The 56,336-nt window shown below is 41.5% G+C and overlaps 2 protein-coding genes across 16 annotated transcripts; one reads left to right on the top strand and one right to left on the bottom strand.

Annotated features, from left to right (window-relative positions):
* Positions 1-7,311: 7,311 nt before the first annotated feature.
* On the top strand, positions 7,312-42,825 carry AGFG1 (ArfGAP with FG repeats 1). Of its 15 annotated transcripts, none has more exons than XM_056850649.1 (14): positions 7,312-7,520; positions 15,881-15,974; positions 23,355-23,470; positions 25,851-26,013; positions 26,573-26,726; positions 32,650-32,769; positions 34,442-34,645; positions 37,059-37,155; positions 37,920-37,999; positions 38,276-38,368; positions 38,894-38,941; positions 40,148-40,303; positions 40,914-41,005; positions 42,108-42,825. In XM_056850649.1, the coding sequence occupies exons 1-14, from the start codon at positions 7,354-7,356 to the stop codon at positions 42,165-42,167; spliced, it is 1,644 nt and encodes a 547-aa protein (XP_056706627.1). In that variant the 5' UTR covers positions 7,312-7,353; the 3' UTR covers positions 42,168-42,825. The 15 variants fall into 15 exon arrangements, with proteins under 15 accessions (XP_056706627.1, XP_056706624.1, XP_056706622.1 ...); XM_056850646.1 differs by having other exon boundaries at positions 37,059-37,242; positions 40,151-40,303; XM_056850644.1 differs by having other exon boundaries at positions 37,059-37,242.
* Positions 42,826-47,402: 4,577 nt separating this feature from the next.
* SLC19A3 (solute carrier family 19 member 3) lies at positions 47,403-55,623 on the bottom strand. Its single transcript, XM_056849913.1, has 6 exons — positions 55,536-55,623; positions 53,250-53,410; positions 51,370-52,183; positions 49,920-50,112; positions 48,738-48,879; positions 47,403-47,564 (listed from the first exon to the last, which is right to left on the bottom strand). Exons 2-6 carry the CDS (start codon positions 53,397-53,399, stop codon positions 47,403-47,405), a joined length of 1,461 nt encoding a protein of 486 aa, XP_056705891.1. The 5' UTR covers positions 53,400-53,410; positions 55,536-55,623.
* Positions 55,624-56,336: the final 713 nt, after the last annotated feature.

Below are 56,336 nucleotides of genomic sequence, written 5' to 3'. Positions count from 1 at the left end.
GGGAGGCAGGACTAAAGGATTTTTTCATCCACTTCCTGTCCCCTAGGAGGGAGATCCAGTTTCCGTCCTGCCTTGATCAGGGTGGCAGCGTAGTTTGTGAACGACGTCTTCTAGCTTTGTTTTTTCTTCCTGCCTTATTTGTCTGTTTTTTCCCGTCTTGGTATTGGAGTGAGTCGTCCTTCCCTTCCCTTCCGTATCTTCTGTTTGTGGCCCCAGCCGCAAGACCTTCCTTCCCTCACTAATTTCCTTCAGTCTCTGTCCTCCCTTCGTGCTCCCCGCTTTGCCCTCGGGGCAAGATGGCGGACGCAAAGCGGGATTCGGATTCCGATCTCCTCTCAGAGGAGGATCGCGACCCCGCCCTCGTCACTTCAACAGCTATATTTATTAATTTACTTCATTTATACCTCCAACATTCTCCACAGTGGGGACCAAAGCAGCTTACATTATTCTCCTCTCCTTTTTGTCCGCACAACTGCCCTGTGAGGTGGGTTAGGCTGAAAGTATGTTACTGGTACAAAATCGCCCAGTGAGCTTCCACAGCAAGATGGGGATTTGAACCTGGATCTCCCAGAGTCTGCTCTGAAGCTCTAACTGCTATACCACACTGGCTTTCATTGGGTGGCTGCTGCTGAACAGTAGCAAGAAGCCAGGCCTAGGGTTGCCAATCTCTAGGTGGGACCTGGAGATCTCCCAGAATTACAACTGAACTCCAGACAACAAAGACCTGTCCCCTGGAGAAAATGGCTGCTTTTGAGGGTGGACTCTATGGCATATCTAGCTGAGGCCTCTCCCCTCCCCAAACCCTACCTTCCTCAGACTCCATCATAAAATCTCCAGGAATTTCCCAATCTGCAGCGGGCAACCCTAGCCAGGCCTGGCCCCAAGGTGCCCTGTGAGGTTTGAAAAGGGCTCTGCCCCTCCCCCTTGCTTTTACTGACAGAACCAGGCCTTGGAATGCTGTGGTTGACTAGCAACAGCCACTGAGTGAATCCACTGCTTAAAGGTACAGGCGCTCCTTTTATCATTTTCAGGTTTTTAAACCACCCAATGTATTTTTTTTAAGATTTCAGATTTTTCTGCAAACCTGGGGCAATGTTCAGGTTTGTAGAAAGATCTGTCTTGCCCATTCACAGCTCCAGTCATTGAATTGAAGTATGCAAAGATTTGGCCAACTTCACTATCAGAATATAAGATAACTGAAGGTCCACAGGCCAATTACAGTCATCTCCTTGGCTCTTTGTGGATCTCTCGCATTTCTGTGTGGAAGCAACTAAATCTCACCAAATTCCTTTAAAAGTGGGGCTGAGGATGGGAGAATACCTGCTTCACTACATCTGCTCTGCTTCTCCTGTCCCTGATTCAGGAGCTTGCTGTCCCTAATAAAATGAGAGTTAGTGCCAATATTTTCAACTTGGGCTGCACTGGCAGCCAGCCATTCTTTATAGCCCATTTGCCTCTCACATTCCCTCATGCTGCATTTAAGCCCAATTGAGGAAAAATGTACGAACTCCAATCTAACAACCAGTCCATTTCATACACATTTTTTCTTAACCATAGTATTTAAATGTGACATTCAAGTGCAGTCGATGTGAACTGCTGGGAAAGTGGTAGAGAAAGTCGGCATATAAAAACCAACTCTTCTTCTAAAAGGCTATGCTAAAGATGTTAACCTTTACATTGTTTGAAGAAAAGCAATTAATATAAAGCAGTGATTTGTGGTGTTATTGTGTGCTTCGGTTTCAGCATTCAGTTTAATGCGAGAGACCACAGACTTGCATTTATTTGTACTGTGTCCATTTTTATTAAAAGAATTATCCTACTTTTCTATCTATTACAGGATCCACAAGCCTCCTTAAAACAAATTTAAAACACCATATAAAAATAATTTTAAACCAAAAAACAATGCAGCTATTTAAAAAAAAACGTCCATCACTTCAAATACGAACTAGAAATTTCAAGCAGCATTTCATATTCATATTGCAAAAGCTCTCTGAAACAGAGTTTTTAAGCTGTGCTGGAATACTGGCAACGCGGGGTATCGTGAACCTCCCTGGAGAGAGAGGGCTATGCAGTCTCGGTGTTACTACAGAGAAGGTGCTATCCTTGTTCACAAAACCACCATACTTCAGGTGATACAGGAATGTGAGGAAAGGCCCCCAAGGGTAACCGAAATGTCCAGGCAACTTGCACAGGAGATGGTGGTATGTTTTAATTCCATACCTGCAAGAGAGCACACATATCTTGCTTAACCTAGATGATAGACTACAGTTGAGATTATGGTATCTGTAATATTACCCATTGTATTCAGAGCTGAGCAACAGTTCATGCCCAGGTTCACGGGCTGCATTCCAACTCCTGGGCCATGCTGGGTTGTAACTGATTATTACAGAGTAAAGCTCCACCCAGTTTGAATAAAAGTTTCCTCTTAATGTTTATGTGAGCAATATCTAGCCTGCAGTGCTACTCTGAAAAAATTAACCATTCTTCAGGAATTTCTCTTGCACAAACCCTCCTGGAATGAACAGGAGTTTTGCAATAATGCATATTTCAATGTACTATGTACAAGAGATTTCTTTTCCTCCCTGTATCAGGCTCAGGGAGATTTAGACATGAAAATGAGAGCTGATTATGGTGTTCAAAAACATTAAAACAAAACCCAAATTCTCAATGTCCAGCCATGCTTTTATCCCCATTTTTTATTGTGGCCGTGGCATTAAAGCCCCTTGAATTAGCTTCTTAAAGTGGAAGCGAATGTTAAAAGCTGTTGCTTTTAACTCATTGAAATGAGCAAAAATAATCTCCCATAAGAAAATAATCGAGGGAAGACTGATGTTAGACCTTTATGAACTAAAATTCCATTTATATAGCCAGGCTCTCAGAAAATCCTATAGGTAGTAGTCATTTTTTTTGCAACCCTATGCAGAGATATTGCAGCCTATTCTCATTGTGTAATCCTATGCAGTCCACTGAAATCAATCTGAAAGGTACTGTTCAAGCTACTAAAGTTAGGTTGAGAGATGGTTAATGCCATCCTGAGCAATGCAACACTTTTCTAAGACTACTTAGGAGAGTGCATATCTGCATAGGATGGCACCAGATGCCACATGATGGTAGTTCCCAGTTTAGACTGCTATTTTCTTAGCTTCAGCTGAGTTTCTAATACAAGGTTAATAATACTGGCATATTTTACATTAAAATCATTATGCAGATAATATGCATGGCTCAGAAAAATATTAGAAATGTCCCTTAAATAAGTATTGTTTGGACTATAAATTTGCATCATATGGACAAAAATGAAAATACACTGTGTTGTGATATCTCCTAATCACACATATGGTCATCAAATACACAAACAAGTAAATAAGCATCCTTAGAGTAGTTGTGGGATGTGCATAATCAGAAACCTTCGAAATATGAAAATTCAGAGCAGTGTATGTTTGGGAGGAAGATGTAACTTGATAAAATATATGCATGTACTACATGGCATGTGTGTGTAAAGTGCCGTCAAGTCGCAGCTGACTTATGGTGACCCCTTTTGGGGTTTTCATGGCAAGAGACTAACAGAGGTGGTTTCCCAGTGCCTTCCTCTGCACAGCAACTCTGGTATTCCTTGGTGGTCTCCCATCCAAATACTAACCAGGGCTGACCCTGCTTAGCTTCTGAGATCTGATGAGATCAGGCTAGCCTTGGCCATCCAAGTCAGGGCACTACATGGCATAGCTCCATTAAAATTAGTTATAAAACAGATGAGTTTAAGTAGGAGCTGACAAGAGATACACAGGGCCGGCTTCAGACAGAGCAATCTGAATTTAATTCCCAGTACATCTGAGAATTTGCTGGGTACCCTTGGGCAAGTTACTTTCAGATTCAATTCCCCAACATGAACTATCTCAGAGTGCATGGATGATGAATGAATTAATGAAGCTGGAATGAAATGCTGCTATAGAAATGCTTATCACTATTTTAGGTGTACTAGTGTGGTCATAGATTGCACCTTGGGTGCAACAGAGCCACTTGCTTCTTTACGTGTGACCAAGGGCTAATTCACATATTACAAAGTCCATGTGGTGGGCGTGGACTGTGTCAACAGATGAGCACCTGGAATTCTGTAACCGGAACTCCAGCAGTGCATCTGATCTAAAGTCTTCATGGCAGCAGTGTCTGCCAGATGAATTTTACAATGTATGAATTGGTCTGGAGATCTTTACAGCATACCCCAAGAACCACTGCCTCAGTGCAGCAGAACACCAAATAAGGCTGCTACATTTGATCTTGTTTTAGTTAATTCACAAGGAAACCAGCCAAAAACTGAGATCTCTTGCCCCATCGTGGTACGTGACGTGTATTTAGGATCACAGCCAAACGCTAAACCATTAGATCTTGTAAGAATGCAAAGAATGCATTTAATATACACTAACTGTATTCTTGCATCTGGAGAACGTACACGGAATCCCGATATGATAAACTGGTTTTGAAATATAGTTGCACTACTCATCCAACCAGCATGCCTTTGAAAAAAGCTGCAGAGATATCAATTGCTTAGCAACATGGGTGCAGTGCATTCCAGATGTCTCAAACTCATAGTAATTTAATATCTGTGGTGAGTGAGGTCATTTTCATTGGCAGTCAGAGAATGGAAATGTCTCAGTTCTCTGTCTGTCAATGGAAGTAATTAATTGTGAGGAGGATTGAGATTGTTATGAAGTACAAAGGCTGAGCTCTGGGCCATGTTACATACTAATAAAATGAAGTGTTTTTATTTTCTCACTATTTAAGAATCATAGCCATTGTTCATGGGTCCAAACTCCAATATTTAACTACTGCACACATTCCTTTTCATGATTCATTATCTCAAGGATGGTAACTTTGTATTCTCAAAATCCAGTCTGTTATCCTGATAACAAACAGCCCAGCAACTGAAAAAGTATTTAGTCCCACAGTCCTCAGATGTTGGGACTGAATCCAAGATTGCCAGAACGTAAAGCAGATTTTCACAGCCCCTCTCCACCCAAGTCCTTTGACTTTCTGGAACATGCACAATAGATGCCGGGCCCAGCAACTGGAGCCTTACCTCTCCCGCCCAGACGGTCACCTTTAGGCTGGATTACTGTAATTCACTCTATGTAGGGCTGCCCTCGAGACTTTCAGCGAGTGTCTTATGGTATTGCGTGCCATCTACAATTTTAACAGATTATTGTAGCATTTTTTTATTGTTTTTAATTGTTTTATTGATATATTTATACTGAGCTTATGTTTGATTTCATGATTGCTACCCACCCTCCTGACCTGGATGGCCCAGGCTAGCCTGATCTCGTCAGATCTCGAAAGCTAAGCAGGGTCAGCCCTGGTTAGTATTTGGATGGGAGACCACCAAGGAAGTGCAGAGGAAGGCACTGGCAAACCACCTCTGTTAGTCTCTTGCCATGAAACCCCCCAAAAAGGGTCGCCATAAGTCGGCTGCGACTTGAAGGCACTTTACACACACACACACACACACTCAGCCTGGCCTTGGCCAAGGTGGGCAGGCTAGAAATTGAAATAATAAATAAATAATCCATCTAGCACATTTTTATATTGCCCTAATTCCAAGTAATTTAGGCTGGTTACTATTTTTGGACGTTTCAACCTGGATCTCAGATTCTGGTCCGACACTGTAAAACCAAGGTCTCCACCATGGCACCTGGGGCACTGCCCAGCTATGTGTCTGCTGGTCCCCTCTTGTTTCTTCCCCACATCATCTCTTCCCCAAAGTAAAGAGCAAGTGCTGCCTTTCTTCCACTTCACTGGAGTAGGAGATGCTTCCAGAGAGCTCAGGCAGCATCCCCTTTGGGGTTTCAGGAAACACCCATTTAGAAACAGTCTCCTCCCTTACAGGATTGTGCCTGGCTTAGAAGCTCCCAACGTTTTGTGGACCCGCTCAACATTTGGTTTTTGGAGCCATTTCGTGATTGGTCTCACCTACCCCAAGGTAGCCATTTTGTTGTGGTATTCACTACTACCTAAAAGAGCCTGTAGGTTCAAAATGCTGGGAAGGGGGGTCCTTGTGGCTTTTAAGAATTTACTTATTTCATTTATACCCCACTTCTCTCTCCACTGGGGATCGAAAAGAGCTTACCACAACCTCCCTTTCTTCATTTTATCCTAGTAGAGAAGGGCCAGAGTCCAGTAGCACCTTAAAGACTAACAAAAATATTTCCTGGTAGGGTAGGAGCTTTCGTGAGCCACAGCTCACTTCTTCAGAAAGCTCCTACCCTGCCAGAAAATATTGTTGCTAGTCTTTAAGGTGCTACTGGACTCTGGCCCTTTTCTACTACTGCAGACAGACTAACACGGCTACCCACTGGGAATTATCTTCATTTTATCCTGTTAGGTAAGTTGCAGTAATGGAGTGTCCCAAGGACACCCAGCAACCTTCCATGGCCGAGTGGGGATCTGATCCTGAACTCCCAGTTCCGACACCTTATCTATACACCTGTCTGTCTGCCTATCGGTTATGCTGAAGCCCATCACCGTCCCCGGCCGTAAGCGTGCTGAACTCCAGCTCAGATCGCGGCCACAGGCGGCCCTGTTGCTTCTCCAAGTCCCTTTTCCGTCGGGGTATTTATATCCCACGCTAAAAGAGAGATTCGAGTGTGGTGGCTCCGTTCCTGGTCACCCAGAAAACTTTAGAAAAGCATTTTCTCTGCATTACAAATAAAACAGGGCAGAACTTGAAACCCGGTGGCACCTCGACGCGCGCGCACGTGGAGGGCAGAGCCCAACGCCCTCCTGCCAGGGGCCTCCAGGGGACCGCCCCGGGGCTCTGCGCATGCGCGTATTCCTACCGTACCCTCCTCTCCCCCCACCCCCTAACGGCCTCCCTCCCTGCTCCGTTCTTCTTTCCATCCTGCCGGGTCACGCCGGGTCACGGTCTCATTCGAGAAAGGGGGGGGGAGAGATCCGTTGAGGGGTGTGGGGATCCTCCCAAGCGAAAGGGGGCGCTGCTCGGAAAGCTCTCGGGACGCGAGCGGGGTCTTCCGCCGAGCCCGCTGCACGCGCCTCTTTGTCTACCGTGGGAAAAGGTGTCGCGCCCGTTCCGCCTCAGCTCGCCATTCAGCCGCCCCGGGCCCGGCTCCGTCTCCCGCGCGCGCCGCCGCCGCCCTTCCCCCCCACCCCTCCCTCCCTCCCGTTCGTCCGTTGGTCTCTCCGAGTGGGCGGCGCGCACGCGCAAGGGCGCGGGCCCAGGCCTCGCTCGCCCGGCGCCTCGAGCGGGACGGTCCCGGCGCCTCCTCTCCGCTTGAGGCTCCTCCGCGCCTCCCCCCTTGCCCGGTCGGCGAGAGCGGGCCGGGGCCCGGCTCCCCAGCGGCGGGGGCCATGGCGGCGAGCGCCAAGCGGAAGCAGGAGGAGAAGCACCTGAAGCTGCTGAGGGAGATGAGCAGCCTCCCGCCCAACCGCAAGTGCTTCGACTGCGACCAGCGCGGCCCCACCTACACCGACATGACGGTGGGCAGCTTCGTGTGTACCTCCTGCTCCGGCATCCTGTGAGTTGAGGAGAGCAAAGAGGAGGAGGAGGGATTGACTTGGCGGAGGAAATAACTGAGCGCTTCCGAGTGGGGGGGGGGGAAGAGTAGTTGAGGAGCAGGCGAATAGAAGTTGATAAAGGCTATGGGTACTGTGTGTGTGTGGGGGGGGGGGGTTGACGGTAACTGGGGTTGAGGTAACATAAGGAGGAAGTGGGCTGGGGGGGGTCCTTTCCGCGGAGCACAGGGAGTGGGGAGAGGTATGGGGTCGTACGTGGTGTCGTGGTTAAGAGCGGTGGAGTCTGATCTGGAAAACCGGGTTTGATTCCCCTCTCCTCCACATGAGCGGCGGAGGCTCATCTGGTGAACCGGGCTTGTTCCCCCACTCCTCCCCACGAAGCCAGCTGGGTCACTCTGGGCTAGTCACAGTTCTCTCGGAGCTCTCTCAGCCCCACCTACCTCACAGGGTGTCTGTTGTGGGGAAGGGAAGGTGATTGTAAGCCGGCTTGATTCTGCCTCAAGTGGTAGAGAAAGTCGGCATATAAAGAAGACCAACTCTCCTTCTACATTGTGGGCTGGAGCGAACATATGGGGCGAAGAAAACGTGGCGTGTTTCTTGGGGGGCTGACTCGGTGCGAGTGGCATGACAGGTTGGCCGGGTTGAATAGAGCAGCAGAAAGTTTAAAGGGGGGGGGGTTACGTTAGAGTGCGTTTCCGTGTGAATGAATTGCGGAGCCCGTGTAAGATCCTCCTCTCTGCTTAACAGTTCAGAGAGGGAGGAATTTTAATTCTTCCAGCGGGTAAGATGTTAGCAACGAACACCGCGGAGGCTAAAAGAGGCTTATTGATCTCGCTGTATTCAGTGGAGCGTACAATATAGCCTTTGTAAGGAAAGGGGGTAAACTTGGTCTGGTTTCTCAAGGGCCCTCACAATTGTGTCAGGGTAGCAGCAGACATGTGCTGTTTCTGGCCTGGATTAAGACCAGAAGCATGTGAAATGGGTTGGGAGTTCCAGTCAAATGTTATCTGTAAACCCAGGTTGTAGTCAAGTGGGAATGTGAGAGCATTTCTTCTCTCCCCCCCCCCCATAACTGTCCACTCAGAATTGTTGTTGGAATTCTGGAACTTAATAAGCAAATTCGATTTTAGTTACTTTGAAGACTTAACAGCAGGAAAGCAGTCTTGTGTTTGCTGCGTTCGTAGATCCCTTTGAACGTTACTATATTTCTGTGTGCTCTCCTATCTCAACTAATACCAAACTCACATGGGTAGTTGGGGACAATCCAAACTGATTGCAGTAACTTGTAAAGAAGTTGGTCAGCTCTTTGGAACTTAAAACTTCCAATGTACTTTTTATTTATAAAACACTTTAAAATGGTATTGTCGAGTGTTGATTTTGGTTTGAATATGTATGATACACAGTTTACTAAGGTGAACTTACAGTGTTAATTATGTGCATGGAAACAGTTGTGTTTTGCTTCTGGATTAAATTTTAACTGCAGCAATGTATAGTGTATCTTGGATTCAGTCTTCTGTAGCTCTTCTTAAAGATATTTGATTTCTGGGTAAAGTCTGTTTCTGAAACTAGGTGAAATGGTGTAGATGAACCAGTGCTGTAAAGGCATCTCTTCACATGCTAAGGAATATTGTAGTAGTGTGCCCTGAGGTCACTGAACTCTTCGAAATGAATTGTAGAAACCAGTAAACTGATAAAGGTAGACTAAATAAGATTAAGGACCCTGATCTTTTTAAAATCATAGAAAGAAGAGATGCCTCTTAAACATAACTACTACTTTGTTAGTATTATTTTGATTAAAAATTGCTTTGTTATTGCATAAGCAACCTTCCACAGCAAGAGCATATGAAGTAACTACTACTATTTCCATTGAGTCACTAATCCTGCCTGCAGTAAACTGTAATCTTTAGACTGAGGTGTAGGTTAAGGTGCTTTCAAAGCTTCCGGTTTAGTAACCACAGATGTGTCTGCTTCTCGCTCTTAGGCCCTTGAATCCAATTTCATATATTGTATTGGTGGTATGGTTGATGCTTCTATAATTGAAGCTGATGTATCAATTCTCAGTACTTGCATGGGACAGCTCCTGTAATGTAGGAAACTACGAATTGCACTAGTCTGCTAAAATATCAAGTGTAGATTCGTTGGTGGATGCCTCACTATAAGTGTATTCCATTCCCTTGCTAAGTCTGAAGGCAAACATATGTGTATCAAGAATAAGTTTATTTAAATCATCAAGAAAAAGGGTAAACTCAAGCACTGGTTTAAATAAAAATACTTCTTTGTTTAGATGCATCTTAAATTAAACCATAATTTGATTGCCATAACTATAAAACATTGTTTAAAACTGCATAGGGCAGTGATGGCGAACCTTTTAGAGACCGAGTGCCCAAACTGCAACCAAAACCCCACTTATTTATCGCCGAGTGCCAATGCGGCAATGTAACCTGAATACCACCCCCAGAGGGGGCCCAGAGGGAGAGGCTAGGGTTGCCAAGTTCCTCTTCGCCATGAGTGGGAGGTTTTTGGGGTGGCGCCTGAGGAGGGCGGGGTTTGGGGAAGGACTTCAGTGCCATAGAGTCCAATTGCCAAAGTGGCAATTTTTTCCAGGGGAACTGATCTCTATTGGTTGGAGATCACCTGTAATAGCAGATCTCCAGCTAGTACCTGGAGATTGGCAACTAGTTCCTTAGTGTTTTCTCTCTACATATCAAGACAAATGGAAAGGTGTTTGGAGAATAGCTTGTGGGCACTTCAAAGGTGGAATAGGACTGCATGCCCCTCCGCCCACACAGACCCAGAGGGTGCCGGAGAAGCCGCTGGAGGGAAAGAAGGAAGGAAGGAAGGAAGGAAAGAAGGGAAGGGAGGGGGAAAGGGAAGGAAGGGAGGGAGAGAAAGAAAGAAAAAGAGAGAGAAAGGGAGAAAGAAATGGAGCAAGGGAGAGAAAGAAAAGGACAGAGGGAGACAGAAAAAGAAAGGCCATTTATACATGGGAGGTTTTGGGTTTGCCTTGGATTTGCCACTCGGTGGGGCGCGGCGGCAGGCTTGTGAGAGGCGAGCAGGGTGGGGCAGAGGGCGCCTCCTTCGCACCCACCGACCAGCCATGCCCCTCCGCCCGCACAGGCCCAGAGGGCGCCGGAGAAGCCGCCGGCCATGCCGAGTGTGAGCGCTCAGCTTCTGTTCCCCGCTCTCCCACCCGCCTGGCTGGCCGCGCACGCTCCTGCGGCGGCAATGGCGGCAGCTTCTGTGGGAGAGTCCGGGGGCCACTGCCAATGATGTCGGAGGTTCCCCACCCCTGGGCTACAGCCTCCCCCATCCGGGGTGGGGCAGAGCCGGAAAGGCCAGCGGCTTGGAGGAAACGTGCGTGCCGGCAGAAAGGGCTACGCGTGCCGGAAGTGGCACCCGTGCCATAGGTTCGCCAACACGGGCATAGGGCCTTTATACAAATGGAGAGGGTACACTATACAGTTATTAAACATTTAACAAATTTAAGTAATATTAGGAAAGGATAAAAATTCATTACTTATTTCTATTTGGTAATGTTCATTACTTCAAATAGCATCTATTACCTGGAGCCATGTGTGCGGGTTGGAATCAACAATAGAAAGTGCTTTCTTTAAGTGTTCCTTTCTATTTCAGTCTATTTCTTTGTCATATTGCTTACTGTTCTAACCTTCACACCACAAAACAGCTAATCTCAACCAGGTTGATGGTCATTACTGATCTGATCATTATTTGCTGTGAATTGAAAAGTAAATATTAATGTGGGTTTGTAGGGAAATGCACCTGTTTATAATTGTAGTACTGAGCTAATTGTAGAGATCATGTTGTTCCTAGGAATCAAATAGAAGTAAAAAGTCATCCAGGTGGATTAATGAATGGAACCTCATAATTTGCCAGTCCCAGCCCCCCTAGTATCAAGGCATTATATAAAGTTTGTGAATTTTTGTACAATATGATGATTAACAAAGTCTTTTTCCTGATCTTTCTTTTCAAAGAAAAGCAGCATTTGTATGTTTTTATAAAAGGGTCAGATTTATTATTAAGAGATTGAGCTTTTCTGCTAGTGCATGAGGAGCAAGGGGTGATTCACCCAGTTCTTCCCCATTTTTACAGTCCTTGTTCCACATCACTTTTAATCCATATAAGTCCCACAGTCCCTGGCACAGACTTGTTGTGCATCAGAAGGGGATGCTTTTCTCTCTTGTGCTGGGAGGAAAGCAGGTAAAATCCCATTTTATATGTTTGCATTAAGCTTCGATTTCATTTTAAACCAGGTTACTTTTGAAAGAGAAACTGAGTATCGGTGTCTCTGAAAACCCAAAATGTTCCATCAATTCCAGTGGGCCTCCTCCCTTCATTTGTGTATGAATTTGGGAGAAGGAAAAGAAAAGGATGTCTTTGAATTTAGTTAGCTTGAGGGCTAAATGTGCACCCTGTGTGTGATGCCGTGTGTATGAGGTAAGGATCAAGTTTTTTCTCTGTTTAGGTATGAGCTAGATTGAAAACATTTTACTTTGTCCCATGGAAACCATGGTGATCCTAGTGCATTCTTTTGTAATAGTCCTTTGTTTCAGATATACATAGAGGTAAAATTCTTTAAGGCATAAAAATACCCATAATAATTAAAGAATACAATTACTTTGACTTGATATGGGGGTGGGAAGGGAATGTAACCTATCCCTAACACAATAAAATGTAGTGACAAATATTTCTTCTATATTTCCTCTTGAAGCCCAGCCCTAAGCCATCTACAGCATAAGCTAGTCAGTTCCATATGTTCTTTCAGGAAACATAAAATATTTACAAAAAAGACGAAGAAGAGTTGGTTTTTATATGCTGACTTTCTCTACCACTTAAGGGAGACTCAAACTGGCTTACAATCGCCTTCGCTTCCCCTCCCCACAACAGACACCCTGTGAGGTAGGTGGGGCTGAGAGAGCTCTAGCAGAGCTGTATCTTGTCCAAGGTCACCCAGCTGGCATCGTGTGTAGGAGTGGGGAAACAAATCCAGTCCACCAGATTATTCTCCGCCGCTCCTGTGGAGGAGTGGGAAATCAAACCTGGTTCTGCATATTAGAATCCACCGCTCCAAACCACCTCTTTTAACCACTACACCATGCTGACTTTCAAAACCAAAATCCAAGGAGCTGAAAGCTTAGCAGTTTGCACCCGAGTACATAGCATCCCCACTCATACTTATCAGTCATGGAATAGCATGCTAACAGTGCCCCTGTGGCAGCCAGCCTTGCACACTGATACGCCACATACAGAACAAAACAGGTAAAGAAATAAAGGGTACATAGCACCCTCTACTGTAAGGAGGACTGTGTTGTAATGGCTAGGAGCACTGGAATGAGCAGGGAGCACTGCAAATGTGCAGTCAGTTCTCCTGCAGCCACATTTCCTTTTGCCAGGTGGGCACATAGGGAAGGAGCCATTCAAGTTCCCACCACATCAGTCAGATACCTCCACAGCTCACGTGGCAGAGGCAGCCCCTATAAGAAAGCCTAAAGCCTCTGCTGTGTAAAGTTTGAGGCAGCTAAAGAGCACCATGCAGATAGGGGACGCAGCAAGAGGGCAAGCAGCTGCGCATTCACTGAAGGCATTCCTATCTCCTCAGAAGTTCTTCAAATTCTTATTTTTTTCCAGAAATTGCACATCACCAACAATCAGTGGTACAAAAGAAAGGAAGAGGCTGGTTTAGAATCCGTACTTCACACACCTTAGAACAGAGCTTCTTAAACTGTGGGTTGCAACCCCATATGTGGTCACGTAACTAAATGTGGGGTTGTGAATTTTTAAAAAAAAATTAAAATAAATGTATGAGTTATTAGTAGTAAATGTTTCATCTGTATACCTATTTTATATACCCGGGGTTGCATGAAAATGTCTCGGGCGAAAAGGGGTCACAAGTGGAAAAAGGTTTGAGAAGCCCTTCCCTAGAGCAATCTTCTAGCCACACACCCAACTTCAGCACATTGGTAAAAGATATAGCATCAGACGTTAGGAATTCTCCCTAACATTTATTCCAACATAACATTTTTTGAGTCAAAGCTTATGTCATCAGATGCATGAGAATTTTTGATAGTATCTTGGACTCCCTATTTTGTTGTCAAACAGTAATTGAACCAATCCTTCGTAAGAAATTGTATTAGAACCCTGCATTCTCTGCTGGGAATGCTCTGTGTGGCTGTAATCCTGCAAAGCAGTTGGCATCTTGGTTGTGTGGCCAGCAGTAGCAAATCTTAGTGAAATGATTGTTATTCATCCTGGACTGTGGTTGTGTTCCTGTGTCCCCTAATGGCGTAACATCACACTAACTTCATCATTATGTACTGTGCTGCTTGCTTTGGATGTGGGAGACCCTGCTAGCAACTGTTGGGAGGAAAAGATAATAAAAAGCTTTTCCTCAATTGGATTGGTGGTCCTCTAGTTCAGCATCTTGTTGCACAGAATTGCCAGCCAGTGGCCGGGTGGGGGCAACATACAGGGCATAGATGCAAATACCTTTCCTGATACTGCCTCCTAGCACTGGTATGCAGAGGTTTACTGCTTTTTAATGTGAAGGTTCCCCCTAGTCACCATGGATAGTAGTAACCACTGATGGACCATCCTTCATGAATCAACCCTGTCCCCTTTTAAAGCCGCCTGTGCAACTGGTAGTGAATTTCACAATTTAATTACTTGTTGAGTAAAAAATTACTTCTTTTTGTTTGTTCTGAATCTTTTGCTGATCAGCTTTGTTGGCTGCCCATGCTCCCAAGTTCCATTATTATGGAAGAGGAAGAAAAAGCTGTTTCTACCTGTTTCTTCGCCCAAGGGATAATTTTATAAACCCTTGTCATTTCCCCTTTTTGTTTGAGGCAAATGTGCATGGGGATGGGGAGAAATATTAGAAGCAGTCACAGCTCAAGGCAGGAAATCCATCAGTCTTGCTTACCTGTGTGGTTTACATTGTCATTGTATACCCATTTGGAGGATCTGGATTGGAGTTTGTGTCCCCAGGTGAAGCACCTGTAAGAAATCGGAGTGGTGATAGCAATACAGTGGCTGTTCTTCTTGGCTTTTTGCACAAAGTGCTCTTTTTCTGAAGTCCCATCTATATGTGTGTTCTAAGTGTGCATGGCATGAGGCCAACATGATGTAGCCCCATGCTGCATGCTCAGTCATATGAGATACGAATATCCCAGCTAAGATTTATATTATGGTTAAGGGAGCTGTGATAGCCTGCAGGCTTGGTTTCCTAAGGTGTGCTGTGGTTGGATTTTTATCTGTTCAAGACCTTTGAGTCAGAAAAATGGTAAGAGAAGAAGAAGCTGTGTTTTGTCTGGGTGTACTTGCTCTATGATTTCTATAAAAGTGTTTAGGTTTAAGCCAGGATTATTGCCAGTAGAACATGATGCCGTGATTAGGAGCAGCCTTGGGAAACTTGGAATACTGACTAAGCCCTTCCCATGCATTCCCCACCTCCCAGCAGTGCCCTTTCTTTACTGGTGCAGGAGTTAAACCAGCCCCAAGGCACTGGCATATTTCAGAGTTGCTCTGGTGGAAAGGTTGGTTGCTATCCTAGGTGCTTCAGATACAGGTCATGTAATTGCTTCCTAAAACGGGAACGCCAGAAAGTTTCTCAATCCTTCCATGCACAATCTCGTTTTTAAGTACACCTAAAAAATGTATTGGGTTCTCTAGTCTTTTTAACTTTTTTGCTTCCAACTAGTCAGACTTTAATAGATGAAGGCTTTAGTAGAGAAACTGATATTCAAGTAAATAGGTTGAAAGTGCTTTACATTTTGTTTATAAACCATTTTTATAAACCTGCCCTTGTTTAGGATCTTCTAAAACTTCCTTAAAATGTATGGTAAGATAACCGTAGATTTTTTTATATATATATTTTGAAGAAGCCGCATGTAAAACAAGCTTCTGAAATGTAAGAGTATTCAAAACTAATGATGTTGAAGTCTAATTCCCAGTGTCATTGTAGTGTGGTTGCTAGAGTATTTGACTGGGTTCTTGGAGACCTTGGTTTGAATCTACATTCTGCCAAGGAAGCATGCTTAGTGAACTTGGGTCAGTCACACCCTTAGCCTAACCTACCTCATATAGTTATTGTGAGGATGAATGGAGAAGAGGAGAATGTTGTAACCTATTTAGGGTCTGCAGTGGGGGAAAAGTGGGGTATAAGTGAAGTAAAATAAAGAGATATGTATTTCAAAGCAAGCATTAATAAAATTAAAATAAGGAACTATTTCTTCTTATGATTTCTCAAACCTATTTTTTTCAGATTAATGTTCACTTCAATATTTGGTTAACTTGGTTTTTTAAAAAGATTTTGGTAATAACTTTCTTAAAACCTCTTGTTTTGTAGGCGAGGTTTAAATCCACCTCACAGGGTGAAGTCCATTTCTATGACCACTTTCACACAGCATGAAATAGAATTTCTGCAGAAGCATGGGAATGAAGTAAGTATTGCAGAATTTCATAATTGTTAACAAAGTTGATTCCTCAGACGTATGGTGGTTCATCAGAAGGGCAACAGGATCTAAATGTCCATTCAGAAAATAAGAGAATTTGAGATTGCTGTCTTAAAGGGTCAATAGGATATTTGTGTTTGAAAATAACATGGAGTCTTTGGAATTGTGCAGGCTGCAATTTGGTGCCTCCATCGGGAATGATATAACACATCCCTGTCAAGTGCAAAATGCTTTTGTTCTCAGTATCCCCCTTTTTTTGACGTCAAGTCACAGCTAACTTATGGCAACTTCATAGGGTTTTCAAGGTAAAAGACGTTTGGAGGTAGTTTGCCACTGCCTGCCTCCACGTCACGACCCTGGTATTCCTTGGAGGTCTCCCATCTAAATACTAGCCAGCGACAGGGCTGAGAGTGTGTGACTGGCCCAAGGTAACCCTATATTGATACAATGCCAGAGGATAAAAAGGCTTAGGCACATCTTCTCCATACAGAGGCTTTAAGACTTTGAAAACAGCAAATAAATGCTAGCAGACATGTGGCAGATATGTCATCCAGGACTATGGTCACATTGATTGTGCTACATGGAAACGTAGTTACGCTGTACAGCACTTTCTCCTCTGAGGCTCGGGCATCTTGTAGCTGTGGGTTATTGTCCACGCCCTATCTGGGGAGGCAGGACCAAATTGATTTCCTGCTGCCCCTATCGGGACACTAACCCACTGTACCTCAGTCTTTTGTCCTGCCTAGTGGGGAGAGCAGTGATTTTCACCGCTCTGTGTGTTAGGCTTAGGCTTTAGAGATTTTTGTGTCTTTTCCCTTAATTCTTCCTCAACCCTCTTACCAGTTACCTCCCCGCCCGACCCAACCTACCCGGTGTCGTTTTGCCCAACCTACCTGGTGTCGTTTGATCCTTCCCTTTAGTGTTAGAATCGGGAAGAAGAGGGGGGGGGAAATGGCAGACGCCATTTTGAGGAGAGAAGACGACCTTCTCTCAGAAGGATTACTCGGTGGGGCTGGTCCAATTCGCCCTGGGCAACAGCAAGCCGTCCAAGGGCAGCGAGAGCGGAACCGCGCTGGCGACAGAGGAGAGTGGAGAGCCTCAGGAGGCTCGGGAAGTCGCCGTGCAGTCCAAACCGAAGAAGGCGCGAAAAACGGCGCCGAGCCTTGCCGGCCCCAAACGCAGGACACGCGGCAACTGCAAAATCACCGGCAGAACGAGAGCCAGCGGGAAGGTCCCGACTGTCTACTCGCGTAATCAGCCCTCCGCAGCAGCAGCTTCGCCCGCGACTCTGGCTCCCGTGGCGATGGACGGTCTCCCGTCGGGAGGTGGTAATGTACCCCCCCAATTCGGAGCAAGCAGAAGGACAGTTCGCAACAGCCCTTCCCGCCTTTTCTTTAGGGCCTGTAGGGGGCCACTTTTTGCCTATGGAGCAGGCATCGGTCCATCAAGCCTTTTTTAACCCCTTTCCCACCTCGGGCAGCAACAGGGAGGTTTTTAACTGCAGACCAGGCTAACGATATGGTTAATATAGCATTACAGAGGCAGTGCCAAGCCTTCCAGGCTTTTCAAATGCACCTGCCCCAGTTTTCCGGCAGGGCTTCAGGATCCCCTTCCACTTTGGTCTCCCAAACCCACACGGTGGGGGAGGTGGGCAGTTCAACCAAGGCGCCTGCTGGATTTAAGATTGTATAAGGTTTATGAGGTTTTAAATTTTATAGTATGTATTTTACATTGATTGCTTATCCGGTTGGTAACCACCCTGAGCCTGACTGTAGTCAGGTAAGGGTGGGATACAAATCTAATAAAATGAATAATAATAATATTTTACTTTTTCTGCAAACCTTGTTGGTTTTCTGCAAGCCTGGCTTCCCCTGGTTTGTTGAAAAAAAAATCAACCTTCTCTGTACATGGTCCTGTTCTGTGGATTTATTGATCCACATTCTAGGGCCATATTCAGAATTAGCAATACGATTTTTAGTCTGCCTAAAATTGTGCTGAATGAATATTTTCAGGTCTTACATTTCTAGGAAGTATGTTATTCATTACTAAGAAAAGTAGAAGTGGTGAATTACTGAACACAAGTTATAATTTGCTTAGACAGGAAAACTATTTCCAAATCCTTCCTGTGATGTTTCTCTTGTATTGTACTTCTGTTCTGTTGTTCAATCGCAGTGTTGAAAATCTCTAGCATTTCATTGTAATTGGTCTTCTGCATGATATAAATGAATATGCATTGTTTACACAGCTAATGCAATTACATTTCTTAGTCTGATCTTCAGCCAGTTTTCAAACATAGCTTGAACAACATGTTGACACAGTGTGTAATAATGGTTTAAAAGGCACACTCCAGTCTGGGGATTATTAGGAAAGAAAGGGAAAATGAAATGGCCAACATTATAATTCTCCAGTATAGATCTAGGGTACTGCCTTATTTAGTACACAGTGTACAGTTCTGATTGTTGTACAGTAAGTCCCCAACTTGCAAATGGCTTGCAGTCCGGAAGCCAGTTGTTTGGGACTCAGAACACATTTTCCCTTAGGTACTTGTAATAGATGGCTGGGCTTCCAGTTTAGTTCACAGAACCCATAATGTAGCTGAAATACTGTAGGTTTGCAATGAGAAACAGAAGAAAACAATCAATATATATAATTATCAGTATAGTCCCCTCTGTGGATACTTAAATCCTGTTATTGGAGCCCTGTACAGATGAGACAAACCTGAGAGAAGTCCCAGGGTTATAGAAGAATCTGAAATCTTTAAAAAAAAAAAAAAAAGGAGGTTAACTTTCCCCAAATTAAGAGATGCTAAGCCTGTACATTTTAAAAAATGGTTGCCCTCTGCGATCTCAATGGCATTTTAGAGGTTGCTAGGCAACCACAGTAGTATTAACAGGCTTCTAACTTTGGATTGTGTCAGTAAAGGCAGGGGGAGATGGGGAGGGCACAACTTGATGCCATACAACTCATCTGGGGCCAGTGACAGCCTCTGTACAACTTGCATGATTTGGCTGGGCCCGGCAATAGCCATTGCACAATTCACCTGAGCTTGTTACCTCTTGGCCAGACTTTTTCTAGGGAGAGGCTGTCAGGGAGAGGGAAGGATAGAAAGCTGAGAGCCACTGTGGTGTAGTGGTTAGTGTGTCAAGATCTGAGAGACCCAGGTTCTTATCTCCACTGTGCCATGGAAGGTCTCTGGGTGACCTTGGACAGGTCACTTTCTCAGCCTGATCTACTTAACAAGATTATTGTATAGAGAGAAGAATGATGCAAACTCCCTATAGGGGAAAAATGTGTGATATAAATGAAATAAAAAAATTAATAAAGCTGAAGACTGGGGGGAGGCGCAGGTAAAAGAAATTTTGGTTAATTAGTGGGAAGGAGAAAAGCAAGGAAAGGGGAGAGGATATAGGGGCTGTCAGGAGGAAAGAAAGATGTAGGGTAGGGGATACAGGGATGATTTAAGTGACTCCCAATAAATGGCCAATTAACACAAAAGGCTCAAATCTCTCAGCCTCTTGCTTGTATCTGTCCATCTGGGCTGTCTGACCTTCTCTCTTTTCTCCAACATATCCAAGTTCCTACATTGTCTTTCCTCAGTTGTTCATTGCAGGCATCTTGTAAGTCAGGGACTTTCCTGTATCTCAAAAAGGATATTGCAGATGTGGAAAAGAGTACAGAAGGGGGCAACCAAAATATTTAAGGGTTGGAGCATCTTTGTTACAAAGAAAGGCTAAAGAGTTTAGACTTTTTGGTTTAGAAGAAAGAGACAGAGAATGGACGCAATAGAGGTCTATAAAATTATGCATGGAGTGGAAAAAGTGGATAGAGAACTTTTTCTCCCTTTTCCGTAATGCTAGAACTTCGGAGCACAATGGACCCAATCAAGTTGATCGGCAATAAATTCCAGACAGAAGGAAATGATTCTTTATGAGTAATCAAAATGTGGAATTCAGTGCCAGTGGGCATATTGATGGAAGTGAGAATAGATGCCTTTAAGAGAGGATTAAACATGCTCATGCAGGATTGGTCCATCAATGGCTATTATCTGTCATGATCAAAGGGAACCTCTGTGCAGAGGTAGTAAGCCTCTAAATACGAGTGCTAGAAGGAAACATCAGGGAAGGCCTTCGCCTCTATGCCCTGTTTGTTCGCCCTCCAGGGCTACTGGTTGGCCATTGTATGAAGTAGGATGCTGGACTGTAAATGGACCATTGGTCTGATCCAGCAGGGCTCTTCTTATGTTACTAAGAGCAGTCTTCAACAGGGTTAAATTTTATTTATGTGTAACTGTGTATTGAAAGCAAACTCATCAAGCTGAATGTAGTTTATTGTGCTATGTCCCTCATGTTGAAAATTACTAGAATCCCTTAACTTTACTGAGCATGTTTGATTTACAGTTTTGTTTTCAGTTCATTGTATCTGTTTTTAATGAAAACTCAAACCAGTCATTCCATTCATGGTCAAATACATTAGTCAGGAATCACAGTGATAAAGTTGCCTTAGCTTGAATAAGAATAGGCCATGATCTACTTGGAAGGGAGGTTACCGGTGTGTATGCGTGCACATTCTTAAACTTTCCCTTCACAGTTAACCATGTTGCTCAAATGTCCATGTCATTCAATTACTTGTCAGACTTTTCTAAAAACCCAACCACCTGATATGTATTATGTGGGCCTAGATTAATTTCTGAGAGAAGATAAGAATTTGTATGCTTTCTTTGAGCTTTTAAAAACAATTGACTTGCTATTTTGAGAACTTGGAAACAAGGAAGAACTGGTTGCTTACTAAACTTTTATTCATGAATTGAATGGAAATGCATACAGCTTGTGTGTAGCTGTGGTGTAAAATCTGTATTCTACTTTCTGACCATAAAGGTGAAATTTCTGGTTTGTTTGTTTATTAGAAAACATGAATTAGAAGATGCTGTACTAATATTCCTAGCAGGTCATATACTGTCTTAAGCAGGGGATGCTCACATCTGTCAGGATGATACTTGCCAATGTAGCTAATTTTTGACTTCAAAACTACAGATGCCTAATCTTGAAACATATCAGTAAAGCAGGCAACATCTCGAGTTTGAAACTAATGTATTGTAAAATAGCTTTTTTAACAAGGACTCCTCTTCCAGTCTACAGTTGAAGATCAAGGTAGCTGTAAATCCATATATTTCAATATTTGCATCAGTCAGTGAAAATCTGTTTGTAAAAACAGCTGACAAAGAAGTGTATTTAAATCAAGTCCTTGTTAATTGTTTAATTTCTCTAATTTAAATTTGCTTGAAATTAACAGAACAGCCATTTTGTTTTAACTTCAACATGGAAGAGCCCAGTTTCTTAAGCTTTAGATATTTCTGGTGATATTTAATAGCTGGAAACAGTCCATGAAGATTTGAAAACTAGATCACCATGCTTGCCTGCCTGGGTTTATGACAGCCAGCTATTTCTGGCCATCAGCCCAGTTTGTGTTAGTCCGGATGACCCTAGGGGAATCTTCATTTGTTTTATTGCTGTTAAGTGCTGACTGAAAAAGAGCCTGCGTGCAAAATCGCATCTCCATTGCATTTAATAGCAGGATGATAATATAGTGAACAAGAAATAGATACTGTTCTCCCTCGCCATAGTCATTCAGTTATATCCATCAATTTTAGTCTATCACACTAATTAGAATTTCGACTTGGGCTTTTTTTCAGACCTCCCCAGCAGTACCACCTATCACCTTTCCATCTCCTCCCCACTATTCCTGTTTACATAGCCTTTTGCTACTTGTGAATAGCAGTTTGCTTTTTAAAAAAACTTTCCCTTGATGCTGTTATATACTCTTTTTTTATAATGTGGCTGCTCTTTTCTAGATATATTCTTGATAGTGAGTGGTGTACGTTGGCAAGACTTCAGGTCAGAAACAGTCATGTGAAACGTTACTTCAAAGCAAAAATTTGTGATATCAGTCTGGATTAATATTCAGTTCTGCCTAAGCCACTTGACTGCAACCTCAAAGCATTAGTTCAGAGCCAGTACAACACAGTATATGAACATCTGAATAAACACAAATGTTTATAATTGAAAGCCATTCTGTCAAATACAAAGAGTCTTCAGTAGAAACACATTTCCTAAACAAAAAATATGCTGTTTTTAAACTGGTTAGGGTTGTGGCTTTCTAGGACATAGCAAATAAGTGCAGGAAAGCAATTTTCAGAGAATTTTTAGAGAATCAGCTGCAGAAATCTTCAGTGCTTGTGAACAATTTTGGGAAGTTTGATGTTTTAGAAGAATCGAATTCTCTTGACTCGGATGGAATGGAGTTGGCTTTTGCAGTGCAGGTTAAGATCTTGGGGTGGGGAGAGTGTTCATGGACCTTTCCTTGGTGTTTGAAAAACTGGTTGACATAGTGGCTAGGAATGCATTCTAACAGCTGCATCTGGGTCAACAATTATGACCATCTTTAGACTCAGCCAATCTGCCACACTGATACATGTTTTTGTAATCTTGCAGTTGGATTACTGTAATGTGCCCTACATTGGGCTGCCCTTGAATACATCCCAAAAACTTCTGTTGATTCGTAATGCGGCAGCCTGATTGTGAGGGGATAGCCAATGGGAACATACCTTGCCCATCTTAAACCAGTTACGTTGCCTACCAGTTTGTTTCTGAGTCCAAATCAAAGTGCTGGTTATGTCCTTAAAGCCCTTCAGTAGGTTAGAACCCACATATCTAAAGGACCATCTCCTCGCATAATGTTCCCATGTGACAACTGACTTTTCCCTGTACTGAAGGTGGCCTGCCTGGTATCAACATTTCCAATGTAGCTCCCACTCTGTGGTGCAAGCTCCATGAGGAGGTGATGGGAACACCATTCTTGGAAATCTTCAGGATGTTGTGCAAGGCCATTTTATTTGCCGGGGCTATTAATGGGGTCTAAACTGCAGACATCTTATGGGGCAAGGGGATATGTGAGATTTTAATCTTTTGGTTTTAAACTGTAATGTTTTAACTGTGATCAGTGTAAACCACTTTGAGCCCCGAGAAAAGGTGGGGGAGGGAGGGAGATAGATAGATGGATGGATGGTTTTGGACAAAGCTAACTGGCTAAAAATATAAATAGTAAAAGGCTGATGATCTTTCCTATTAAGCATCTATAGTTTGTTCTATTATTTCAGGCTTTTACCATCTAGGCACAGATCAGGATTTGTGATAGCCCTGACTAGAATTAACCATAATGCATGTTTATTGGTATAAGCAGCTATTCTTGTAGAGGAATATTGTATGAGAAATAGGATCTGTCTCAATTTCTTTAATTTGCTATGTATATTTCTTAAATGGTCAGATTAAAGGGGTTTAAATAGTACATTGATTTCTTTTTTCCCTCCAAAAGGTGTGTAAACAGATCTGGCTAGGATTATTTGATGATAGATCATCAGCAATTCCAGACTTCAGGGATCCACAAAAGGTCAAGGAATTTCTACAAGAAAAATATGAAAAGAAAAGATGGTCAGTATACGATGTATTTTGCTAGTAAATATAAGAGTGGTAACCTTTCTTCAAAACAGAAGTTTAAATAGTAGTATAGTTAGCAACAGAATTAAGGCCTTTACCGCACTAGGTATTCCCAGCAATGTTTCAAGCAATGTTTGGAAATGTAAAAAAATCTGTTCGCACTTTCAATGTTTTCCCACCTATTAAGAGTTTGAAATTGTTGTAAAAAATGGTGTTCGCACTTACTTTGGCCCTTCAGCTATGAAGATGTCTTCCAACCGTTTATTGGCCGTGGTATCCAAAAACCCTTTACAAGCAGTGTATTGGTTTGCTCCGTTTAAGTGACGTCACTAATGACCCGCGGGTCCGGCGAGAAGCCCTCCCGCCCCCCCTCCCAGCCCAGCCAGCCGCCCTTTTCCGGGGTGCTTCTTGCTGCGGGCCCCGGGAGTCCGACAAGAAGCCCCCCCCCCCCGCAATCCACCTGCAAGTCCGGCAAGAAGCCCTCCATGCAACGTTTCAGAAATCCTTGAATACCGTGCTGGAGTAGAAGAGTGCGGTAGGGAACACATCGGAAACGATTTATTATATAACGTTGTCCAACTTTAAAAAATGCCCTAGAAGGCTGAGTGCGGTAACCCCCTAAGTGTGCTCACTACAAGGTACTTACATCACTGTTCCATCTGCTCTGGGTGCTTTGCAGGAAAATGACTTCCTTCCCATCATTTGTTTATCTATTCTAACTCTGAAACGTGTGCACCAGCTTCAGGACTTTCTCACTATTGGAGCCCTGCCTGTTCTCTCCCTTGGGTTGTCAGAGGTTGGCACTTCACTGTGTAAGGAGAGATCCTGCTTGCTTGCATAAGTAGCTGTACACTTTAAAGCAATTGTCGAGTGTTGAAGTGAAATTAAGATGCAAACTTAGAGCAGCTTTAAAAAAAAACAAAAAACCCTTCATGTTGGACACATTGGAGCTTGCCAGGTAGTAGTCCTCATGGTACATGGCTTCTCAGCATAATGTAAGGCTATTTCATGTGCATTGCTTTCCTATATGGATGTTTCTTCCATGTAGAGGGAAAACAATATATAAAATGTGCCACAAGCACATGATTTGCCTGTGTGTACAACACTGAAAATTATAATTATGCATCTGACATACTTACCCTGTGTACAGTGCCTGAATGCCTTTTCTTTGTGAGATTAACACTGGTCCTGTAACATTTGTGAGATATTGCCGGTGTGGATATTTTCATTGAACAGTGCTGCTAATATTAATGCAGAGTAGATTTTGCTGATTTTGTGCTGTTAAATCTGTATATCTAATAACATCTGCCCCCATCTGTGGATACCTAAATCTGTAGATTGGGGCCACACCAATGCTATACAGATTTTTCTGCAAAATTGGGGGTACGTCCCAAAAATAAATTGAGGGTTTAAATTCCCTAGATTTAAAACATAGTGTTGTCTGTACATGCACAGATAATGCTCTTACCTTTTGAATTGCCAATGGCCACCACAGTCCTCTCCAGGCCCAGCGGTAGTGGGCGGGAGCCACTCCAGGCCTGGTAGTGGCTCCCAGACACTGCTGCTGCTGTGGGGCTCAAAGGTGAGTGCTTTAGCTTGGACTTATGCTGGTTCAGCAATTGTGGGGGATGGGATTCCCCCCATGCAAGTTTTGCAGGCCCTCCCTTGTGCATTACTAAACTTTTAAAGATTAATTTGCTACAAAATGTCCACTGTTATGACACACTTCAGATTTGCAGTATGCTCCTTTTGCTATTAGAATGGGTGTACCTTACTGGTTGCAGATACAAAAATGCAGAGATGTGCATTTGCAGAAGTTGTACTTTAAATTATTTTAATGGTGTACATTCTGCCTTCTTTCACTATTAACTTTGTACTTTTTGGCAGGTTTTCAGATAATTTACAGACATGGAATCTATTGTTAAATTGTTGATGTTAGTTCAGCCAGCGTTTGAACTTAAGAGGATTTGTCTTGCATTTGAAAGTATTGTGAAACATTTGGATTTCATGGCCTTTTGCCACAATAGGGCTACAGTTTAGAGAATGTTGCAAGCCATTTTGCATGCACCAGCTTGCGCTGTGGTTGTTTTCAGACCACAAGCTGTTGGTAGAAACCTCTGTCACCATTACTATACCGAATAGCAAGGACTGTTCTACTATTGCAGTCAGGACACAAATGACTTGCTGTATGAAGCATCTACCCCTTGAGGATGTATAAAAAAGCCTCCGTGTAGTCTTTTTTATTTGAGAAACACCTCTGTTCAGGGTTTAGAATGCCATGGAATTCAAGGATATTGGGCACTTTTCACTGGGTCATCCTTCTGTTAATTTTGGAAGACTAGTATTAAATATGAAATGCATTTATTTGTCTTAGGTATGTTCCACCAGAACAAGCAAAAGTTGTGGCATCAGTCCATGCATCTATATCTGGGTCCTCCGCTAGTAGTACAAGCAGTACACCAGAAGTCAAGCCACTTAAATCTCTCCTGGGAGAATCTGCACCAGCATTGCACTTAAATAAGGGCACACCTACTCAAGTGAGTAATGTGGCAAAACAACAACTCTGTGTTAAGGAATTGACAGGAAGCATTCTCAAGAGTATTCCAAATAAAGCCTTAGCATCTTGTCCACTGGCATTGCAGCAACCTGTTGGAGATGGTAGGCGTAATGTCTCTTAAAATTATTTTTCCTTTCATTGGTGGAGGTATGCTATGCCCAGTTTTCCTGCCTGGCCCGTGCATCTCCTTGTGTACTTACGGAATGTATAAAAGATTTTCTTGACATAACTAGTTAATAATAATAAATAAATAAAACGGCCACCTGACTCCATTAACTTTCAGGAATGGACTGAACATTCTGTTGCTGACATTGTCACTTAGCGTCTAGAATGCTTATCAATGCTCCACATCATCACATCAGCTTGTCCAGGGTGGGCCAGGAATCTTGCCAAAGCTAGCATTGCTGTAAAATTGGGATACTATATCCAGGTGAAAAGTAATTTGGCTTATGAAAATGGTATCTTTCCAAATTGAGAATAAAATTCTAGATTGGTATCTCCCCTTGCTTGTTTAGCCAACTGTAGCTTTTTGTTTATAGTCTCCTGTTGTAGTTCGGTCTCAAGGACAGTTACAAGAAAAGAAACAGTTTGATCTTCTCAGTGACCTTGGTTCAGATATATTTGCTGCCCCTGCTCCTCACTCAACAGCTACAGCAAATTTTGCTAATTTTGCACACTTCAACAGTCATACAGGTAAGAGTATATTCCGTTCTTGGATTTGATAGTAATAGAAAGTTAAAATCCAGTTCCTAGAGGTGCAAGTAGTTTAGTTTGTAAAAAGTATTTTAAATGCATGCTTGCATGTTTGCTTCAGAAGCAATGGTTAATTTATACTGTAACAAGTTAAATGACTCCTTAACTCTAAGTAGCTATTTGAGCTTATCATAATAGTGCATACAGATGAGGAGAGAAGAAGATTGGCCAGATTCTTGCCTCTGAAGTAACTGACGAGTTTGAATTGCCAGAATTATAAAGAAAAAATATAGACAAATATTTACACAAAGCATTGGGCATACAAGTATTGTTAACTAAGGTTATAGTGGAACTAAGAACCAGCCGTGGACTATGGGCTAGTTTGGACTATGTTGTTGTACATTAAATAAGAAATAGGTTTTAAAGGACAATAACTTTTATCTATAGATTCTATGACTTGGAATTATTTTCACAGTTTGTTGTAGAAACTGGTGAGTTTATATCTCCTATTAACTGCAGTTCCTTGTTAAATAAGTTCTTCTCTGCTTTTACAAGTGGGGTACCTGTGTAGATTCACAGTGGGGATCTCATTTTCCACCTATGCACCCTTCCTACGCAGTTGCCTTTGTTCCTCTCCCTGACACCCCCATAGCCTCTCACCTTTCCTTGCTTTCATCTCTCACTCCTGGATAATCCACCGGCCAACCTACATTTATTTGCTCTTCTAGTTTTCAGCTTTTCCTCCTTCCCTCTCCCTGGCACCCTTTCCCATTTTCTTCTTTCCCACCCATCTAGTTTTTTCTGTTTCCCCCCTCATTCAGCTTTTTTTCCTTTCCCTGCTTCCTTTGCTCCCTTCCATCTTCTTCCTTTCAGTCTCTTCCCCTGCCTTTGACTGACAGAAGCCAAGGCTTGGAAGGTTCAGCAATATTGCTGTGGTTTCCTAGCAACCTCCAAAATGGCCAGCAATCTTAGAACATAGTCTCACAAGAACTCAGTGGTCATTTATCATCATCATCATGTTTATTGCTGTCAGTTGACCAGTTCCATATAAAATTCAGAGATCTACAGTCACGCTTCCAACATCCAAAGAATACAAACCCGAAAATGAATACTAATAGTTAAAATTCAATAATATACATTAATAAACGAAACAAATAATATCCTTAATACACTATTTAATAAAATCATGAGTCCCCATTAAGAGCTGAAATAAAAGTATAAATCGGTTTGGCCTTCCTTACATTACACACCAGTCTACAGAACCTGGCCACCTGTTTTGTTATGTCTGGGAATTCATCATTAAGAAGTAGATTTACTCTTATCTGCCTCAGCGTAACCTGTACTTTTCTCAAAAAGAGGTCCCAATATCTTTCCGCGCGCCTCATTATAAAAACTACACCTAAAAAGAATGTGCTCCACTGTCTCCAGTTCACCAGCAGCACATGGACAGAGCCTTTGTGAGTAGGGGATCTTTAGAAATTTCCCCTTCAAGAGGGCCGAGGGCAGGGCTGAACAGCGCTCTAGAGTGAAAGCTCTCCTGATGTTAATTGCTTCTAATCTCGAAAGATATTCTGCAGGGCAGGCTCGATATTTGGTGTTAACCGGTGCTCTAAATAAAGGCACACAACCCAGATCCATTTGTCTTTCTGTATCTATTATTCTTTGTTTTACTGCTTGACAAGCAGCTGCATAACCCAGTGCCATTTAATTTTGAGGTGAAAAGCCAAGAACTTTTAATTTACTTCTAACTGCAATGAGCCAACTAGACGTAAACTTGTCCTGTAAAATCAATGGGAGCAAACCACAGGGTAGGAGATTCATTTTAAGCCATGAGTATATTGAGATTAGTGCAACCCTGGCCTCTATTCTTATTTGTCCAGTCTCCAGCCTCACCATGGAGTTGGAAACACAGTTAGGCACCTGCAATAGAGCCCTTCAGAATTTAGATTGTGCATGCTCTAACAGAGCAAAGCAAGAAGAAGCTGGCCCCAAAAAGGAACCATATAGCAGCTGTGCTACTGTTTTCGCCTGATATAATTTAAGAGCAGCAGGAACATTAAATCCCCCCTTAGTACAATAAAACTTCAAAATACCTGACGCTGATCTGTTTCCAACTTCAGCTACGTAGTTGCTATGAGCATAGCACGAGCCATTTGATTGTAACATCATGCCAAGATACTTAAAGTTCCTAACCTGCTCTATGCCGTGACCATTGATTGACCATTTCCTAGAGGACCATCCCCTGTCAAACGACATTATTTTCATTTTCTGGTAGTTAATAGTAAGATCTTGATTTTTATAGTACGCTGCAAATCTGGCTAGTGCCCTTCTAAGCCCCACCGGTGTTCTTGAAAGAATAACAGCATCTTCTGCGTATAATAGTACCGATACATGTCGATGTGCTATTTTAGGAGGATGAAAGTTCATCTCCTTTAATTCGTTAACCATATCATTCATATAGAAGATGAACAATGTTGGGGCTAGTAAACATCCCTGTCTAACCCCTCTAGAGGTACTGATGTTCTCTGGTAATTGCCCCTTCCTGTTGTACCTGACCCTAAGCGATGTACCTTCATGAGGGCACGGATAAGCAGATAAAGCCTTCTATCAATGGTCGAATTTTCCACCTTAGCCCACAATTTTAGGCGTGAAATGGAGTCGAATGCAGCTTTTAGATCAATAAACGCAGCGTACAGAGACGATGATCCCTTGGTACTATATTTTCTTAACAGATGCTGGAGGGTGAAACAATGGTCCAAAGTTGACCTACCTTATCTAAACCCAGCCTGTTCGCCCGCTAAGATGTTCTCAAGATCCAGCCAGGTTTTGAGCTTATCTAACAGGTGCCTCGCATACAATTTGGCAATGATGCTTATTAAGCTGATAGGTCTATAGTTTGCCCTCTGTTTTCTACTACCTTTTTAAAAACTCAGTGGTCATTTATCTCAGAGCGACAGACAATTCTTCTATTATTTGAGGGGTTTTGACCCCCAATGTATGTTAGTTTGTTTTTAATTCAGAGTTTTTTTGAAAACCAAACTTCCCCCAGGCTTGCAGGAAAAAACCCCATCTGTCATTGGCATTGTTTGGTTTTCTTGATTCATATACTGTAGCCTAGTTGGTTATTAGGTAAACTGCCAAGCAGAGTACTTGTAACTTGCGGGGGGAGGGAAAATGCCATCTCTTGCAGGCCCCCACTTCCCTCACTGCCCAACCATTGTGCTGCTGTCACTTCTTCCACAGCTTTGTCATTCCTCCTCTCTTGTCCATTGTGGTTTTCTCACTTTGGCTGTCTCCTCTTCCCTTACCTCCTTTGTTGCAGCTGTTTATTCTCTGTCCCACAAAGTGTGCTGTGGCATTGTTTACTGGAGTAGATAAGCAACCCCCAAAATTGTTGGTGGGATCTTGTGATATAACTGCATGAGATATTGTACTTGTGCAGTCTGGGTTTTTCTTTGAATAAAGGTCCCCCTTTTTTTCCAGAAGTTTGCGCAAAACATGGGGTTTTCCCTCGTTTATAGGGGGGGGGAATCTTCCCCGTTTATCTATGGTTCCATTGTATAGAGTTTTTTTGAGCCACTCTCTGGGACATGTTCAGCATTAGATGTCTAGATGCTATAGGACTTTAAATTTTCAAGGTGCTTTGCATACGTTATCATGGTTATCCTCGTAACTATGTAAGGCAGGACAGTATTTCTTCATACTACACAGATGGAAAACTCTGAAGCTTAGAATATACCTTGAAGCGACTTGGTGAGGCAAAGTTCAAAACAGGTGCTTCTCAGTTGTTGCACTAGTTCTCAGTTCATTCATTCTACTTAACCAATGAGAAGTAGGCCATACGTGGTTAATAAGGAAGGCAATTGATGTGCCACTCTGATCTCTGTTCTTTACAGTATGTTGTGTAAAATCAACTTTGTGTTATGTTTGAGGAGGTAAAACCTTTGGCAATGGCTGAATAGCTGAGCATTTTCAGTTTGCAGTCCACTTTGTGTGTGGGAAAAGAAAAGGAGCCAGAAATGAAGGACTGGGGCTGTACGTTCTTGGCAGACGGGCTAGTGGGAAGGCAAAGGAGAATTGGAGGCTAGGGTAGCTTACATTTCTTAGGTCTAGACAGAGTTCTATCAGGTTGATTTCTGTGGTTTCAGTAGTGTTGTGATCTGGCAGTTCCAGAGGGCTGCAGGGGCCAAAATACAGCATGGGAGCTGACTTTCACATTGGTTTGAACTCACTAGCTGCCGGCCTCCTGATTGCAGGCTCCTAGTAGCTATTCCAAAGAGTCTTTGTAAGAGAAGAGCTATTGCAGCTTTGTTTAATTTCACTGTGTTGTGTGTTACGGGCCAACTCATTGTAAAATTATGGGTTAAAAAAACAACCACCTAATGCTATACCTTGTACTTCAAATAAATCTTAAAGATCCCAATTTGTTTTGTGTGTGTTGGGGGGAGTCAATTTCATGGTTTTCTGTTTCTTTTGCATTATTCTCTTTAATTGAATGTTAGTTGTATTTCTGCTTTTTAATGCGTGGTGACTTTTCAAAGGCAAAGTTCCAGAGAGTTATCCTGGTGAACCTTGTGTATGTCCATTGCAGTTGATTTTCCATGGCACATCATACAGTGCTTATGACATCTCCGTTTCAAAAGCTACTTCGTATGGTTGCTGTTCATGCAACATACTCGTATAACCCTCTTGGGTTTCCATAACATAAAGGTTATTTTAGATTTAACTAATTTTTTTAAATTGCAGAAAAACTGCTATAAATTGTATTTTTGATAAAAAGGTGAGGCTGTCATTCATAATACGATAGGTCTGTTTTTGAGAACAATAATGCGTTTGGGCCACTGATGTGACTCAGTTCAGATGTAATGCCAATCCATGATTTGGTGCTGGGTGCTCCTTGTGCTCCTGCACTTTTTCCTCTCACACCATTAAATTCCATTAATTACTTCCATGGTAGTTCAAATCTGTTTGCTACTGCATCCAACTTTGGGTTGTGCTTGCCTTCCAAACCAAGATAGCAAACTCGTTTGCAGTCCTGGTTTGGAGGACAAGGTTAAATTATGCTTTGTGAGCTGGGGTGCAGCAGGAAACTATGGTTTGCACAAAAGTAATAGTAATGGAGAAGGAAAGAAACATGCGATTGCAAGGCAGCAAAGCAGCAAATGGTGGCTTGGTTCTTCGTTAGAATCCAGCCGTTGTTGTCTCTGACCAGGCTTACCAGATTGCTCATCGTGGTGGCAATCTTTTGTCTACTGCTACCACTCTTCACTCCAGATGGAGCAAAAATGGAGGTGGGAAGTGACTTCATTATATCACCCAGAAGTGACATCATAACACTCTAAGAATTCCCCTATTTCTGTGGTTTTTACAGTCAGAAGTGATGTCATGCTGTTGTACATCTTTGCTCTCCCCCCTCCCCCCTTTTTTTTGCTTTAGCAGAAGCAAAGAAGATGGCAGGCAACCCTATCTCTGACACTGGCCAGCAGTATAGCAACACAAAATGTTGATACCTCTCAGAACACTTTGGCCGTACTATATAAGCTGCAATTTGTTGTAATGGATTTTTCTTAAACCATTAGTGTTTGCCCCCACCCCCAGCTTTCAGGAAGAATAAGCATTTGGTTATTCTTAGTAGTTATTACTGCATGTCTAAGCAAAAAGTAAGCTTGACAGTATTTTAATCTTTAAAAGTTAGTGGCAATTTAAAGCATAAGAGACACCCATGAAACTACATTATTTTACATAAATCCTATTGACATATTTTAAGATAATTTTGTCCTTTGCACCAGACATTCATGTAACAGTCTATTTCAGTGGCATGCTTGAGGTAAAACTGCCTTTGAAGCCTGCCATGTTTGATTCAGTTTGTAATCTTTTTTTGTTTACATACCATTAACATGTATTGTTCGTTTGCAATTTACAGCACAGAACTCTGCAAATGCAGGGTTTGCAAACTTTGATGCATTTGGACATTCTAGTGGTTCGAGTAATTTTGGTGGTTTCCCCACAGCAAGTCAGTCTGCTTTTCAACACCAAAATACAGGTAGAAGAGCTCTAACGTTATTAGTCCTTTTAATACAAACTAATCTGGACATGTAGTGTACAACATCTGTCAGTTCTTTCCTGCATTAATTTTCTTAAATACAAACACTCTGAAGCTCTGGGGAAACTTGACATTCATGCTGTCTTTTATTTGTTATATTTGGTGTGGGCTTTTTCTGTTCTATTGTTTTGCATGCTGTTTTTGCTATGCAGTTTCTTAATTATCCCTACACATGAAATATTTTTTTCACAATTTGTGCCATTATAGAATTTTGGATCATATCTAAATTAAATGGGGACTATAATTTTTTTTTTCATATTCCAAGATATTCTGCTAGAGGAAAAAGCCATTTAATGGAGCGCACACATTAAAAAAAATCTCATGTGTAAGGGTTATGGCTACCTTTTTTATTTAGTCATATATAATGTTTGCTTGGACTGTCATTGCTGCTTGTCTTATCTATGGCTGACTTATTTTCTTTTTTTCCTTTTTCTTTAAAGTGTGTTGTCTTAAGACTCTTTCTTTTACAATTTTGTTTTTCCCTTTTGTTAACTTTAACCCCTCACACAATTTCTGGCTGTCCAGCGTTCAGAACGCTTTCATCTAGCTGCAGTTTTGGTGAATTTACTACTTCTGCTTTCCCTCTCCAGGCTGTACACAGTAAGTTCCACTGAGTGGGGGTCTAAACTAATTTCATTTTAAATGTGTGTTTTTGTTTTCACTGTCATGTGAATTAGTGTTACAGTTCAGTCAGTTCATAGTTTATTAGTTTGGAAGCTCTTAAATTAAGATTCTTGTCATTTTGTTTCTTTCTACAAACTCAACTAAAATTTTAACTGAAATTATTATCCCTGGGAAAATTCTGCAATAATTTATATTGAACCAGTCAGATATGTAATAATCAAACATTTTAAGATATTTCAGAATTGTTTATGTTCTGGCTTATTCTAGTCTAGAACAGATACACAGCCATACATGTTCCATCCAAAGTCAGATTACCTATGAGACAGGCTTCATGATGTATGAATCACAAGGAAAGAAACTCGGCACGTTCTTGTTTTGTCTTTAGTAGTAGATCAGATATTCTGCTGCAGCTGAGGATCAACTAGTGGCAGCCGCTTAGTGGAACTCTAGCATCTAAATTAATGAAAGCACTAAATATGTGCCAAGTATTCATAAAGGTGTACAAACCCTTCTGTCTCTCTTCAGACATCTCTATTCCTCAGGCTGTGATGTGTATGTGTGGAATCATCCTTGGACATAACTTATTCACTATCTTCAGGAATTCATCACCTTTACTTTCTAGTTTTGAAAACTTTGCTTAAAAATTGTTTCACTGATATAAAAATTCATTGTTGCATTAAAGGAATTTCTATTTAACTAAATTTGCAGCTGGAAATAAAAGCTTAAAACGAATGCTTACTATTCATGTGAATTGTTGGGGTTAGCTGTGTGTTGCAGAACCTACTCTTGCAAAGCTGTGGTGTGGCGTTGATGTGGTAGGGGCTGCTGCATTTCTGGAGTCAGGGAATACAAGTTATGTATTTCAATCAATTCAAAACCCAGGCATAGGGATAACCCTTTAAACAAAGTCACTCACATGGTCACAGACAGCATTTGAAGAGACGTGGCGCTTGGAAGTATCCATCATGTTTAACTTATTTTGTTACAGGTGGCAGTGCTGGATCAGTGAATGCTAATTTTGCACACTTTGATAACTTCCCCAAATCCTCCAGTGCTGATTTTGGAGCCTTCAGTACTTCTCAGAGCAACACAGCTTCAGCCAGTAAAGCTCTAGTGAATAAACCGAATCTCCACTCAGCAGATAAATACGCAGCTCTTGCTAATTTAGATAATATCTTCAGCACAGGGCAAGGTACTAATTCTTCTTCTTTGACCTGTTTTCTTATAGTAGTTATCATGACAATAGTTTTATTATGTTCTATGGAGACAAAATGAAGTTTCAATGCTTCATGCTATATAACCTACATTGACCTTCACAAGTGGCAAGCTGATTGTGTATTGGAGGCACAGGCAGTCATGCTGGCACAGTCGATCCAGTAAAAAGAAAGGTAGCACAATACAAGTATTGTTCCCTGCTTTATTCAGCTTTTTCCACCATACTAAAAATCAGAGTACAAGTGAGATCTTATCAGTCACTGCATGGTTATATCATACCAATATATATAAAGGTAACGACTTGGTTGATCTGGGGTGCAACTTCTAAGAGAAAAGTTTTCTCTTTTCGCTATGAGTGGTGCCATCCATCAGAGCCCTGACCAGGATAGCCCCAGGATAGCCTGATCTCGTCAGATCTCAGAAGCTAAGCAGGGTCAACCCTGGCAAGTATTTGGATGGGCGACCTCCAAGGACTACCAGGGTCATGACCCAGAGGCAGGCAGTGGCAAACCACCTCTGAACCTGTCTTGTCTTAACCCCACCAGGTGTCGCCATAAATCAGATGTGACTTCATTGTCTCTGATGACACTTTTTTTTTGGCAATGGCTTGTGAGTTTAATAGTGATCCTTTAAATGTGAATTCTTTAGGCTTGTAAGCTCGGTAGACATTATCAATTTCTGTATTCCATTCAATGTTTTTATGATCTACAGTAGTTCTGAAAATTCTGAGATGTTTATTAAAAGTACTCTTGTCATTGATGCTGGTGTGGGCATCAGTGAAGGCATTCCCTCTTCAGAAAGGCAGAGCAGTCCAAAAACCTAATATTTTACAAGGCATCATCTAGCCAGTTTTAAAAGACAGAAAACATTAGTTATTCACTCCTCACAAAAATTACACAAGTCAGCTGTTCATGCGGAGATGCTAAACACCAAAGATATAATTCCTATAAGTGAATGGCAGTGGCTGGCTTTGGAGAATGTTTCCAATTACAGTATTAAAGTGCTCCTTATAGTGAGTATTCTCAGACTGAGTGATAGGGAACATGAGCTAAGAATAGAACTGAACAGTACAGCAGCTAAGCTAATTTGAAAGTCAGATTCTTTTGTGTAAGAGCTAATGAGTTTCAGATCACCCAGATCTTTCCAAGTCTTCTTTGAATGGTGCACATGTGCAGAAGGGATTGTATCACCTTCCCTCTGAAGTTCCCTGCACCTCCTGAAGAGACACCCTTGAGCTTCCAGGTGCCCTCCTGTATACCGCACAACGTTGAGAGGGAAAGGAGCCTCCAGCAAGAAAGTAGAATTGACAAAAATTGCTCAGCCCCACTGTTTGATGTTTTGATCCATTTTGCAAGGGGGTTCCCTGCTATTTTCCTTGGTCTTGCTGCAGAATATGCAAGACAACATTTTTCTAAACAAAACTCTGATATATATTAACCTGTGTCCTGTTTACATGACTGTGTTGAGTATATACACTTAACCTAAGAAGCACAAGGAGAAGGTGGATCTTTGCCACTTCACTCTTCTCCTAGCAGCCACAAGACCTCCAAACAACAGTAGCTGGGAAGTGCAGGAGCCTTTGTGCTCATAGTTTGTAAGTTGCAACTCTTAGAGTATCCTGCAAAAATCATATCTCATTACAACTTGCATTCTACATGTAACATCATACAGTGTGATATGAAAACTTTCTTCAAGGAAGCGACATATTAACATTGGAGCCATTAAAGGAGGGAACTTGGTTTCCATCCTGAACATGCAGTCATGTTTGTTTCATAACATGTAGCTAAATGTTATTAAGGGCTAATTTACCAAACAAGGAGTACTTCAAATAGCTCATGTAGTGGCTGTTGCCATGTGATAAGCCATTTGTATGCAGCAGCTCATCCTTTAAGTCAGACTATTTTCTTCACATTATCCCAGATCTTTGGTGACCTTTTGTGGTGGTATGGAGGATATTACTGTGGCTGGTATACATAAAAATTTAAACCAAGAATCCACATGGAATCCTTAATGTACTTTCTGTCCTAAATTTCTATGAGTTTAATTGTAGTGCTTTTAATCTTTCAGCCTATGTTGTAGTATGTGTCTGCACTGGGCTCTGTTTTGGTTTTAAAAATCTAAGTATACCTTGAAGGAGAAGGAGCAAGGACGCATACATTCTTACTGGGGGTGGGGGCAGTAATTTGACTCAGTATATTGAGCTAAACCTCCCTTCTCTCTGTACCTGAAAGAAATCTGTTTACCAAAAACATGTCATTATACTTGCATGGAAGGGGCGAGGACAGCTTGAAATAGGTGTGCTTGCAGTTCTTTAACAATAGATTAGCCACCTAAGAAATCATCTTGTCTGTGAATTTTCAACTTGATTGTGTGTGTGTTCTTTTTTTTAGGTGGTAGCGAGCAAGGAAGTGGATTTGGTGTTGTCAGTACAGCACCAGCAGGTCCTGCTGTATCAGCCCCAAGTCAACCAAGTGCATCTTCAGACAAGTATGCAGCTCTAGCAGAATTAGACAGTGTGTTCAGCTCCACAGCAACCTCTAGTAATGCATATACTTCCACCAGTAATGTTAGCAGGTACTCTTCCTTGCTAGAAGTTAATGTAAACCAATTGTGTTTACAAACAGCAAAAGTTAAACGAGACACTAGAAAAAAATGCAAACATTATCTTTAAAATCAATAGTTTAAAACTTGCAGGTTCAGATGTGATTAAGTGGGTGTGAAGGGGGGTAGAGTGTCTTACTGAAACGAAAGGCTCAAAATTAGTTTTAAATATTGCCAACTAAATGTTGGTAGAATAAAACGATAGCATAGACTAAATACCTTTCAGTATTCTCAGTGTCTGCATTGTTAGTGATAACAATATTTGAACAGATATCTTGGTGTTGATGCTGTAACTGGCTTAAATCTTTTGATAAGAGGTTTGCAATATGTGGTACCAGATATTTGAAATGTAATTGCTCTTGTAAGAAATGTCTGCAAGTCAAATTTATGCTTGACGGCTTATCCAAGGTGTTTTTTACCTCTGTGTCTTATTGCTTTGCATGGTTTTGTTACTGGCGGATGCACTATTTCCTGCTTACTAGTTAGCTTTTGACTCATGCAGTAGAAATAGTTGCGGCTAAACGGCACCAGTCTTTTTCTTTTGAGATGTGAGAATCAGCTGTCTGTGATTTCACACAAAATAATTACATGTAGGTGTCTAACTGCTTAATAATTGACTCTGGTGTTGTTGAATGTTTAATTATTTTCAGCAATGCTTTTGGAACAGTACCAGTGGCTTCTAATATACAGACACAGCCTGCATCCTCAAGTGTGCCTGCTCCATTTGGAGGTATTGTAAAACTAGGCTTTTTAGGTAATTTTTTTTTTTTGGTTTTTTTTAGGAGCCAGTTTTAAGGTCTGGGGTTGGAGGTGTTCTCTGTATCAGTAGGTCATAACTATCTTTGAAGGGAGTGTTATTTGCTTTTTAATATGCCAGACTAGGTTCCTTTTTATTCCAGTAATAAAATGATAAATATATATCTTATAGTTTTCCTCCTTTATTATTGTAGTGGGCAATTTGAGGAATGTATACAGTTTTTTATCTCGCCAATTCTTTATTTTTCAGCAACACCTTCTACAAATCCATTTGTGGCCCCCCCTGTAGCCTCTGTAGCACCTTCAACGAACCCATTCCAAACCAGTAACAGAACTGCAACAGGTTAGAAAAAGAAAACTTGTGGAGAGAATGTTGGATAGAAGTTGATGTGTTTATCTTTAATTCAGTATCTTCAGAATTTGGAAGAAAACTTAACATGCTAAAAATACTTATGCCCTAGTGAAACCAGATGCTTAATTTTGCTGTGGCTGTTCATCCAGCTGGGTCATACTAAAAAAATCTAAATGCATTTAGGCTTAAACAATCTTTTTTCTTGCTCTTACAAGCACTAACCAATAACTGTACTGCTGTTTTTTGGGATCTAATTAGCCAAATATTCTTTACCAAATAAAAACAAACTTTTAGCCTGAAAAGTCTCATGTGTGTATTAGACTTTGTTAAATGATGTCCGTTTCTGACCAACTCTACAAAATACTTCCGAATCAATCTTGGATTTGAAAGTATTCTGGAATTCTAAAAGCATTCAAATGTTGTATTTTAGAAAGCATTTAAATATAATTTAAATAGTTTTTACAAGAGGTTGATCACCATTTGACACTATCTGGTCTCTTTGGCTTCCCTTATAAGGCCTCTCAGGAGCAATGCATTCGCACATATTTCCTCAGGCTCACTTTGGTAGGTAGCCACACTTTATATAAGCTTCATGTGGCTAACTGTTTGCTTGTGGAAGCTTATTGCCAGTGACTGGTTTCTCTGCATGTACAACTTTTTCAACCCTCCTTCCATATTTTAAAATGGAGTGGGCATGGATGGTGATGCGCCTGAAATATGCAATGACATTACCTGGTGTAAAATAAGATTTGTCCTAAACCTGTGTACTTAGAAATTACATGAAATTAATTTCAGTTAGACTTGCTGCTAAGTGAGAGTGCTTAGGACTGCAAGCTAAGACTGGTATGTCTACCTCCATGGTCATATTAATAGATGCTTTAAAACTGAATGAGTTTTGAAGCTTGTGTTCGTAGTAGCTCAAGTGAAACGCATAATTATACCAAACCATTGCATATTGCCACAATGTGTTTGGATTTGTTTTAGTAAGCTTCACTGTTGTATCTTCTCTGCCAATAGTAGTTTGTGAAAGTTCTGTCAGTGCATTATATGTATCTTGCCTATCTTTGTGTGTGTTTCTTTATTCCATAAATTGGCTCTTATGCCATCTCTTTCCTGGCTAACCATGATTACTGATTGACAGATGCAGTGATTTGGAATTGAATTACACCAGTCACTGAATAGTGACTGGCCAGGATCCACAAATCTAGTTGAGACAAACTTTTAATGTTCATAAAATATTTCTGTGAGCAGCATTGCCCAGTAATCAGTGACACCGAGATGAGTCTCAAAGCAGTGGTTAATACAGCATTTGGGTTCACTTCCAGAGTAAAAACAAACATAAAACAACAACCATTGGTTAGCCAGATGAACCCTTCCTCTGGAAACAGGGTTGGTGGAAGAGAGTCATAAGATCTAACCCACTGTTCTGAAAGAGCTGTTGAACTACTGAACTAGGCTAGTTCTGTGACATTCAAGAAAATGAGTTTTAGATTGCTTTTGTGGAAAAGAAGTTCTTGTTACAGTTGCTTCTAAAATCTAGCTTTCATATTTTCTCTGAAGGAATAAATATTTGCAAATATCTAGAAAGAGACTGGCAAAAGGATCAAAAAGTTGAGGAGCAAACCAAGCACACTTTGGCTGTGTTCCTAGGAAAATCAAAACGTTTTTAAGTTGGCCATGTGACTGGCTACTTCCTAAAGAACTTGTAGAAGAAATGCTTACTGAGTAACGTGTACTTCAAAAGTAACAATGCGGCATTTCTCTTACCAGCAGCAACATTTGGCACCGCATCCATGAGCATGCCTGCAGGATTTGGAACACCTGCCTCATTCAGTCTTCCAACTAGCTTTAGTGGTAACTTCCAACAACCTGCATTCCCAGCCCAGGCAGCCTTTCCTCAGGCTGCTTTCGCCCAGCAACCTAATGGTAAATGCTTTCTTGTTACTAGCTGAGTGTAATGTTGTAGTACTAGGATCTCTCTAATAGTATGGGAGGGCAGGGAAATTTGACATCTTTTACATTCTCAGGTTCCTTGTTCCAAGGAATGTTAGTTGATGATGTGAGCGGTTACATTTGGCCCTCGTAACACTTGGTAATTGGCACTAGAAATCATAAGAAAGTTATCTTGAATGATGTTCATGATCTTTAATCTTAAAAGATGTGTTTATGGGACAATTGAACAATAATTTTGTTTCTGTACATGAGGCTTTCTCAAGAGTTGATCATGTTCTGGTCTGTTACCTAGGCTTTCCTAGTTCGTTTTTGTAGGTTTTAGACTGCTGGCCTAAGAAGTTCACTTGACATTAAAATCTGTATGGTTTTAGTTTAATCTGAAATGAGGAAGCAGGTCAAAAAACAATCTAGTCACACTGTCCATTTTTACCATGCACTTCTTCCAAAGACTACATTTCAGGGCCGTGTGCATGGCTCTCTCCCTAGAAGTTAACTCTTGGCAACTGAGAGTAGACACCTAGTATTGTGCTTTTAAGGACCTAACTACTAATCTGAAGTTAACTTCTGATATTTTATTACAAAGGTGCAGGCTTTGCTGCGTTCGGACAGGCAAAACCAGTAGTAACCCCCTTTGGGCAAGTTACAGCTGTTGGCGTATCTAGTAATCCTTTTATGGTAAGTCAACCTTAACGATTGGTAGTTTGTTTCAAATTGTTGTGGGGAAGAGGTATAATATTACAATGTAGATATGGATTCATAATGGTGTTCTCAGAGTGACAGGGAATATATTTTAACCTTAATTTTGAAGTTTCCTATGTATTTGGAGCCGTAGCTTATCCCAAAGGAACTTTTTAAAAGCAGTTTTTCCATAACCCAGGTCATTTTGTATCTCATGTGCCTCGAGGAGAGAATTGCTCTGTATTAGCTCTGCCTCTTTGTATTAATCTTCACAATGTCATTAAAAGGGCATTGTGGTCAGACCCCAATTAAAGTGCAGCCAGTCCAAGGTAGAGAGAGTGTGTGTAAATGAATTCAAACTTTAAGCAGTTTAAAACAATCTCTTGTTGATGCAGCATAAGGTGATGTGAACAAAAATCCCAGTACTGAAATACTGGGAAATAGCATGTGATGGTGGTGGGATCAGGTACAGAGTAGGGAGCTCTGTATAGAAATTAATGGTGGGGTCTCTAGATGCTGAATATCCCTGTTCTATAAAGAATCTTTACCTTTTTACTCTACTGTAATTTGGAAAATAAAGTTAAAGGTCCCCTGTGCAAGCACGGGGTCATTCCTGACCCATGAGGTGACGTCACATCCCGACATTTACTAGGCAGACTTTGTTTACGGGGTGGTTTGACAGTGCCTTCCCCAGTCATCTTCCCTTTACCCCCAGCAAGCTAGGTACTCATTTTACCGACCTTGGAAGGATGGAAGGCTGAGTCAACCTTGAGCCGGCTACCTGAACCCGACTTCCGTCGCGATCGAACTCAGGTTGTGAGCAGAGCTTTTGACTGCAGTACTGCAGCTTACCACTCTGCACCATGGGGCTCCTTACAGTAGAGGACTAGACCCTAATACCAAGCTACAAGGGTGCTTTTTCCGAACACAGCAGGATTAAAAACATCTGGAATAAGATACAGATTCTTCCTGTTTTTGCAAAAGTGATATTTCTGATGTGATGCATCACATCTTGGAATCTGTCCAGATATTAAGCTTTGGTTTATGGCTGTATGTATTGTGTGTACATGGTTGACTTTTATCCCTTTTGTTTCTCCAGGCAGGTGCACCAGCAGGACAATTCCCAACAGGAAGCTCGTCAACCAATCCTTTCTTATAGCCTTATAGACACTTTACCTAAGAGAACTCTTACGTGAACACATAACATCTCTGCGCCTCTTGCACTGTTGTCTTGTTTCACTGATTTAGCTTTAAACACAAGAGAAATCTTTAAAAGTAAAAAGCCTGCATTGTGTGTTACAACCAAGAAACACCAGGTAATGTGCAAAAACAGAGGGCTGTGATAACATCCGTTATCTGTACGTTGGCAGGAGAATGTTAACGGTATCATGTATATTAAAATTGGCTAATAAGTTATTGCAGATACCACGTTCATTATGCTGCAGTACTGTACATATTTTTTCTTAGGAATTAGTTATTTGTGCATATCAGTATTTGTAACTTTTAACACATTTGTTATGTGAAAAAATGTTACTGGGGAAAAAAATCAGCCACTTTACAGCGCTGTGGTATCTCTCGGAATGAATTACCTACATCATTTTAACCATTGCTATTGGGAGTTATGAGTTCAAAATTGGAGGTTTTATTCATTTCTCAGTGTTTTTCCCTTTCCTAAAGAGATTGCCTATTTATACATGCCTAAATTCTCTATAATGTAGAGGGATTACCTGTCTGCATAACAATAAATCTGATCATGTTTTACTACAGTTTGCAGGTGGAAAAAAATAAAAACTAGAAAAGTATGTTTGTCTTGGGCCATTTGCGTTAACCCTATTCTGTTTAATCTTCAGGAGCACTCCCAGAACAAAGGTTAATGTTTTTGATTGCTCAAATAACCGCTCCCAATAGATCTTGTAAACTAGGTACCAGGAACCACTCCTACTGACCAGTCAGTTTTTAAAACAACTGCCGAAGGTAGGAACTGACAATCTAAGCTTAAAGCAATGTTTGATTAGCATGTATCAGAATCAGATAACCTTTATTGGCATAATATTGATGGTCACAAGGTCAGAGATAACCAGGTAGTACATATCTAGATTAAAATGAAGTTTGAATCTTAGCCTTAACAGCTTCTGCCAAAAACTCCGCCACCTTCACTGTAACATCAGTTGAAATGTCGTTCAGCAAGAATTGACATGTGGTTGTTCTGTAAGAGGCCATCCGTTTGCTGATTAAGGGTGATTAGCATGTACATTATAGCCAATCAAGCATTTTAGTTTATAAAACACAGTTGAGCTGAGGACTGGGGTCGGAATTTGCCAGCATATTTCACATGAATGCAAAATAGAGCCAGAAGAAGGAAAAGCCTCAACAACATGCAACTGTATCCTCTATTTAGAGTTGTTAGTAAAATGTTAAACATCAGGAGTTGTCTTCCTTCTACTTGCACTCAAATATGGCATTTTTCAAAAAAACTGTTCTTGAAAAATCCACATCTAGTCTAAAGAAGTCACATTGTCTTATTTCTTGGTCCTTTTCCTGTTACAATTATTTTGAAATATAAATTACAGGACCTGAAGGGATGAGGGCAAGTACTGTATCATACTGCTGTTTCGGGATGTACTGAAATAATATGTGGCTTTGTTTTATTTATTTACTTCATTTATACCCCTCCTTTCTCCCCAGTGGGAACCTAACGTGTCTTACATAATTCTCCTCCCATTTTATCTTCACAATTACAATTTTGTGAGGTGGGTTAGGCTGAGAGTATGTAACTGGCCCAAGGTCACCCAGCAAGCTTCCATGGCATAGAGAGGATTTGAACCTTGTTCTCCCAGATACTCTAACCATGACATCGCACTGTCATCTTAAATCATTACAGAAAAGAAAGGAATTGTTTGTTCAGTACATCCTGTGAAATATTCGGTAGGTTGCCTCGTTAAATGGCAGAGACTTTGCTGAACATGTGTCTAATGGGTGAAAGGAAGAGTCATATTCAGGAACCAGCACAAATAAAAGCAATTTATTTTCTATTTGAACTAATTTAACTGTGAATATATAGTAGCAGTGTAATGATTAAAGTCTTAGACAAGAATCCGGGAGATGCCAGGTTCTAATCCCCACTCTGCCATGGAAGCTTAGAGGTGGATGAGAATGAAATGGAGGATAGAACAATGTGAGCTGCTTTGAGTCCCCATAGGGGAGATGGGCAGGATCTAAATGATGCTAATGAATAAGCTGTTGCTTGTCTGATGACGTCAGGGGGGACGGGACTGATAACATGGTTTATTTAATATGTGCTTCTTCTGAAACAAGCAGAGTTTTTTTCCAGTGATTAGCTCAACAATGGCAATGTATAATTTTGGGCTTGCTTAATAGGGTGAAGGACACTAACTGTACAGTACCCTGTTCACTTTGCTGGCTTAACACTGAACCCTTTTTAGAAGATGAGATTGAAATTAAAAAACAAAAAACAATCTTATTTTTTTGAAGCTTAGGCCAGTTTCCTCTATGCTGTTTCCAGTAAGCTGTTAGAAGCTTCCAAAAATGTGTTGCAGTTATATCACAGTCACGTACCTGTACTAAAACCTGGTGTATGAATTAAGGAAATTGAGAGGTAAAACAACCAGATGCTCAAATAAACAGGCTTTTGTTTGTTAAAATGGGCCAGTGTGGTATAATCATCTTAAGAAATCAAAGATCCAGCTACGGAGCGCCCAACAGCCACAGAGCTCTTGGAATGGCCTTATGCTTGCCACTATATCTCAGCCTAACCTGCCCCATAAGGTTGATATTGTAAAAGGGAGAGGGGGGAATGCCCTGAGGTCCTTGATTGGAAGGGTTGGTATTTTAAAAATGGATAGATGCCCCCCATATGCATTTGAACTCAAAGAATTGCAATCAGAATCTTGATACAGAGTTCTGAACGCTGGCCTTAATAAAATGAAATAACTAATACGCAGAGTACTCTGGTGAAGCTTTTGTGTGTTCCTGTGTGATATTGCCCCTGCTGGTCATGTAGTGGTATTTAACCCTTCAGTGTTCAGACCAATAATTTAGAGCAAATGAGGAGCTAACCTGTACTGGATTGGCGAATGTTCAAAATGGTAGCCGCACAAGCTCAAATTACATATCCCCAGGTTCAAAAGTTCATAACAAAAACTTTTAAAATGGCGACATGATAAAACGTGCATGCCTTTTAAGCAAAGTGCACTAACAAGGATTGATTTGATAGCATATCAGATGCTGTTATCTCTACTATGGTTCTGTTCAGTCAGTCTGAAAAAAAATGGGAAGGGGGGACTAGTCAGGCATCAGCAAGGACAACAAAAGGGTTCTGCACCAGCAAAATGGGTTTCATTGAGGTGAGTTTTTCCCTGCTTACATTCTGCTATGCATGTGCAAAAATAGCAAGGAAATGGGGGTAGGCATCCCTTTTTAATGTGGGAATAATATTATGAGCAGCAAAGTATCCATCATGGGTAGTATAGCTTGAGGATTACATCTCCTTGAGACCTTGTAAGTCCCTGCCAGATAGACTAAAATATAGTTGGCTAAATGTGTTAAAGCAATTTTAAAAAATAATAAAGCAATTTCATGTATTCATAGCTTGTATATGACCATTTGTGTTCAAGAATACAAATAATGAAATTGATCTCTTCTTAAAACTGTTAGAGCTTTGTGCTATTCCTTCCCAATTTTTCTTTCAGTCTGGGATGTGGAAAACCTAGCTCAGTCATAAAACCCACTTGGTGCCCTGTAGCCCATCACTGTCTTTTATTCTAATGTACCTAACATGAAGGATGGGGAAGGTTGCAGAGGAGGGGGAGAGATGTGGAGGAACTCTCATGGAACTCTTAATTGCTGTTTAGGATTTTGTACTTCATGGTTAAGGATTCAATTTAGGAATAATTTTGCTGACTGAGAACTTGGTTTTGATAGTAATTCATCTGATCATAGAATTGCACATGATTTTTTTTTTGCTTTGGATTTGACAGCAATTAAACTAGTGATACTAGTGATTGTTAGTTTAAAGTTCTATTCTTTGTAAATCCTAGTTAGCTTTTTGAAATTGTGAATCCCCCCGCCCCCAAGTCTGATGGTGTGGCTTTCATAGGTTTTGGGGTTTTTTAAACCTTGAAAATCTATTATCAAATGCAAACTTCCCTACTCCAAGAAGATTTATTTGCAATTCTCCCTGCTTTAATTTGCTTCATATCAATGCAGTATTGGGTGTCCATTTTACTGGAGATGGGGAACTGCCAGGTATCATGATAACAGAAAGATAAAAAGAGAAGTGGGTCAGGTTGCTAATTGAAAGGGGTAACCTAAGAACAGATAAACCTCTTTCGAAGTAACGGGCTCCCTTGAATAAGAATATACTTGCTTTTCTAACTCTTAACTAGTGATGATTTTGTTCTATCATGTGGCCTAACGGGCATGGAACAGCCACAACACTTTCCATTGGACTAATTTTTTTTTTACTGCATCAGTTTGTGTCACTCAGTGGTAGCTGGCTGATGCGCTCTTCTACCTTTATTAGTTATATAAGTGAAAGAGCTTTGGTAAATTGCAGTGGTGTAAATATAAGATTTTTCCCTGTAGGTACAAGAGGGCTGTTGTGTTTTGGCATACAATCTCCCCTTTAAAAGAGGGGTTTTTAATGCTTATGCCATTAGCAGCCTATCTTTAGGGCATTAATCCATTTGATCATCCTAACTTTCCACTTGAAGACTTAAATGCTATATGACATACAGATTGTACATCCTGCATGTCTACGAAAGGGTCAGTATTTTGCAAATATGCTGGAAAAGACAGACCTTGGTGCTTCCCTATTCCTAATGATAAATAAAATGGACTATACTTGTATAAAACACATCATTGTGGTTTTTTTTAACTGGCCCTATTATATAGAAATAAGAAAAAAATTAAAATCACATTTAATTAAAAGTTAATAGGACTGAAGCTTCCACTACTGTCTCAACGAGGGTTAATTGAATTATTTTTAGGTTATTTTCCAAGCAGATGAGCTGTTTCTCCACCAGCAATTTCCCATGACCCCCCCCCCAAAAAAAGTCAGGGACCCCCCCAGTCAAAAAGCCACGTGGGCTGGAGACCTTCAGTGAGAAGACAAATCTGTAAATATTAAGTATTCTAGACAGCACAACTGGAACATGGCAAGCTATATTTAGACAACCTAAAAATAATAATGATTTTGAGGTAAAATAAGGACTGGTTTGCTACTCTATCAGCTAAACGCATTCTATAATTTTTTCTTCTCACAACATAAATCTATTAAAATGGATAGTAATTTGTCTTGGTGACTTTTATGCAGCTTTGTATTATTTGAGATGCAATTACCCAAGGCCCTCCTTCCTTTCGTTCAGCTGCTCAGTCACAATCTTGTGGCATAGCCATTGATGTTCTGGTCTTCTGCTTCATTTGTCTGAGGATTTCCAGCAAGGTTCTTTTGGCATTTGATTGAGATAATAGTGTAAATGCTTCTGATCAGAAAAATCCCAGCTATTGCAGAAAAATAGCTGCCATATATGAGGAACTGCAAGAAAACAAAGAGGAATAGGTAATGAAATGTCCCTCTTCTCTGAAAATTCTTGTCTTCGTTCCCAATGATAGTATCAACAATTTTGTCTATTAGTGGCATACTTTACTATAAGTATTGCTTATGGAGCAGTATAATCCTTGACTATAGTGTAACCTTGTGCATGCATTATACTGTTTACGGGGGTGGAGGAGCAGATAATGACAAGTTGGCTGGTAGGAAGGAGAGTAGAAAAGGGGAGAGGCTGTGGGGGCTTTCAAGAAAGGGAAAGACAAAAGTGGGGGAGGAAAATGTGATGCCCCTGCAAGTTCTTGCGGGTACCCCATTGTCTGATGCCATGCAAAAAAATAATAGTCTTTTCTACACTTGGTGTCCTAGAGTCACTTTATTAATCTTGGTAGACCCTGTAAATGCTACAGCTCTTTATTTACTGTAAACCAGCTGCAGGGCCATCCTCTTGTGGTCTGACCTTTGATTGATACCCAGCTTTATCATTATTCTTGACGCCTGTATGTTTTGTATTACTGTCATCTACAATTTGGTGGTATCATGAGTGTTTTCCCCTCTCCTTGCATATTTTAGATACTGAAGTTATCTAGTCGTGATAGTGTGATTGGCTGTCAAACTGTGCAGGCATGAACGACTAGACAACCCTGAGGGGGTGTATGGGGAGGAATTTTGTGTGTGTGTGCATATTGATATGAAGGCCATTCTTGAGAAATTGGAGACTATGATTGAACTGAGGGGTGAGATGTGAAGGTAGAATAAATGTTATTCTTACTATAAATCAACTTTCAAGGGTATACTTGTTTGAGTTCGATATAACATTTCATCAATCCTTGCCCACTTGATCCTTGAACTTAAAAACGAATGTTAAACAAATATCTCAACAGTGGCTACAATAAGTTAGATTGCTCAATGTCAGATTGTGATGAATTATGGCAGTATATTTATGCAAGGCTATTTTAAACTGAGCAATCATGTATGTTGGTTAAAGGAATGGTTTTTCAAAACTAACTTGCATATCTTAACCCTTTACACACCCAGAAATACAAAGATCTCCATGGAGGGTTAGGCATGCTTAAGATGACTGAAGCTATCAGAATGTGGCCTCTAAAGGGCTGAGAGGCGCTTAAGTTACTGAATAAGCAACATGATGATTCATTTTACCTGAGTCCCGATATCCAGTCCTAACCCTGTGGAATCCACCACTGTAACTGTCAGAACAGTCTGAATGAGCAATGCAACAAAGTTGTTGACTCCAAATATTAAAGCATAGCGTTCCATGCTGAGACTGACAGCAATCTGAAATCTAAAATTAAACTTTTTGTTAAAATGTCATCAGTAATATTTTACAGTAATAATTTTACTTGTCCTTGGACAACAGAGGCATTGTAAAAGGCTCTTAGGTGCATGGGGAGAAAAAGTGCTCCCCCATCCAACACTGGGTAGAAGTTTACTCTGACACAAGAAGACTTCTGCCAGTAGAAGAACCTCCTGCACTGACTGAATTCAGCCGCACCAATAGTGGAACAATTCTGTGGGCTTCAACCCAGTGTTTTCTTAATAGCTCTGGGGACCTAGTGTGTATGGTCCATAATGAATGAGTGATATAGTCAACGATACTCAGTGGTTCAAGAGCCACTTGTGGCTCCTCTGAGCACTTTGCCCAATATACCCCTTGCCCCATTTTTCAGGAAATAGGTAAGGCCATTACCCAGAAAAGACAGGTACTTCTGTTCTTCCTTTGCAGAGACCAGTGAGCACTATGCTTGTCAGCAATACTGTGAGCTTTTGGGCATCTTCTAAATCCTGACACATTTACAAGGTAGTGTTGCTGTTGCTTAGTCAGCATGGAATAGCACTGTTCAGTGTCTTCATAGACCTTGGTTTTGGGGGCTTTGAATGTGGTGGCTTTTCAAGTTGTCCAGCCCTATACTGGGATATGAGGGAAGGGAAAGGTAGGATGAGCTCTTCAGAAGCTGAGAAGTTTTGTATTGAGCCTTTAATAATGATGAAGTGAACAGTTTTATTTTAATAACGTAACTTGCCCTTGATAATTATATTACAATTTTAGAGATGTAGGGGTTCTGGGTACGAGGTTTGATCAGCATGGGCAGCTAAATCGCAACAGTGGAATGGGGCATACCGCTGTGGAAAGCTAACCCATAAAACAAAACTTCTTGCAAGTAGTAAGCGTCAAGTGAGCTTTCTGTGCTGGTCTCTCAGTAGTTCTTCCACATCACAGGTTATGTCCCTGAACTTTCCCTTTTTTGCACACATGCACACTTGGTCTGAAATGACCCAAACTGAGAGTAAAGGAATGGGCATGGATAACCTACATTTACTTACGTTGCAATGGTTATCAGAAGCATGTAACATGCCTTGAAAACTAGATAGGCAGCATAGCAGGCCCAGATGTTCCTGGTAAAATGCATCAAGAAGAGTGAACCAGCGTCTAGTGCAGAGAAGATTCCCAATGCCAGTTCCCCTGTTAGATCCCAGTTCATTTTCACATATCCTACAGCAAGCGATGTTATTGAACCTAGAAATACAGAGGCATTGAATGATAATCATAGTCTTCAGACTAACAAAAAAGCAAGCAACAGTGTTTAAAAGAGTGGAGATAATGCAATAATAATTCCAAAAGAGTAGCTGAGGTGTTAAAAACAATACCGCAAACATTGATGTGGCATGCTCTTCCGTAGACTAGCAGCCTGTCTTATCAGGTGTACAACTCACAATATCTTAACTTCCTAACGTATGGAATCAGGCCTGCGAGTGGGTCACAATATCAGTTTTCCTTATTAAGGTATTCTGAAACTTGGTTTTAAAAAACTTTCAAGCATTCAAAGAGGCTGATAAACATATTTAAAGATTTCCTGCCAACAATCCTACTAGTGCAACTGTCAGCTCACCAATTGGTCGGCCAAACAGGATTCAAAATAAAACCTTACAAAAGGTAAGAAACTTACAGTGCAATCCTAAAAGTTTTCCTGGGAGTAAGCCCGGATGAATAACATGGAACTTCTGTCTGAGTAGACCAGCTTATGACTTCTCCACAAGAGTACATGCTAACTTCTACCAGCAACTCCTTAACTCTAGAAGCCACAGCAGAAAAGGCCCTGATCATAATGACCAATGTTCTAATCTCCCAAGCAGCATATAAAGAATGCTGATCTACTGATTGCAGCTGGTTTGTGAGCTAGTTTATTGTTAGACACAGTGAAACATGTTGCTTTCATAATTATTATATTTTAAAACGTTAGGCTAGAGACTCTTAAATCTAGACTTTTCCTTGAGTTCTGTTTCCCCCCTCAAAATTAGGTTGGGGCAAGTTTTGCTCGATTTTGAGGGAAAGCCTATTTCCTAGCTGCAGTTTAGAAGCTGAATCTCATGTTACCAGCCACACATTCTTAAACAGACACAACTAAGATTTATAAATTGCTGAAATGATTCCTCCCCACCCCCCTCCCAGTTCTGCTATTTCTTATGAGTTGAAAGCTCTGATGCATGCACAGAACTTTTCTGTCCTGAATGTCTGTCCTAATTCATTTCTGTGCAAACAGCAGATCTATATGCTTTCACACACAATCCCTGTTTTAATAAATGGAGAGGCTTATAAGAACAAATGTTTGTGCAAATCTGTGTGTCAGGCTTTGGTCTGAGGCAAATCTGAAGGTTGGTTATACTTTGTATATATAACATTTTTATCCCTCTTTATGCTGGGAAGGCAGAAACAGAGCTTGACAAACTAATAAACATACTCAACATACATCTGGATCTAAAATGATGAGCTTACTCAGAAATGTTGCTATTGCTTCAACAGCTCCGTTATAAACTGCAGAGCTATGGGAAGGTGCTTTATCATCCCATAGCACTTGGACGTAATTCAAGATCTGGTTAAAGCCTGCAGTGGCTAATGCCCACCATATTGACCAATAAAGAATTTTCCTTGTGGTATAGCATTCCTTCAAGTCCTTGCACAGTTGCACAAGCACTGCCAGAAAGTGTTTTTGGTCTTGGTTTTCGGATGTTTGGTGAGTTTTCTGAGAGTTTTCAGATGGCGTGATAACATCTTTGTCCTGCTGGTGATTTGGCTGGTTGGGTGTACTTGGCGGATTCTTATCTGTCGGCCCAATGGATACTTCTGGGAAAGATTTTCTGTGAAAGAACATACTTTTCTGAGGCATTGGCAGAAAGAATGAAGATACAAGTGCTACTGAGACAGAAGCCAACGATATGGCATTCAGAGAAAAATAAGACACATGGGCTAAAGAGACTAAAAGTTGCCCCAGCAAGGAAGCTGCTGTGATTGCTACCAAAGCGATACTTCTGCAATAACTTGTCACCTTCTGGTAATGGTCCACCCTGACAACGCTGTATATGTAGGCATAATAGGCCACCTCTGTAGCAGTCACCATTCCGTAGGCAAACTCCACCAGCTGCATGGCCCTTACACCATGTGCAAACAAAAGCAACAGCCAAGTAATAATTAAGCTAATTCCCTGGATGATAATGACAGGTTTATAGCGTACATAGTCAGTAAACAGGAACACAGGGAACAGCAGAGCCAAGTAGGAGTATGTCCAAACTGGGAAAACTTTCTGTGTTACCTGGAAGGGAAATGGAAAAAATTCTGTAATGCAAATGACTGAAAATATGCTGTGGGGTGGGGGAAGGATGGATTAATTGCTTTAAAAACATTTATTAGCCACCTTCCTTAAAGTGCTCAAGGCGGCTTACAGCATAGATAAAACACACAAAATAAAATGCATTAAAAACATCAAAAGGTAAGATTTTATATCACAATTCAGGACTGCTAATAAACTTAAACCAAATGCAGTCCTAAATAAAACTGTCTTCAGCTGCCTCCTAAAGGTAGAAAGTGAGGGGGCCAAGCGCACCTCCCTGGTTGTTCCATGTTACATTTTTTAAAAATGTATTGTATAAATTGCCAGTCCTTGGGGAAGGTGCACTAGACATTCTACAGCGGCTTAGGCTCTTTCAAAGCAAAGAGGATGTCGCTCGGGGCCCTGGAGTGGGGGGAGGGGGGAGCTGGCAAAGGCTGAGCTGGCGTGAGTGGGAACCAAGACTGGGATGTGGAGGCACCGCAGGGCAAGAGGAGCAAGAGTTTCTTGGCCAGCCCTCAGAACAAGTGGGGGTCCTTCTCAGCCAGTCGAGCAGGATGGGAAGGGGTGGAGGGGGAACAGAGGCAGAGCTCATCTCTTCCTCCTGCCACAGAAGCACCCAGCAAGCCCATCATGGTGACGGTCGAGGAGAAGAAAGTGCAGACTGTCCAGCCAGGGAGCGACGTCACCTTCATCTGCACGGCCAAGAGCAAGGTGAGGGGCTCCCCCAGGGAACACGAGGAGGGGCTGGAGCCACACTCCAGGGGACTCTGCAAGTGGGTGAGGAGCAGGAGAGCATGGGTCAGCCCTGTCTGTGTCAGGAGGCGCTTCCGGGTGCCAAAAAGAACTGCTGTGCACAATAAGACTGGCAAGAGAACTGTACCTGCAGCTAATGGCTTGTGTACTGAAATGGTGATTTCCCAACAAAGAATGTGTGCAGAGGGTGGGACCATGTCGTCAGAGCAGATTAGTGATGCAATCTAGGAAAACACAGTCTAGAAAAGACCAAAGCTTCTGTACACCCTGGTGGAGGTAAGGAGGTTCACTATACCTCCTCGATGGTCAGGTTTTTATCAGGTCCAGTTAGATAAGGTGTAAGGAAAGGCTCTGATGGTCTCATCATAGCAAAGAAGCCATATATGCACAGCAACAAGGTGGGAAAAATCCAGCCACTGTTTTGTATTTTCCTCCAACAATCCATGGTTCTTCCAACTAAAACAGAGAAAATATCATATGAACAAATGAAAGAAATATGCTCTTGGGGCAGGACTAGTCTTGGTATCTTGCACAATGAACTACTTTGCAAGATAACCTATTAGTAAAGAATGAAGAACTTTTTATGCATGGAATGGACAACTCTGAGAGAAACTCTTGTTACTTTCAGAGGGTTTGCAGTAGAACAGCTAGATTCAAGTCCAGTAGCACCTTAGAGGCCAACAAGATTTTTTTTTTGGATGGGGTATAAGCTTTCGAAAGTCAAAGCTCCCTTTTTGTTGGTCTCTAGGGTGCTACTAGGAGCCCTGTGGCGCAGAGTGGTAAGCTGCAGTACTGCAGTCCAAGCTCTGCTCACGACCTGAGTTCGATCCCGACAGAAGTTGGTTTCAGGTAGCGGGCTCAAGGTTGACTCAGCCTTCCATCCTTCCGAGGTCGGTAAAATGAGGACCCAGCTTGCGGGGGGTAAAGGGAAGATGACTGGGGAAGGCACTGGCAAACCACCCCATAAACAAAGTCTGCTTAGTAAACATCGGGATGTGACATCACCCCATGGGTCAGGAATGACCCGGTGCTTGCACAGCGGACCTTGATCTTTAGGGTGTTACTGGAGTCGAATCTAGGTGTTCTAGTTATTTTGTGCTTGCTTGAATTTTAATGGTGTATGAAAGATTACCTGGAAAATTTGGAATTGTGAAGCTTCTGTTACAGTTTAAAATTTAATGGTAAACAGCTTGATGAAGCTACATTATTGTCAGACAGATGATGGCCGAGGAATGCTGAACGTTGAAATCTTACCTGTGACTTAAGTTCATTGGCCAGCCAATAAACAAGTAACTCCTTAAAGCGTACTCTTGTGAAAGGAATCCCCATTGTCATCAATGGTTACCTCTAAATAAGTGCACTCATGACGGGTAACTTCCCTACATAAGTGCTCACCTTGCCTAGTTATGCTGCATTCTATGTGACGTCACTGACATATATAGTTGGCAATGTATACCCATTTGAGGGCAGAGGGGGTGTACATGGCTTTCACCTCTGTCAGTTCTTTGCACCATTACAATGTAAACAGAACAATCCCCATACAGTTTTGGATACTCCCAAACAAAGGAGCAAGCAAAGGAGACACATATATTTTAATCTCTGACAGTGCACTATCATGCCAAGAGTTAATACCATACCAAGTTTAAATTTGCATGCTTGTCAAAACATGCATGCAAAGATTTTTTTTGTTTGTTTGTTCTGGCTGTATCAAAAACGTATTCTTTAGATTACAGCAACGTACAGACTAACATTTCTGTTCCAGGAAAACCTAAACAGTATCATCATAACATGAATGATTCTGTCCTTCTGCACTTGTATTCAACTCCTTTCCGAAGGTTACAGACATGCTTGCTGGAGACATAATGGTGGAGACATGAGAAGTCCTTTATGAATTTTTTTGAAAGAAATGTCTCTTTCCTAATAGTTAGCTACAACATGCCCCTCCCCTGCCCAAATTCTGAAGACTTCATTGGCATTTCTCCCAGTTTCTTTTGGGTGTATTCAAAATAGTCTTAACTGGATCATCTTTTTTAAATAGATGGGAAATTCCGCTACATCTTTATGAAGTACAAACATTTCCTGCTGATTTACCTCAAAAGAAAGCAAACCTCGGGACATGAGACTAAGAAGGAAGAAAGGCCCACCACATAAGTATCCATTTACAGTCAAGTAAAAACTAAACATCATTTGCTTGAAATAAAAACTGTTCTTTATAGCTTATTGCAAGAAAGTTGACCGTATTGCTCTTCCCACTTGTAGCGTTTTATGTTTTTATGAACAAATAGGAGGGAAGGCATTTCGAAGCAAATTCACAATTAATAAGGCTAAGAATAATTGCATATTTTCATAGCAGCCAAAAAGTTACTAATTGGAGGGAGGAGGCAGTAATCTTAAACGAAGAAAAGCACAAGGAAAAATTGGAAGGTCCTTTGCGCAAATGCTCAATTTTATCTTCTTTTTAGCATCTTTGGTTTTCCTAGCTTCTCATGCTGCATTTTCAAGCCTTAGGCTGCTCACAAACGTATAACTGTCTCCCTTTCCTCCTCCTTTCTGTCAACCATTTCTTCCAACCTGTGCATACCTTGGGTTCCAGATTTTAAAATCCAGTTGGAGTTGAACCTTTTCAATGTGGTTTATTCTAGATCTCTTTTCCACCACGCTGTAGGTCTCTAGGTCTTCTTGGCATTTCGCACTCTACTGGATGTCCTTGCAGTTAACTCTCATTGCTCCTGTATTCTAATTACAGTGTTATACTTGGTGTGGTCTCTTGTTTAGTGTTTCCTGTTATGCTGGCCTTTCAAGTCCTAACGCTGCCACCTTCTTGAACCAACATCACAGCTGGCTTTATTTCAACTTCCACTTTTTAAAGTGGAGGATCTTAAAAACACACTTTAATTCTGGCATTTTAGTAACTTGTGTTTCCTGTTCTTTAGCACAATAGAATAGAGAGTCAGCATGGTGTAGTGGTTAAGAGTGGTTTGGAATCTGATCTGGAGAACCAGGTTTGATTCCCCACTCATCCACATGAGTGGTGGACGCTAATCTGGTGAACTGGATTTGTTTCCCCACTCCTACACATGAAACCAGTTGGGTGACCTTGGGCTAGTCACACTCTCTCAGCCCCACCTACCTCACAGGGTGTGTTGTGGGGAGGGGAAGGGATGGTGATTGCAAGCCAGTTTGAGACTCCCTTAAGTGGTAGAGAAAGTCGGCATATAAAAGCCAACTCCTTTTCTTCTAGAAAAGATATCAAAAAGGGACTAATGATGGGGCCTTCACAAGCTAAATGCATTATGTAATACAGTTTGGTTCATGGCACTGGGTTATAAGTAACATTTTCTGTGGTGGAGACTGCTTTTGACATAATTCTGAAAGGACAAAA

The sequence above is a fragment of the Euleptes europaea genome, chromosome 5 (genome assembly GCF_029931775.1).
Source record: "Euleptes europaea isolate rEulEur1 chromosome 5, rEulEur1.hap1, whole genome shotgun sequence".
Taxonomy (NCBI): Eukaryota; Metazoa; Chordata; class Lepidosauria; order Squamata; family Sphaerodactylidae; genus Euleptes; species Euleptes europaea.
This window is presented reverse-complemented; position numbering and strand designations above follow the sequence as displayed.

Bases quoted from the DNA above. Each gene is read 5' to 3' on its own strand.
- AGFG1 (XM_056850644.1), top strand. From the start codon at position 7,354: ATGGCGGCGAGCGCCAAGCGGAAGCAGGAGGAGAAGCACCTGAAGCTG. The intron at 38,000-38,275 runs GTATTGTAAAAC...TTTATTTTTCAG, and splicing joins TGTGCCTGCTCCATTTGGAG to CAACACCTTCTACAAATCCA. The intron at 38,942-40,147 runs GTAGGTAGCCAC...TTCTCTTACCAG, and splicing joins ATTTCCTCAGGCTCACTTTG to CAGCAACATTTGGCACCGCA.
- SLC19A3 (XM_056849913.1), bottom strand. From the start codon at position 53,399: ATGGATTGTTGGAGGAAAATACAAAACAGTGGCTGGATTTTTCCCACC. The intron at 50,113-51,369 runs GTAAGCTCATCA...CTGTATTTCTAG, and splicing joins AGCAATAGCAACATTTCTGA to GTTCAATAACATCGCTTGCT. The intron at 47,565-48,737 runs GTAAAATGAATC...GTTTTCTTGCAG, and splicing joins GACTGGATATCGGGACTCAG to TTCCTCATATATGGCAGCTA.